The sequence below is a fragment of the Dendrobates tinctorius genome, unplaced genomic scaffold (assembly GCF_039654945.1).
Source record: "Dendrobates tinctorius isolate UK_male_01 unplaced genomic scaffold, ASM3965494v1 ptg000034l, whole genome shotgun sequence".
NCBI lineage: Eukaryota > Metazoa > Chordata > Amphibia > Anura > Dendrobatidae > Dendrobates > Dendrobates tinctorius.
Window position 1 is genome coordinate 10,902,966 of NW_027361702.1, and position 72,089 is coordinate 10,975,054.

Consider the following 72,089-nt stretch of genomic DNA (forward strand, 5'->3'; position numbering starts at 1 on the left):
CAAAGTAGGAAGAGTGCAGTGTGGCACTTTTTTGAACAAAATCCTCATGATCAGGCCAAGGTTATCTGTAAGAAGTGCGCAAAGACCTTTAGCCGAGGGAAAAATCTGAAAAATTTGAATACCAGTTGCATGCTTAGACATTTAACCAGCATGCACTTGCAAGCGTGGACACAACACCAAACCTCAAGTGCCACATGTGCAACTGATCACAACGAAGGTAGTCAGCAACGCTACATTGTTTCCCCCACTGTAAGCCCACCGGTTAGCACAGCAGCAAATGTTGAGGTGTCGTTGCAAGGCCACAGCAGTCAGGGAATCCCACTGTTATATCAACGAAAGACTGATTCTAGGCCATCAGAAAGAACACCAACTCCATCACCATCATCAACCCTCTCTCAGTCCGCCCTGTCCACCGCTACTTCCACCATATGCAGCTCTCAAGTCCAGCTCACCCTCCCAGACACTATGAGTAGGTCAAGAAAGTACTCAGTCTCTCATCCGCGTACACTGGGTTTGAACGCCCACATTGCCAAACTAATCTCGTTTGAGATGATGCCCTTTCGGTTGGTGGAAAGCGCAGCTTTCCGCGAACTCATGGCCTATGCAGTACCACGCTATGACCTACCCAGTCGCCACTTCTTCTCTCGCAAAGCCATCCCAGCCCTCCACCATCATGTGAAAGACCGCATTGTCCATGCACTCAAGCAGTCAGTGAGCGGAAAGGTGCACCTCACAACTGATGCATGGTCCAGTCGGCATGGCCAGGGCCGTTACGTGTCCATCACTGCACACTGGGTTAATGTGGTGGATGCAGAGTCCACAGGGGACAGCGGTGGTGGGACAGTGCTGCCTAGCCCACGGTATAGGAAACAGTTGGCTGTAGGCGTTCGACCCTCCTCCTCCTCCTCCAGAAGCGAAAGCTCGTCCACAGAGCGCAGTCGTACGAGCACTCCATCTGCAGCTGCCACTGTTGCACAAGATGTGTCCCCCTATCGAGCAGCTAGTGGAAAGCATCAGCAGGCTGTGTTGCAGATGATGTGTTTGGGCGACAGACACACCGCCGAGGTGCTGGCCGAGTACTTGAAGTGACAAACTGAGTCATGGCTGGGCAGTGTACATCTTGAGGCAGGCAAGGTAGTTAGTGATAACGGCCCTAATTTTGTGGCAGCCATAGCCCTTTCAAAACTCAGCCACATACCTTGCTTGGCTCACACCTTGAACCTGGTGGTGCAGTGCTTCCTCAAAAATTATCCGGAGTTAACAGCCCTGCTCCAGAAGGTGCGAAGACTGTGCGCGCACATCCGCTGGTTCGCCTGTACACTCAGTTCGTATGCAGAAGCTGCAGCGATTGCTCCATTTTCCCAACCACCGCCTCATTATCGACATTGCAACAAGGTGGAACTCCACCCTGCACATGGTGGAGCGGCTGTGCGAGCAGAGGCAGGCCATAATGCATTTGTGGGAGGATACACGGCCAGGCACTTTGAGAGCAGACATGGAGTTGACAGGTGTGCAGTGGTCGAAGCTGAAAGACCTCTGTAAAGTCCTTCAGTGTTTTGAGGAATGCACACGGCTGGTAAGTGCAGATGACGCCATCCTAAGCATGAGCATCCCACTTATGCGTCTGCTCATGCAAACTTTGACGCACCTTAAGGAGCAGGCGTCTGCAGCCAATGTTGATGAGGAGGAAGAGGAGGAGGGAATCCTTGATGACATTCAGCCATTGTCTGCTCAGGGACCTCTCCTGGACGAGGTGGAGGAAGAAGAGGAGGAGGAGGATGATGATGGGGATGATTACTTAGGGGAGGAGGATGCATCTCGTGGGGCAAGTGAAAATGTTGGCGTGGCAAGGTCTGGTACAGGGTTTGTGCGTGACTGGAGGGATGTGGATTTGCCAGAAAGTGCTCCTCCACCCAGCACTCGCAGTGCATCATTGACACCGGGAACATTGGCCCACGATGACGACTACTGGTTGGCCAGCATCCTGGATCCACGCTATAAAGGCAAATTACAAAACATCATGCCACAGGAGAACCTTGACCTAATATTGGCTAATAAACAAGCAACTCTGGTAAATCGGTTGCTTGAGGCATTCCCAGCACACAGCAGCGGTGATGGTTCTCACACGAGCCGTACGGGCCGGGGGCAGCTTGGCAGAGGTGTTCATGGTGCACACAGCAGAAGTGGCGTTGGAGACAGGGGTTTCATGACAATGTTGTGGACTGATTTTTCAAATACCGCTCACACAACTGGTAATACTGCATCGATGGAAAGTGACAGGAGACAGCAGTTGTCAACTATGGTTACAAACTACTTTTCCTCCCATATCGATGTTCTCCCACACAGGTCATTCCCCTTTGACTATTGGGCCGCTAAACTGGACACCTGGCCTGAATTGGCCCAATATGCCTTACAGGAGCTCGCTTGCCCAGCTGCAAGTGTGCTATCGGAAAGAGTCTTCAGTGCAGCTGGATCAATCCTGACAGAAAAAAGGACCCCGTCTGTCAACCCAAAATGTGGATGATCTAACCTTCATTAAAATGAACCATGCATGGGTTTCCAAGGATTTTGTCCCACCTTCCCCTGATGACACATAGGGTGACAGAAAAATGGCTTGCTTTGGTCCACCTCTTCCTGGGACTTGACCTATTTCGCCTTTTGCATCAGCTGAATGTCCAACATCAACATATGCCACTTTCTAAAACTCCCTAACTGTGCTGCCTCCCCCCCCATGGCCGGGGTCACCACCTAGCGCACGACACCGTGTGAGTGCCGTTGCCCTGCTCCTCCGCTGTGTAATCTGGGCCGTCAAATCCATACTGTGCCTGACACCGTCTGAGCCTGCCTCCAGAGACATATATTTTGAATGTGTACGCTATCCATACATGTTATCTGGGGATACGGTACCCTTTCTAACCTTTGTGCAATCACGTGCAATCCATACTGGGCCTGACACCGTCTGAGCCTGCCTCCTGAGACATATATTTTGAATGTGTACGCTATCCATACATGTTATCTGGGGATACGGTACCCTTTCTAACCTTTGTGCAATCACGTGCAATCCATACTGGGCCTAACACCGTCTGAGCCTGCCTCCTGATGTATAGACATATATTTTGAATGTGTACGCTATCCATACATGTTATCTGGGGATACGGTACCCTTTCTCACCTTTGTGCAATCACGTGTAATCCATACTGGGCGTGAGAACGGCTGGCGAGCTGTTAAGCAAGCTACAGCACCTGTGGTTTGCACACGTAAGTTTTTAATTTTTTCAGGAATGACGGTTAGGCCTATTTCCGGAACTGCGGTTGACCTGCACTTACTGGGAAATCATCGTTCGCGGGTAATAATTGTAATCAGTGATCCCCATCACTAACGTTGTTCAGCGGGTTATCTGCACCCGTAAGCGACAAACGCTGGCCTTTTCAGTGTAGGGCACATGCAGCCACGGACATGTAAGGGCATGACACACCAGTTATTGGCCAATCTCATGTGCCAGAGCCTCACGTGTCCCTCTAGTAAGCCGGACTCGGACCGCGGGGCATGACGGAGTCTCGTTCGTTAACGGAATTAAGCTTGCAATGTGTGCATCTGTTCTGTAGCTGGCATGGTTGAGGTTTCCCAGGTGGAGTCGAATTTAACCGTAGGCTCCACTCCTGGTGGTGCCCTTCTGGACATTCCTTTAAGGTTCAGCTTTGCAACCATACTGCCCACGTAAAACAAACACTTTGCCTTCATGAACGCTGTTTGGAGGGTCATGACTCGTGGGAATAACGCCGCCCAATCAGTTAACCTGCTAGAGAGATCCTTCGTTGCTCAGTCCCAAGCATGACATCACACTCCCTAGGAAGAAGGTAATGCCACTGTGGCGACCGTACTCCTGGGGGCGACACAAGTGCACTGATGCCCAGCCACTGCTCGATGAATCTGCTGGTACATTGACCCAGACCACTACATTTCCCTCGCACGCTACACGACCTGAATCTGACCCTGATGAAACTCAGGTTACCCTTCCCATATACAGTTCCATCTTACACGGTGACAAAGAGGAAGCTGCAGATGAAAGTGCAGGTTCGGCCCACCCGCCATCAGACACACCACCGTACTATCATGGGCCCTGTGCCAGTGCTGTCGCCAACGAGTGGGCCCCCCCTGCTTGCCCAGGATCACAGCACTTGCAAAGTTGAAATACTGTGCAGTGAGATGGAAGATGGGGACGACGAGGAATCCAGAGAAGTACAGGGATTCCCTAGCGAGGAGACTTATTTGATTGTTTTCAATGTTGGGACAGCAATTTTTGGGGAGCACTATACTCTGGAGAATGATAGATGGGGCCCACCATACACTGGAACATTCCAAAGGTGGACATCAGACACTGGAGCAGCATTTACAGGGCCCATTATACACTAGAGCATTAGAAATGGGGCCCATTATGTTTGGAGCATTATTTGGGCCCATAAGACAGTGGAGCTTCATCCATGGGGACCAACATATACTGTAGCATTATGTGGAGCTCATCATATACTGTTTCAAACATTATATGGGACCAATGATTCTGTGTGGAGAAATAGATGGGCCTCGTCATGAGATGTAAAAAGTGAGGTATTTTTCATTGTACTATACCGCTATTTCTCTGCCGTATCGGAGCATGATGAGTTGTGGTATGTGTTAAAGGGGCACTCTTTCGCCCAGGGCACATGAAAACCTGCAGCCAGCCCTCCCCCCCCACAACTTTAGCCAAATAACCCCCATTTTTCAGTGCGTAACTTGTATTATGAAGTTAATTAAGGTTGACAAGCTTAAGTAAGAAGAATTGATGCTTTTGGCATTCAAATGGGCACTGTAGGTGTGTTTCCTGTCCTCCTCTCACTGCCAACTTTTATTCCCCAATGACTTACATTGGGTTTCGTGTTTCGTGACGACCCCGACTTTTCCCTATAATCGGACGATCTTGCTCGACCCGACTTTTAGAAAAGTCGGGTTTCACGAAACGAAACGCGACCCTAAAAAACCAAAAGTCGCTCAACTCTAGTTATTGGTACTCGTGTTAATAACATTGATTTGGAAACTGATTTGTCTTCTACTGATTCAGATTTCTCAGACACGGAGGGAAGAGGTAGAGGTAATAGGGGGAAAAACAGAGGTAGGGGTAGAGGCCGTGGCAACCGCGCCCCTCCTGATAGAGGCGACATCACTGCAGGGGCTCATTTTTTAGATCAAAGTTACCCCTTGAGGAACCGCCAACATCAGGCTCGGAAATAACAGTTGTCCCCCTTGACAATGACCCCAATAATACTGTACCTTTCAGTCATGTTACTAATTTAGTTTCTGATCCCGTTTCTACAGGTATACAGGTGGTCAATTTATCCACTAGGGTGTTGAGCCATGATGAATTGAATGTTTTGAAAAAGGGTCTCACCTTTGTCCCCAGTACAGATTTTGATTTATTTCGGTCTGTAAAGGATTTAAATTTATTTCTGCGCAAGGTACGGTGGAGGAAGTTTTTCCTTCAACAAGACAATCGTACTTGTGTTGATATGGTGATTCCAATTGATTTATTACCGGACGTACGCCTATTGAATAGTATTGGAGAGATGAACCCGAATGATTTGGGAAAGGGTCTTTTTACGGACTTAAAAAATAAGAGCATCAAAATGCCCCCTCCCACTGGAGATATCTTTGCAATTGACATCTTTGAAAATTTAGTCACACAAGACTTGAAATCCTTAAATGGAAAAAAGATGTTTTCAAGGTACAACTGTACTAAAGCAGAGATGAGGGTTATCAATAGGCTTGAGCAGGATGACCACATTGTCATTAAGCCTTCAGATAAGGGTGGCAATGTGGTCGTCCTAGACTCTATACAATATCTTAAGATGTGTGAGACACTCCTTGAAGATAGGGGTAGCTATGAAGTCTTGGCCCATAACCCTACATCTGAATACTTGTCGGAACTTAAAGATATCTTGGATGAAGGTCTGTCTATGGGGGTCATCGATAAATGTGAATTTGACTTTTTAATGCCAAAAGATGCAGTAGTGGCTACCTTTTATTGTCTGCCGAAAATACACAAGGGTCTTTCCCCTTTGAAGGGTAGACCTATTATGTCTGGTATGGGCATTGTGAGCCACAATATTGGCATCTGGATCGTGCTCTCAAACCTTTTGTTGTTTCTTTACAATTCTTTGTACAGTATACTCCTGATCTTCTACGGAGATTAAAAGGACTATGTGTTGATCCGGAGGTTAATTTGGACAGTACAGATGTTGAGGCCCTTTATACTTCTATACCCCATGACAAGGGGTTGGAAGCAGTACTATATTTCCTCAGCACCAGAGGATGTCAATACCGGACCCATAGCAAATTTGTTATCAGACTACTTCGGTTCTGTCTCACCAAGAATTTTTTTCTGTTTGACCATAAGATACAGTCATATGTTAAAGTTTGGGCACCCCTATTAATGTTAACCTTTTTTCTTTATAACAATTTTGGTTTTTGCAACAGCTATTTCAGTTTCATATATCTAATAACTGATGGACTCAGTACAATAAACCTCATTTGAATCCAGAAATATAACTGAGTCCATCAGTTATTAGATATATGAAACTAAAATAGCTGTTGCATAAACCAAAATTGTTATAAAGAAAAAAGGTTAACATTAATAGGGGTGCCCAAACTTTAACATATGACTGTATACCACCAGCTCAGGGGCACCGCCATGGGGAGCCCTTGTGCTCCGGCGTATGCTAACTTGTTCCTGGGCTGGTGGGAAGAGACTCAGGTCTTCAGGAGTGGTCTTGATACAGTTGGACAGATAGAGCTATGGGTCCGGTATATAGATGACATTCTGGTACTATGGAGGGGTCCTGTTAATGGTTTTTCTGATTTTATTGGCGTTCTGAACCATAATGATTGTGGTTTGTTCTTCACATTTGTTATTGACCCATTTTCACTGTCCTTTTTGGATATTTTGATTGAAAAAAGAAATGATGGTACTCTTACTACCTGTACCTACAGGAAGCCCACGGCTACAAATTCTTTGTTAAATTGGGATAGTAGTCATCCAATGCATCTAAAACATGGGGTACCCAAGGGCCAATACCTCAGGATACGCAGAAATTGTTCGACAGAGGAGTCCTTTGAGAGACAGGCAAGGGAACTCAGAGACAGATTTTTGGACAGGTGTTATCCCCATGATGTTTTGAAACGTGCCTATAGGGACGCAAAAAGTAAAAATAGACTAGATCTCCTTAAATCTAAACCTAGAATTGAGAACAAGGGAGAAATGAGACTAGTCACTACTTTTGATAATGGAGCGAATGATGTACGCAGTATTTTTGCTAAACACTGGCCTATCCTGTTAATGGATAAGGACATTGGAAGGGAACTTCCTATGAGACCCTTGATTACGTACAAAAAAGGCCGTTCATTGAAAGATCGTCTGGTTAATAGTCATTTCACAAGACCCTCCAATACCACATGGTTTCCCAATAATATCAAAGGTTGTTTTAGATGTGGCCACTGCATTGTTTGTTCCCACATTGTTCCAGGAAGTAGCTTTGTCAGCAATGTTTCAGGACAACAATTCCAAATTAGGGAATTTATCAATTGTAGCAGTAAAGGAGTAATCTACAAGGCCACCTGCCTGTGTGGCAAAGAATATGTGGGTAAAACCATCAGGGAATTCAAACGCAGGGTAGGGGAACATGTTGGGGACATTACCCATAAGAGAGATACCCCTATCTCACGCCATATTAAACTTTGCCAAGGAGAGAACATTAATTCTATCAAATTTGTGGGGATTGAGAGGGTAAAAAGACCACCAAGAGGTGGTAAATGGGACCGGATCATCTTGCAAAAAGAGACCAAATGGATATTTTGCTTGAGTACTATGACCCCAGGAGGGCTTACTTACCAACTAAACTACAGCTGCTATATTTAGGCTTTTCATATGTGTGTTAACCTTGATTCACAGTGAATTTATCTTTCTGGCTTATACTGTTAAATACCCTAATTTCTTTGCTATTTTTTGGCTACCATATTACATTCCTAGTTTAGGGTTTGATTATTTTTTCCCCCACCTTTCATTTGGTTTATTGCTTTTTGTGAGTCAAACTATCCTTATTCGGATGTTTGCATATCTATCTACATGGGGAACCATCTAGCCGTGCCGCCGTTGTAGAGGGAAGCACTTAATTGGCGCTCCCCTTTGGTTTGTGGCGCTATTTTCCCTGTGTTGCATTGTCTCCCAGAACTAGTTTGCCACGTTTGGCGTTGTGTGGGGAGGCGTATTTTGGCTGCACCGTCTTGTGGCCAGTCAGGAATCATGGCGCACTATTTACTAATGTGCACATGACCGGAAGTGTGGCGGCCATATTGCTTTTGCGTCTCTTTAGTGACCGGAAGTGTCGCGGCTTCTGCCGCGCTGTGCGCGCTGACGTATACATCAGCCGTGGATTTGAATTAAGGGGGCTGTTTTGATTAGCCTCTTCCTGTGTAATGAATTATGTGTTGCATTCCACGGCGGCTAATGGCGGACGGCGTGCGTCTCAATAAACTACAGGTGGGTGACCTTATCTTGATTGGCAGTTTAAGTGCCCTCTTTGTTAGTTTGCCTCACTCCATTGTCATCTTAGGAGGCAGCTCATATACTTGGTTAATATGCCCATCAAGTGCTAGTAGGTTCCCTGAAGAGTCACTAACTGATGAAACGTGTCGGGCTGCACAGGGACATAATAGGGCTTCTATTGTGAGGGTCAGATGTGGACTGCACTTGTCAGGGCTGGAGTCATGGGGGTCAGGTTTGTTAGCTCTGATAGGGCTTAATTAGGGTCATTGCCTTTTTTCCTGACCTGACACGAGTCTGATGGGACATCTGCCTGGGGACATCCTCCATATGCATGCGGTGAGATCTTTCCATTTCTCATAATTATGTTTGTGGATTTTATATATGATGTCTCCTTAATATGTATAAACAGGCAATTTCCTTGATAACCCGAACAGGGTAGAGGTTTTCCCCGTTTTTCTCTATAGAAAATTGTTCTTATGCATTACTTCTAATAAGGAAACTGTTTATTGTTTGATCTTGGTTTTGAGCTTTAGTGTCTCAAACCTAGTATATTCTGTCCAGTCCTTTCAAGCTTTGGACTTAGTCACATGTATATACACTGGGTGGTCTGTTTTTGAGATTTATACAGACACTCTTTGTTATAGTCTATGACAATTGGATTTAGTGTGTTTTTACGGTCACTATGTCTCGTGGTAGCTTTTATAATACTTATTAAAAGTTATGTTTTATGATTTTCTCAATTGCTGATATACTGTATACTGAACATGGTAAATAAAAAATTTAAAAAATATGGTGGAATTGCACTTTTTACTTGCAATTTCAAGGCACTTGGAATTTTTTTTCCCCGTATGTCATTTTGTAAACGTCCTTTTAGTTTTAGAAGAGATAAAAGTTTTGCAGAAATTAATCATTTTTGTTTCAAAGAAATGTAAAAACCTACATAAGTGAAAATTTTAAAAACTGAACGTTTTTATTACTATTTTGGGGAACACAACATTTTTGATCACTTCTTATTCTAAGGCATCAATCATAGGACATTACAGCCGAGGGTAAGCTATAATATACAACTGCTGTCAATGGACTCGGCTTAGCAACTCAGCCAGTGCTATCACAATGCAGTATATGTATGCATGTCAGGAATGGGTTAATTTTTTGATGATGAGTAGCTATGGACAGCCCCCTGCAAGTGACCAAAATTCACTTAATGAGTGCAGAAATGATACAGAAAATCTGCAACATCAAAAACTCACCAAAAGCTCATAGTGGGAATGGAACCTAAATGGAAGGGGGAATTAAAAATGTATAATTAGGCTATGTTCACACAATGCTTTTTTTGCTGCAATTTTTCTGCAGCCAAAACACAGGTTTTCCTGCCTTTTTGCTGCTTTTCTTGCTGCGTTTTTCAGGATTTCTTAGTTCACCTTTGCTTCCACCTTGCAAACATGAACAATACAAGGTGTTATGCCACCAATCAATGTCGGCATCACCACCCGGCACAACCGATCCAAGAGCTCGGGCCCTGGACGAATGGTGGGGCCCACTCACTGTCGTGGACACTGACACGCATGGGGCCTGTGAATCGGGGGGAGTCCAGTGCCAACGCTGGCAGCGGGCATACCCATCAAATACTCACCTCTCCCCATTCCCCCAGCCCTAGTATCTTCAGCGTCTTCTGAATCTCTCTGATGTCTCAGGGAAAAGGGCACAATGATGTCACTACAGTGTGCCCTCTGTGCAGAGCAGAGATTCAGAAGACCCTGAAGATACCGGACCTGCAGCGGGAACACCCGAGGTGAGTATTTGATTGTTTTTGCTTTTTATAGGTGGAGAATTATATGGGACCCATTATAATGTAGGGAGCATTATATGGGTCCCATTATACTGTATGGAACAATACATGGGGGCCATTATTTACTGCATGGAGCAATATATGGGGCTCATTACACCGTATGTAGCAATATATGGGCTCATTATACTGTATGGAGCAATATATGGGGTCAATTGTATACTTTATGGAGCAATATATGTCTGACCGTGCAGGAACATGGTCTAAACATACCACAGCTCCTGGGCAGGGGAGAACGTAAAAAAGGATAGTCAGGACAGCATTGGATTGAAGATGCTGCTTTCTGTGAAGTAATATATTTCCCTACCTGTTTTATCACAGAAACAAGTGTTTCAGACGCATCTCCAGCCATTTGAGCTCAGTGGCACCCGTAACTCCAACCTCACTGACTTGATCTGATGAGCAGAGAAGACTGCAGATGCAGCAGAAAAATGATAATTACTTACCGGTAATTTGATTTTCCAGAGCCATGACAGCACCGCAGACATGAGAGATGGTATCCGCCCCCAGGAAACAGGAAACCTGTAGCAGAGACATAAGAAGGGGGCGGCATCTCTCTCCTCAGTTTATTTCAGAGTATGCAAAGGTAACCGCCTTATTAGTTTACATACATGTTATATTACAATGTCACTAATATCCACCTTCTTTTTCCTTTTTTTTTTCCTCCATATATCTATATATATATATATCTTCACATAAATTTACATATCCAGATACAACTTTAAATTTTCTGGTGTACCACACAACCATCACCAAGATAGGGCGGGAACAATGCGGTGCTGTCATGGCTCTGGAAAATCAAATTACCGGTAAGTAATATAATTTTTTCCCTTCCCCATGACAGCACCGCAGACATGAGAGGAAAGATAGAATAGACTCCTAGGGTGGCACAACAGCAGACACTTTTCCCCCAAAGGCCAGATTTGAGGGCCCTAGGTCTAGCCTATAGTGTCGGAAGAAAGTGGATGGTGAGGACCATACCTGCTGCCTTACAAATCTGTTCAACAGAAGCATCTGCCCTTTCAGCCCAGGACGTGGCTATGGCTCTCGTAGAGTGAGCTGTTACACCCAGTGGGGGAGTCTGACCTGAGGAAGAGTAAGCCAGTGCAATACCCATACGTAGACATCGTGCAAACGTTGACTTTGAAGCTTTCTTACCCCTGTTTGTCCCCTGGAAGGAGACAAAAAGGGCTGATGACTGTCACCATGACTTTGAGGCTTCTATATATTGAAGCAGGCAACGTCTGACATCTAGGCAATGGAAGGTTTTCTCTCCCTGGGATTTAGGGTTTGGACAAAATGAGGGCAAAATTATCTCCTGCTCCCTGTGGAATTTGGAATTCACCTTCGGTAGGAAGGCCGGATCAGTTTTTATGATCACTCTATCATCCAAAAGGTGGCATATGGGGGATTTACAGATATAGCCTGCAGCTCGCAGACACGTCGAGCTCAAGTCAGGGCCACCAGGAGTACTGTTTTTAAAGTTAGTGCCTTTACTGAGATGGAAGCAATAGGCTCAAATGGAGATGATGTCAGTGCCCTTAACACTAAATTTAGATCCCAGGGAGCCACCTTAGATGGTAATTTTGAGGGCCTGGATGTAAAGGAGGCCCAAATGAACCTATAGATCCATGGGTGGTCAGCCAATTTTTGATCAAACAACGCACCCAGGGTAGCCCCAATTTTTTGGTATTTACGTGAAGTTACCCCTTTCCTGCTAGCGAGCAGGGTAGTTACTAACGGAACTGAGAAACCCTTTGCTAGAAGGAGTCACCTCTCAAGTTCCATGCAGTGAGGTGCAGCCTGTGAACTCGGGATGTTCTACTGGGCCCTGGTATAGCAGGTTCGGGGTATCTGGGAGGATCCATGGCTCCGAGATAGACATGCGTATGAGCCATGTGAACTATGCCCTTTTCGGCCAGAAGGGCGCTACCAGGATTACTCGAGCTTCGAAATTTCCAGCGGTGTAGTAGCGAATCCACCCCTTCTGGCCGTTCTCTTGGATTTAGGGAGTAGAACCTGTTCACTTTTCGATTTTCTCTTGTCGCAAACAGATCTACCTCCGGTGTGCCCCAGGCAGCGCAGATTTCCCCAAATATCTTTTGATTTGGGACCATTCTCCTTGGTGTAATACATGACTGCTTAAATAATCGGCCAGATAATTGTCTGCCCCCTTTAAATGTGTACCCGACAAGGACAGATTGTTTTCCGCCCACGCGAATAATTCCCTGGCCTCTGCCATAAGGGTTGCCGACCTTGTACCCCCTTGTCTGTTTATGTATGCTATGACCGTGTTGTTGTCGGATAATATTGTGACATGCCTCCCTTGAACTTCTTGTTTTACTAGAAGGGCTCGCCTTACAGCCGCCAGTTCTTTTAGATTTGAGAATGCATCCCTCATTATGGGTTCCCACTGGCCCTGTAGGGTTCGTTTCTCTATGTGTGCTCCCCAACCACTCGGACTTGCGTCCGTGATTAGTACCACCATGTTTTGAGTAGTCCAGGGCACTGATCTGTTTAAATTTTCGGTGCTCTGCCACCATTTTAAGGACTCCTGCACCTGAGGTGAGAGAATGATCTCCCGATTTAAATTGTAAGGCCCTCTCCCCTGCTCGGATAGGATCTGCCACTGTAGTTCTCTCGTGTGGGCTTGTGCCCACCGGACTGCTGGGATTGTTGCTGTCAAAGTGCCCAGGAGCGACATTGCCTCTCTTATTGATATGGCTCGACCGGATTGTAGCCTTTGTATTTTTTGTTGGATAGCCCTGACTTTCCTTTCTGGAAGAATGCATTGCTGCTTTAATGAGTCCAACTGAATTCCAAGGAATTCTTGTGACTGAACTGGAGTTAATCTGGACTTTTTTTAGACTGATCATCCAGCCTAACCTGGTCAATATTTCCAGAACCTCCGTGACTGCATTCTCGCAACTTTGCTTGCTGTTTGCTATGAAGAGGAAATCATCTAAATAGGGTACCAACAGAATGTTTTCCCTTCTTATAAAGGACGCTACTTCCCCGATGATTTTCGTAAATATACGAGGGGCTACTGATACCCCGAAGGATAGGCACTGACACTGGAGATGAGTTGGGACTTGAGCGATCTCTACCAATCTTAGATATTTCTGATGTTCCCCCCATATTGGCACATGGTAATAGGCATCGGTAAGATCTATCACTGCCATGTAGCAGCTCGGGTCGAGTAGCTTCACTGCTGATCCCAAGGTCTCCATTTTGAATTTTTCTGTTCCGATGTATTGGTTCAGGGCTTTGAGATTGAATATTGTTCTTAGTGACCCATCTAGTTTTAGCGTGAGGAACAGAGTGCTGTAAAACCCCTTCCCTACTTGATGATACGGTACTTTTATTAGTACCTCTTTTTGTATGAGGAGTTGAATCTCCTTTTCCAGCGTGGCCTGATTCTTTTTGGCTACCCGGGTCACTTTTACTCGTTGAGGTGGAAGGCTTAGAAAACTTAGTCGTAGGCCCCCGGCTAACAGGTCGGTTACCCACTTTGAGGCGGGCAATGCTACCCATTGATGGACAAAGAACTGAAGCCTTCCCCCAACCGCCCTGGCGTCATTGTTTAGTATCGGGTCTCGGGGTGGTTTTACTAAAGAGGAATTCTCTTTCCTTTCCCTCCAGGGTCTGCCCCGCTTGGCTCTATCGTCTGGCCGCCCTCGGCTCCCTCTATTCCCTGCTCCACAAAAGGACGAGCGAGCTTCAGTCCACCAACGCCTAGGGAAGGGGGGTGGAAACCGTTTCTTATCTGATGCTTTTTCTAAAATTTCGTCAAATGCTTTCCCAAACAGGTATTGACCCTCACAAGGGACGGTACAGAGTTTGACTTTTTACTGAAAGTCTGCTGACCAGTTTTTTAACCAAAGTGCTCTGCGGCCTGAATTCGAAAGGGCGCATGCACGGGCAGCACCTCGGACAGAATCTACTGCGGCATCAGCCAGGAATCCCACTGCCTTTTGTAGGGAAGGTATTGCTTCCAGCAGTGTCTCCCTTGGGCATTTATTTTTTATTTGCTCGCTTAATTCGTCCAACCACTTGACCATGGCACGTGCTGTACAAGTGGCGGCTACCCCTGGTTTAAACGACCAAGCCGATGCCTCCCAAGCAGATTATAGAAATGCATCAGCTTTCTTGTCAAGGGGATCATTTAAGGCGCCCATGTCCTCAAATGGCAATGCTATCCCCCTGGAGGTACTTGCAATGGCGGCATCAAGTCTGGGAGCTTGTTCCCATTTATCGCATACCTCGAGTCCTCATCAAACGGGTATTTACGTTTGAGCGCCTGCGGTATGGACATCTTTTTGTTGGGTTTTTTTCCATTCCCTCTTAGATTTAACATGTTATCATGAAAGGGAAAAACCTTCCATTTTTCCCCTCAAGATTACTAAACATAGCATCTTGAATTGACTTTGGCTCTTTAGGTGTTTCAAGTCCAATTGTGGACCTTACAAGTTTTAGTAACTTCCCAATGTCCGCGGATAGAAAATAAGGACGACCCTTTTCCTCGTCCAAGGAGTCTAGGTCTAAGTCCGAGGGCCCTATCTCTCCTTGTTCTTCCTAAGACTCTATGTCGGTAGTTATTTCTGTAGGAGGAAGAGGAGGTGGGGGTGAAGCTGGGGTTACGTCGGAGCTAAGTGTAGTCTGCTCCTTCAACTCATCTTTGACTGTTGTCTTTACTTGATCCCGGATCATAGTTTTAATGCTCTGGAGTAGGGATGGTGACTCTTCGGCCACTGTCTTTTTAATGCATGAGCGACAGAGTCGCTACTCATAAGTTTTGGCTAGGGCCTTTTTGCATAATGCACACTCCTTATTCTTCTGTTTTGATGTGGCCTTTCCCTAAGAGAGACACGACATAGGGTAGTCGTTAGTATAATGTGCTGCCTTACAAAGGCACTCACCCGGACCCTCTGGGTACCCCGGTAGCCTGTGGTTCTTCCTCCTGTGCTCGCATCTCGCCTTTAGCCGCCTGGCTGCTGGTCTGGCTCTGCTGCCCCGGAGCCTACTACGCAGCCTCTCAGGGATCGGTGGCACCTCGTGCCTTCTTTTTTTATGGAGTGGTGCGCGCCTCTGGGACTGCTCCCTCCCGGAAGTGCCCAGTACACCGCTCCCCCGGCGTGCGACGTCACTTCCGGTGCGACCCGGAAGTCATCCCCACTCAGTTGGCACCAGCGTCGTGGTTGCCACGCCTCCCCCGGCCCAGCCTCCCACAGGAGCGGCCGCCGAGGAGTCTCGCGAGGAGCACCGCTGCAGCGCCCACCGAGCCGGGCTGACAGGCGCGCGCCACCGCGCCCCGCTGCCCTCGGTCTCTTGGCGGGCTATCATCAGAGGGGGATCCCTCCGGAGGTATGAACTCTGCCCCAGGCATCCGCCTGCAGGAAACAGGAAACTAAACAGAGAGAGGTGCCGCCCCCTTCTTATGTCTCTGCTACAGGTTTCCTGGGGGCGGATACCATCTCTCATGTCTGCGGTGCTGTCATGGGGAAGGGAAAATACTTGTTCCTGTGATAAAACAGGCAAGTAATGCTTTACCACAAAGAAAGCCGCAGCTGTAAGCCACTGCTATGTTGTCTGTATAATCACTCATTCTTCCATCCCTTGCCCTGGAGATACTGTATGTTGTTATGGTCAGATCTTGTCGCTGCATGGTCAGACACGGCCATTACACAGTATACAGCAGGTGCACATGTATCGCAGCACAGGAACATTTTTTTAAAAAACATCTCCAATTGTGGATGTTATCTTTATCCCAAGATCTATTAATGAAAATGTACTTAGTCTGTGTGATAACCCCTTTAGTCATTTACTGATCATGCAAAATGTAGGGCTAGTAATCTTAATATTCGTTATAATAGATAATTATGGTCTCTGCAGCATCTGTAAGTGATTGAGATTACTCGGTTCATTTTTTTAATACATAATTTATTTAATCTTGTAATCCGATGACTAGTAGTACCTTCAGAAAATGTTTGTGCAATCTATTATAACTTAAACATGGACTCAGTAATTTATGCAGGATGTAAATGTACAACGATGAGTAACCTGTAGGGATTGTATAAAACTAAACACATAGTAAACATCTGTAGTCCTGAACAAACAGTGAAAATAATCCAGCATGTCCATGACTCGTGTCTCCTGCTCATGTAAAGCAATAGGAACGGTTCAGGAGTTTCATTATTGTGGCTACCTGCATACAACATCTCACACAGCACTGGCTGAAAGGGGTTGTTGGGAAGTGAAAGGGTGTACCAAAATAAAAAAAAACAACTTGTAAATGTTTTGATATACCTTAACATCTAATCCTGAAATTGGAAGTCACTTGCACCATGTTCTATCATTTACTCTACAGATTTAAAAGGTCTCCTTTCTGCAAACACTCTGTGCTACAGGACGAAGCATCTAAAGAGGGTGTTAGAACTGTGCAGCCACACGCCGGTGGTGAAAGCGTGGTGGTCTTACTGTGGACACTGTAAATCCATACAAACAAGGCGTGAATGAGGTCTTTCTCTTGTGAAGCTCCATCGGGCGCTGCTGTGTGTATTTTTTTATCTGTTCGCGAACAATAATCCCAGACCGGACCTCCAATTCTTGCCAGTCAGCCGGTTGGCAACAGGCACGTACTGACGGTCTGTAAACATTTGACGCCGTTGCTAATGGCATCACCAAGCTGCCACTGACTGGCTGCAGCAGTCACACTCTCATAGCGGCATCATTGCTAGCAGCCTGTAAACAAAGGGCGGCAGGGGCCCACCAGTGTCTGTACCTCAGGGGCGGATCCTGGAGGAAAGTGTCGTTTCAGGATTCCTCTTTTCCCCCCGCTACAATCGGACAACACCGTTGAACGGATCCACCCTTTATGCTAAAATTAAAATTCCTGAAACATCCCAAGACGCCTGGTGAGAAGATTTACCGGAGACCGGCCCCTTGGTGGGATAAAGCCTTATTTGTCAGACACATCCCGGAACCTGGAAATCCGAACGTATCTGATAGCCCGATAGACCGCCACGGTAGGTGACCAATGGTAATACAGTAAAACAGCAATGTGCAGTGAAGGACTGCTGTAACGGCAGATAGCCTAGCCTCAATCATCCCAGGATGTAACAGCTCATTAAAAAATATTATCCATAACAAAAATTGTAGAAAAATCATGATCATCTGCCTCTTAGCAGTAAAACGGAGAGAGGTATCACTAATGCGCTGCTGAGACGGAATATCATTAAAAGCAAAAAATGTATTTAACAAGTTTATAAGACTACGCGTTTCAAGGTCACGCCAGAACTCTTCATCAGGACAACCAGGTTTGTCCTGATGAAGAGGTCTGGCGTGACCTCGAAACATGTAGACTTATAAACCTTTTAAATAAATGTTTTGCTTTTAACGATATTCCGTCTCAGCAGCGCATTAGTGATACCTCTCTCCGTTTTCCTTTCTCCAAGTGTTGACTTCCCGACCGATGTCTGTGCAGCAGCTGATGTATGCTAATTATATGTTGCCATTAAGCAACTCTGCAAGGTGAGTGCATCTCCCCTTTACCTGACACTCTTGTGTTATGGGATTAGACCCTATTGCGCTTTGTTTCTTCCACTTTTCAGCTGAGCAGTAGTTATCCACTTAAGGGTTACAGTCTCATTATAACCAACAAGAAGGAAACCATTCTGCCTTTTTTACACCAAGCTGCCCAGTATTTGCATTGCATCAGGACTGATCCAGTGTCGCTCTGTTTCTACAGTAGATTTTTTACCCATAACATTAAAGGGAATTTTTCACCAGATTTTTGCCATGTAATCTAAGAGCAGCATGATATAGGGTCAGAGACCCTGATTCCAGGGATGTGTCACTTACTGGGCTGTTTGGTGCAGTTTTGATAGAATCATAGTTTTCTCTGCTGTAGATGTAGCAGTGGCCAGAATGTGGAGCTCTGTATAACACCACCAACACCATTGATTGGCAGAGTGCAGACAGTGTACACGGAAAGCAGCCAATCAGTGGTGGGGGTGGGGTTACACAGAGCAGAAGGACTACATGACACGCGACACCTAGTTTTCTAGTGATAATCTCCTGTTGATAAAGACTGATTACATGGAAACTACAGTCAAGCAAGTTACAGATCGTTCAAATCAGGCTCTCAGCTCCTTCATTATGCTGTTCGAAGATTAAACAGCAAAAATCTGCTCACCGATCCTCTTTACGCTACGTACAGACAACCGGACTTTCTCTTGTCCAAGAGAATCTGGTTTATCATAAAAAAAAATAAATAAATAAAATTTTGATTACAGCTTGATCAGATACTCTCAGATGATAAGCAGTGGTAAAAACAATTTTCCCATCTACTCCATTGTGTCAGTCTAAGGAAATCGGACTGCGCTCAGATGTCATCCGAGTGCAGTGTGATAGTTTCCACAGACTTACTGACTTGCATGGTCGAACATCCGGCATTTGCTCGGGCTTGGAGCAAACGTCCCATCTGTATTCCCGATCATAGATGACGCCTTTTAAAAGGACAAATCCTATAACAATTATCAACCCCAGAGTTAATTATCTAAAGAGTCCCTAATACTGAAAATAAAACCGCCTTAAGCAATAAACAGTGATACAACCAGAGGTGACGAAGGAGAAGGAATGTGAGTGGTGAGAGGTCTGGAAATATAACTACACAACACAAGTAACAGACTGTAATAAAAATCCCCCTAAAAATGATCAGATTTCTTCTGGCTCTTCTACAAGGAGATCCAGGGATAGCACTTTGTGAAAAAGAAAGCCAAACCCCAATGCATAGACAGGAGGGGGCTGGCTCAGCCTTTGCATCACTCCGCTAGCCAGCCCCCTTCACACACTGGTCATGTGGCAACAAAGGACGTTCTCTATGGCATCCATCAAAAGGCTGAAAGAGGACCAGCCGGGACCTGGGGTCTTGAAAAGGGGGCCACCTCTCTAAGTACAAATATATCAGAAAGTTGTAGAGATTTATATTATAAATATATATTTTTTTCCAAGTGTTTAAAAATTCTTGAAACTTTAGCTGCCCACAGCAACTAATCAGCGAACAATGTTTGCTTCCAAAAATGGCTTTGGACAAAACCCAAGTGATGCCCTGTTCACACTGCCGTCAATAAGCTGTGCGTGTAAAGTGCCCTCCAATTTGAGACTCACTACAGCCATTTTCTGCTTTGCTAAATTCTTTTTTAAAGAGAATTTGTAACCTTGGGGCAGCATGATGTAGAGGCAGAGACCCTGATTCCAGTGATGTCTCACTTACTGGGCAGCTTTCAGCAGTTTTGAAGGAATCGCTATCTTCTCTGTTGTAGCAGTTTGCAGAATGATGAGCTGTGTATAACCCCTCCCACACCACTGATTGGCAGATTGCTGACAAAGCTACCAATCAGTAGTGGGGGCGTGGTTACAGATTAGGTGCACTGCCTGCCAGGTGACACCTAGTCCTGCAGTGATAATCTCCTGCTGATAAAACACTGAAACAACAACACACAGCCTAATAAGTGAGACATCCATGGAATCAGGGTCTCTGGCTCTAAAATATGCAACTCTCAGATTAAATATCAAAAATCGACTGACCGGCTCCCTTTATCTCAAAGATGTCAGAATTCTTCATTGCCCGGCTTCTAAATAATGCCATGAATTCCATGTGTATTTTATAAAGCTACTTTTGTGGCTTTTATGGTTTTAATATGCTTTTACTAAGATGTTTCTAATGTCCGCAAAAGAACAAAACAAAAAAAAATTAAAAAAAACACTGGAAAATATAAGGACCCTCCCTCTGAATTACAACTTCCACTCTCTCCACCTCCGTAAAAAAAGGAAAAATACCATGAAAAAATGCTGCCCATGCTCAGAGAGCCCCACATGTGATGAACATCTTTGGCTCTTCCCAATACATGTCAGCAGCTGAAATCCAAAATCCTAAAATTTCCATAGTGAAAAATTAATTTTGGGTTTTCCATAGGTAACTGTGACCAGAGACCTAAAGCCTGGCGGTGAATGGTTGCGGCAGCCAGTTGTGGCATAGTGAAGAGGGGACGGATTCGTGCACCTGTCGCCATCGCCTATAATAATCCTGGTATAACGGTGGCGGTGAGCAACTGCAGGAACACACGGACACCGCTGCTCGCCTGATAGCGGTTGGATGGCACGCCTTCACATTAATACAATCCTCCTTCACACATCCGTCTCCTTTCCCCCGACGAGGACATGAGTTGGCTTCGCTCTTAGGCAAACGCACAATATAAAGTCAGAAACATTATGGCTAAAAAGAGATCGGCAAGGATGGAAATACTGGTAGAACAGGAGCATGAATGAGACGGCGGCGATGTACCCCACCAACAGCTGCACAACCAGCAAGGGGGAACAGAAATACTCAAAGCCGTCCTCTTTGTAGAAATACCAGAGTAAGATGAGGGCGGCGTTCTCCAGCAGGCGGACGGTGTAATGAACGCTCAGTCTTCCCCAGTTCTGAGACTGATCGATTAAGTCCCTTTCGCTCAGGTTGAGCTGCACGGCCGACCAGCAGAACATGTTGATGGCCGAGTAGAGCAGGGTGACCGTACCCAAGACGGACACCGTGTCAAACCTGCTGAAGTTCTTCTCCACGTTCTCTGGAAGGCTGGATCCGCTCCTCCAAAAGTTCACCCATGGTAAAAGGAAGAGGGCGATCAAGTTTACCAGTGCCACGGCTGCCACCCAGGCCTTCAGTGCCGAGCAGAACAACACCAGCACGGTGACACGGGTGGCGATCTCCAGACAGCGCCAGATGATGATGCAGAGGAAGGCGGGAACGCTCAGACGCACCTTGTAGTCGTCGTACTTGATCTGGATGGCCAAAACGTTCAGAACCAAAGCACCATAAGTGGTGGAAGCCAGAGACATGGCCATGAGGACGGCTGCGAGAAAGACAAGAAAACATGTTTACGCCACAATGTCACATACAAAATTAGCTCAGTAGCTCTTTATACAAACGGTCCAGCGGTTGTCCACCTTTGGAAACTTACTTAAATGCATGCGATAGAGTCTAAAAATGGGTTTAATTAAAAACGTTGCATTGATTGCCTCCTGCAACCCCTGTGTCTCACTATGGCTGGCTGCAGAAGGAGTTAACTGAGTAGCTGTCAGCAAGCAAATGTGATTTTTTTTAAAAAAATTTTAAGAGCTCTCAACTGATTTATGACTATATTAACCCCTTCACAACAAAAGTTTCTGTTTTTGAGCTTTTTTTTCCCCTCATCTTCCCAGAGCCATAACTTTATTTTTCCACATATAAGTGTAAGGGGGTGAAATAATACTACTTCCTTGCTCTTCCTTCCGTAGTAGTTCTTAATGTGTTTCTACTATGTATTGATAATAATCGGGTGGTACTGCTAGATGTCATCAAGTATTACCACCAAGAATCAATGGTATTGCTATAATTATATCTGTGTTACCATTTCCTGTAAATGTGCTGTGTTATATTATATTTTAGATAGGGAAAGTGCAGTGCACCCTTTGGACACTAGAGGGGGGCAGTTTAGTATGTAGAATTCTTAGCTAGTTAGAGCTAAGTGTAGGTGGGGCTGCCGGGAGTTAAGGCTAGGTTAGAAGGAAGTTAGTTCAGATGGGCCGGGGCGCCCGAAGTGTCCACATGGGCTATAGGCCCAAGATGGCTCAGCAGCCACATAACATTAATCAGCGAAGTTCCTAGTTATCCTCAGCTATTGGGCATTGGTACAGTGAGCCAGAACAGAAGCTAATATGTGGCGACTCATCGCTTGGGGGGATACTTTTAGGGATGGAGTCGGACGGGCTGAAGAACAGAAGGATGCTGTAACTACACGGGGAGCAGTACAGACAGGTCGGATGTTTTTCCAGAGGCAACTAAACCAGGTGGCGGATGATTTCGAGTCTGGGGCGAAACAGGCAGAAGGAATTGTCATCATGGCAAGGTTAGGCAAGGAAGAAACTGGGAAGCAGTCTAAGACAAGATGGTCCAGTCACCGTATAGAAGCGTCAGCAAAGTGGGAAAAGCTGAGGAAGCAAGTAAAGATGAATGTATTATCTACGATGTGCCAACTGTGGATGTATTGTGTGAAGTTGTCAGTTAAGAAACCATTCAAGTTACCATGGACAGTGTCTCAGTTACTGGAAGTCGCCTTGGAGATGGGCCATCGCCGCTTGGGAAGTGCCAAGGGGGACCTGAACCTGGAGATGCAGGTACGCCGAAGAGTGGATTGTACTTTTCTGTGAGGGAAGGCCTGGACACTGATGCTTTAGTGTCTCTGGCCACGACTATAGTCCTGGCCGACCCTTACATATGTATAGGGGCTTTTTCTGTGGGATGAGTTGTACTTTTGAATTACACCACTCCTCTTACTACATAGTGAACTTAAAAATGTGACAAAAAAAATCCAAATGGGAATAAATTGGAAAAAGCCGAACGAAATTCTGACATTGTTATTTGGGAATTGTTTATACAGAGTACATTTAGTGGTAAAAATAACCTTGCAGTAGGATTCTGCTCATCAATACGCTTATTACTATACCAATTTGGACATGTCCAGTGTTTTTATTATTTTAGTGGTGAATAAAAAGAAATGTAAAGTTTAAAAAAATAATTTTCAGGGTTGTGCCACCATTTTCTAAAATCAGAAACATTTGGCTATATGACGGCTTATTTTTTGCAGGGCTATGTTTTTATTGATGCAATTTTGGGATCGATGAGACTTTCTCTCTCATTTCATTGGGGGGACACAGGTAACCATGGGTGTATGCTGCTGCTACTAGGTTGACACTAACTATGGAAAAAAAGGGGTTAACTCCTCCCCAGCAGTATATACCCACCAAATGGCAGCAAGCTCATCAGTTTTAGCTTAGTGTCAGTAGGAGGTGGACACAGGGCTGCTGTTAGGGTTGGTGGATTGCAATAAATTAAAATAAATTATAAAGTGCAAGCGCAACCCGGATGTCATGACTCTGGACAGGATGGTTCCGCCTCCATCCTGGTCAGGTCAGGGTTAATTTTAGTTAGCTTCTCTTTTGTTCTGGGGCAGCTATTTAATGTTGGCAGTTCCTGGATTTGGTGTCGGTGATACTTCCGTATACTCGGTTTGTGGTTGCTGACACAGGTTACTTGTCCGTAAACGTTGTGCCTCTGTGCTTTGCATGACCCGGTTTGTCCCCTGACTTTTGCCTCTGTATCCTGCATTGTACTGCCCCGTCCTTCCTGGTTATCTGACCCCTTGGCTCATCTGTTTAATCTGTCTTATCCCTAGGTACCACGCTCTCATTTGGCTTTGGACCCTTGGCTCTCCTTTGACTACGTTAACTGTCTGTGCACTGTTCTCAGTGCGCTCAGCTGCCTTCCCTGTCCTCACGCGCCATGACTCCGCCCCCTGGCCACGTGACTGCTTAGTTCCAGGTCCTGTGCTCACTGCTTAGTCTCAGGTCCTTGCGCACTGCGTGCCTGGTTTCTCCCCTCCCTGCGTTCGTTTATGTGCCCCCTGATAGCGCCCCCTAGGCTGCCCCAGTGACACCATCGGGTCCGCTGTGCAGAGATTTTACCCTTCTGCTAGTGTGAACAAATGACGGATAAAAACAAGCGAACACGCTGCGTTAAAACCACACAGAGCGAATGCTATGCAGAGTACCAAGTGGAACAAAAATATAAGTACCAAGCTCAGCTAACCACCGAGCGGCACTAAAAAAAATAAGAGGTGTGCAATACCCTGATAAACCTGCAGGGAATAAGCCATGTGGGTTGAGCTTGCCCCGCAACTAACCCGCGCTATCCGCACACGTGGCCGAGACAGGTGCTAATTCAAGCGGAAAGGCAAAATCTACACTACCTATCTGATGCTGACCAGTGCTAACCACAAAGAAGCATACAGACAGAGCGGTAGAGTATCCACCCACACACCAAAACACAAATGACGCTAGCACGCCCGCGTGCGGCGCTGGAAGCCTTTTATGCGCTAGGCTCCACCCCAGCCACTCACGTCCAGTAGAACCGGGCGACGCCCGTAGGCCAATTCGGAGCTGCGACATAACCATAGCAGTGAGCGTCCTTTCTTCCCGAGGTGGTTACCGGTTTTCATCTAAATGAGGACATTGTACTTCCATCCTTTTGTCCATCCCCCTCTTACACCCAAGAGTGGTCTCTTCCTAAATAAACTGGACCTGTTGCGATCTCTACGTGTTTATCTATCCAGGACTGAGCCGTTCTGGCGCTCTGCTCATCATACCAGATGGCCCACGGAAGGGTCTCCCTGCGTCCAGGTCTACCACTGCTTGAAAGATCTGTTCCACCGCTCTGGAAGCTTACCATCTAAGAGGTAGAGCACGCCCATTGAGGATCACGGCACACTCCATGCGTTCGGTGGGCGCCTCCTAGGCAGTTTGCCATCGGATGTCGGCCTCGCAGCTCTGCAAAGCTGCCACATGGGCTTCCATTCATACATTTACCAAGTTCTGCACGGTTCACACTCATGCTTCATAGGATGCGAACCTTGGTAGAAAGGCCACTGCGGCTTGCAGGACCTAAGCTCTGACTTGAGGATACTATACTTCTTCCCTCCCTTCCCATTGTAACCTGTGTCCCCCAGTGAAGCTAGAGAGAATGTAAGATTTTGGGTACTCACTGTAAAATCTTTCTCGAAGCCTTCATTGGGGGACACAGCACCCGTTCTTATTTACTGTTGTATCGTGTTCTGTTATCTGTTACATTCATTTTTTTATGTTCTCTACTTCTCCTACTGCTTTCTCACTAACGGATGAGCTTCCTGCCAGTTGGTGGGTATATACTGCTGGGGAGGAGCTAACCCTTTTTTTTTTTTTTGCATAGTGTCAACTTCCTAGTGGCAGCAGCATACACCCATGGTAACCTGTGTCCCCCAATAAAGGCTTAGAGAAAAAGATTTTATGGTTAGCACCCAAAATCTTACTTTTTGATTGCTTGTTACAGCATATTTTGTAATATTGCAGCAAAAAAAATAAAAAAAAATTCAAGAAATTTTTTTTAACTGATCAGGTTATTTTGATAGATCAGACTTTTCTGAAAACAATGATACCAAGTGTGTGTATTTTGTATTATCTTTAAATGGGAGAAAAGGGGGGCGAATTTAACTTTTTTTTTAACCCCTTAACCCCCAAGGGTGGTTTGCACATTCATGACCGAGCCAATTTTTACAATTCTGACCACTGTCCCTTTATGAGGTAATAACTCTGAAACGCTTCCATGGATCCCGGTGATTCTGACATTGTTTTCTCGTGATACATTGTACTTCAGGATAGTGGAAAATTTCATTCAAATAACTTGTGTTTATTTGTGAAAAAAGTGGAAATTTGGCTAAAATTTTGAAAATTTCGCAATTTTCCAACTTTGAATTTTTATGCCCTTAAATCACAGCGATATGGCAAAAAACTTAAGTAACATTTCCCACGTTTACTTTACATCAGCACAATTTTAGAACCAAAATTTTTTTTTGCTAGGAAGTTATAAGGGTTAGAAGTTGACCAGCGATTTCTCATTTTTGCAACACCATTTTATTTTTAAGGACCACATCACATTTGAAGTCACTTTGAGGGGTCTATATGATAGAAAATACCCAAAAGTGACACCATTCTAAAAACTGAACCCCTCAAGGTGCTCAAAACCACATTCAAGAAGTTTATTAACCCTTTAGGTGCGTCACAGGAATTTTTTGAATGTTTAAAAATAAAAAAAAATTAACATTTAACTTTTTTTCACAAAAAAATTACTTCAGGTCGAATTTTTTTTATTTTACCAAGGGTAACAGGAGTAATTGGACTACAAAAGTTATTGTGCGATTTGTCCTGATACCTGATATGTGGGGGGGAACTACTGTTTCGGCGCATGGCAGAGCTCAGAAGGGAAGGAGCGCCGTTTGACTTTTTCAATGCAAAATTGGCTGGAATTCAGATCGGACACCATATCACGTTTGGAGAGACCCTGATGTACCTAAACAGTGGAAACCCCCCCACAAGTAACCCCATTTTGGAAACTAGACCCCCCCAAGGAACTTATCTAAATGTGTGGTGAGAACTTTGAACCCCCAAGGGCTTCACAGAAGTTTATAATGCCCGGGCGTGAAAATAAAAAAAATCATATATTTTTTCCACAAACATGATCTTTTAGTCCCCAATTTTTTTATTTTCCCAAAGGCAACAGGAGAAACTGGACCCCAAAAGTTGTTGTCCAATTTGTTCTGAGTATGCTGATACCCCATATGTGGGAGAAAACTACTGTATGGGGACACATCGGGGCTCGGAAGGGAAGTAGTGACATTGTGGAATGCAGACTTTGATGGAATGGTCTGCGGGTGTCATGTCGCGTTTGGAGAGCCTCTGATGTACCTAAACTGTTGAAACTCCCCACAGTGACCCCATTTTTGAAACTAGACCCCCCACGGAACTTATCTAGATGTGTGGTGAGCACTTTGAACCCTCAAGTGCTTCACAGAAGTTTATAGTTTAAGTTTATAACGCCCAGGCGTGAAAATAAAAAATTATTTTTTTCCCTCAAAAATGATATTTTTGCACCCAATTTTTTATTTTCCTAAGGGTAACAGGAGAAATTGGACCCCAAAAGTTGTTTGGCAATTTATCCTAAGTAGGCCGACACCCCATATGTGGGGGTAAAACACTGTTTGGGCACATGGCAGAGCTTGGAAGGGAAGGAGCACCATTTGACTTTTTCAACGCAGAATTGGCTGGAATTGAGATCAGACGCCATGTTGCATTTGGAGAGCCCCTGATATGCCCAAACAGTGGAAACCCCCCAATTATAACTCCAACCCTAACCCCAACACACCCCTAACCCTAATCTGAGCCCTAACCCTAGCCCTAACCCCAACACACCCCCAACCTTAATCTCAGCCCTTAAGGCTGGTTTCACGTTTGCGTTTTTTAGCGCTGGAAAAAAACGCATACCTGCGCATGCGTTTTTTCCCCTATATTCAACATGGGTGCGCATACCTGCGCGCTGGTAAGCGCATGTATGCGATTTTCATGCGCTGCGTTTTTTTGGGGTGTGCGTTGGTATTTTCCAAACGCAGCATGTTGCATTTTTTGGCCCTGCAAAAAAGCACATGCGCACATATGCGCACGTTTTGCGCTAAAAATGGCCATTATAGCCTATGGATGCGCATACATGCGCACTGGCATGCTCATGTATGCGTTTTTTTGCACATGCGTTTTTTTTTGTTAACCATGGAATTTAGGGGTTTGGGTTAGAGTTAGGGTTAGTTAAGGGGGTTTAGGGTTAGGGTCAGGGTTAGGGTTGGGGTTAGGGTTAAGTATGGTTTGGTTAAGGGTCAGGGTTGGGGTCAGGGTTAGGGTTAAGTATGGTTTGGTTAAGGGTTAGGGTCAGGGTTAGGGTCAGGGTTAAGTATGGTTTGGTTAAGGGTTAGGGTTAGGGTCAGGGTTAGGGTTAGTAAAGTCATGGTTTGGGTTAGTGTGAGGGGCCACCTAATGTTGGAAAAAAACGCAAACGCGGTAAAAACGCACTAAAAACGCATACAAACGCATAAAAACGCTGCGTTTTTTTCATGCATGCTCATAAAAATGCTTGAAAAAAACGCAGCAGTTGTATGCTTTTGTATGCGTTTTTTCAATGCGTTTTTTTGCGGGAAAAACGCGCTGCAAAAAAAAGCAAGTGTGAAACTAGCCTAAGGGAAAATGGAAATACATTTTTTTTATTTTATTATTTTTCCCTAACTAAGGGGGTGATAACGGGGGGTTTGATTTACTATTTATGGCGGTTTTTATATTTGGCAGCTGTCACACGCTAAAAGACGCTTTTTATTGTAAAAATAGTTTTTGCATCACCACATTTTGAGAGCTATAATTTTCCATATTTTGACCCACCGAGTCATATGAGGTCTTATTTTTTGCGGGACGAGTTGACGTTTTTATTGGTACCATTTTCGGCACGTGACATTTTTTGATCGCTTTTTATTCCGATTTTTTGGACGCAGAATGAACAAAAACCACCATTTCATGAATTTCTTTTGGGGGGTGCGTTTAAACCGTTCCACGTGCGGTAAAATTGATAAAGCAATTTTATTCTTTGGGTCAGTACGGTTACAGCTATACCTCATTTATGTCTTTTTTTATGTTTTGTCGGTTTTATGCAATGAAAACAACTTTATATAAAAAATATTTATTTTTGCATCGCTTTATTCTGCGAGCTATAACTTTTTTATTTTTTCGCTGATGACGCTGTATGGCGGCTTGTTTTTTGCGGGACAAGATGTCGTTTTCAGCGGTACCATGGTTATTTATATCTGTCTTTTTGATCGCGCGCTATTGCACTTTTTGTTCGGCGGTATGATAATAAAAAATAAAGAGAAAAATAATGCTTTATTTTTTAAAGGGGTTCGCTAAGGGGGTTAACTAATGGGTCAATTTTATAGGGCGGGTCGTTACGGACGCGGCGATACCAAATGTGTACTTTTATTGTATTTTTTTTTTTTTATTTCCAAAAAAATGAATTAGGGTTTTTTTTTTTTAATTTATTTAGAGATTTTTTTATAAATTATTTTTACATTTTTTTTTTTGTAACAACTTTATTACAATGTCCCAGGGGGGACATCACTGCCATGTGACAGATCGCTGATCTGTCACAACACAGATCGCTGTGACAGATCAGCGATCTGTCGCAGGCAGTGCAGAAGGCTTCCTCCTTGCCGGCGATTGCAGGCATGAGGAAGCCGGCTCCCTGCAGGCCCCCGAAGGTCCCCGCCGCCATTTTGGATCTGGAGACCTGCAGGGACGGTTTCAGGGAAGCACGGAGGGAGCCCCCTCCCTGCCGATGCTTCCCTAAACCCTTGGTACACTGCGATCGTGTTTGATCGCAGTGTGCAGGGGTTACCGTGTCGGGGGCGGTCCGTTACTGCCCCTGACACAGTGTCAAGTGTCAGCTGTGATAATCAGCTGACACCCGGCGGCGATCAGCGAAGCTCACCACGTGAGCGCTGCTGATCGCTATGACGTACTATCCCGTCCCTGGGAGTTAAGTCCCAGGGCACATGGACGGGATAGTACGTCACATGGCAGAAAGGGGTTAAACATTTATTTTTTTTTTTTTCTTCAGGGTACGTCTGGAATCGCTGCAGGTTGGATACTGGGTACTTGTGCAGTGTCAAACCCACTGTGACCAGATGTTACAGCATAGTGAATGGGATTTCAAGAAAACCCATGTCCACTGTGTCCAGAGACACCCACGGCTCACCAGCGGAGGCGGACACGTGGTGCGTCTTTTCAGACTACTGCATGTCAATTTCTCATACTTTTGACTTGGGCCTTACATTTACAGTGCACGTGTCATGAAGGGATTAAAGATAAGCTTCCAGGGAAACAAAAAGCCTAACAGTGGCAAATGTTTAACAAAACCCAATTAAAGTATAATTAGCCCCAAATACATGCATTTGAGGAAAAAAAAAATATATTAAATACATTTATTAAATGATATATATTAAAATAAATTTAGTGAGCAACCACAGGCTGTTCAGAGGCACATACGCTGATTGGAATATTGCGGAGAGCTTCCCTCTTCAGCTCTGTAGTTGGATGGAATAGGCAGGGCCGCCATCAGGGCATGACAGCCCTTACTGCTGTATGGGGCCCGATGAACAGCAGTACAGAAGGGGGCCCCGCTCCTGTGCTTACAGTCATCGGGCCCCAAGTGCTGCATGTCATGGGACGCCAGGCGGTCCCCAAGTGTGAGCTGCAGACGGGCCTGCAGCGCACACATCAGCAGAGCCGCCACAGCAGCCGACATCAGAGCTACAGAAGTGCTGAAGGACCTGTGGTGACGTCATCATTACCACAGTACTTCACCATTGATCAGCCCGCCCCTTGATCACATAACGATGACGTCACCACAGGTCTTTTCAGCTCAACTCACACAGCTGCAGCTCAATCAGGAGCGAGGCCAGGTAAGAAAAAAGTTTTTATTTTATTATTGAAAGGGGCAATATGTTTCCCTGGCAGAATGGAGACTCGGGGGCAGGACTGGAGACACACAGGGGCAAATATGGAGAAATGGGGGCAGAACGCAAGACGCGATGGGGGCAGAACGCAAGACGCGATGGGGGCAGAACGCAAGACGCGATGGGGGCAGAACGCAAGACGCGATGGGGGCAGAACGCAAGACGCGATGGGGGCAGAACGCAAGACGCGATGGGGGCAGAACGCAAGACGCGATGGGGGCAGAACGCAAGACGCGATGGGGGCAGAACGCAAGACGCGATGGGGGCAGAACGCAAGACACGATGGGGGCAGAACGCAAGACACGATGGGATCAGAACGCAAGTCACGATGGGGGCAGAACGCAAGACACGATGGGGGCAGAACGCAAGACACGATGGGGGCAGAACGCAAGACACGATGGGGGCAGAATGTGCCAGTAAGACAGGATGGGGCAGAATGTGACAGTGAGACACAGGAGGGGGCAGAATGCGAGACATGGGGGAAGAATGTGACAGTGAGACACAGGAGGGGCAGAATGTGACAGTGAGACATAGGAGGGGGCAGAATGTGACAATAAAACACAGGAGGGGGCAGAATGTGACAATAAAACACAGGACGGGGCAGAATGTTAGACACAGGGGGCAGGATGGGAGACACATGGTACAGGATCATGGGGCAGGATGGATACGATGTAGACGGGGCAGGATCGGGAGATCATATGGGGGAAGAATGGATACTCATGAGGGCAGGATGAGAGAAAATATGGCTGAAGTCAGGAATGAGACACACAGGGGTCAGGATGGGGGATATTATTACCATAGGGGCTAATTAAGGGATATTATTACTGCGGTGATGTATTTTATTTTTTTGAGGATACTGTTTTAAATGGGGGGAGGTCCTGTTACTGTGCAGAGCGACACTATGTCGCCTTTTTTTCTTCATCTGGTGTAGTGTAGAAGTTGGGAAAAAAATAAGGAATGTGTTTTGCTAGCGGAGCTCTAGATAATTCTGTTATTTCCTGCAGAGACGAGCCGGGTCTAGAAGACGTGATGGAGGTGTGTGCTGGATGAAAGATGAAAAACAAAGATGAAGGACTTCACCTAGAGACATCACTGGTGAGTCAGTGTGTTATCTATACACTGACACTATACACTATATAAAGAGTGCCCTTGTACAATGTCACCACTGATCACTGTGTTATCTGTACACTGACACTATATGCAGAGCTCCTGTGTATAATGTCACCAGTGGTCACTGTATTACCTGTACACTATATACAGAGTGCCTTTGTACAGTAAAGTAGGGCCCGGCCAAAAGAGTCTACCTTGTCGTGGTGGCAGATTTAAAAAATCTTTTGGCCTAAACAAGAGCTGCTGGCTAGATGTGTGATCTGGTAATGGGAACTGTTAATGTGTGATTGATGAGAAGTGCAGTTTTTCCAAGAGAGAGGTGGGACTGTGGACAGTTTGAGGGGTGGAGGTGGCGCTGGGGTGGAGCCTGGGCGGAGTGTCAAGGGGGCCCCGAAAATTTTGCCAGTATGGGGCCCTGAAATTCCTAGTGGCAGCCCTGGGACTAGGGGCTCAGCGTGCAAAACCGGTGACCACCCGCTGCCGCCAGAAGAGAGACCGGTGTTGGGCAAGGACGCCTGAAGACGCTGCAACAGCCTCCGCCGGTATTTCATCAACTGTTAGACCTCCAGAGAGAAATGGACAGTGGTGCTACGATAAGTTAATCCTGATATAAAGACTGTATAGTTGCATAGCAGTTATACTGTTTACCCTGCATCTCTTTTTTCCCTGTTATCTCCCTGCCAGGAATTTATTATTGCTAGTTAATTAATAGTTAACCCCTGCTCCGCACCTCTGTGTCACTGCATCAAAGCGTTACACGACCACTGATATAGTGACAGTCATTTAGTTAGCTAGTTGCTAGTGGTCTCAACCATGGACACCTAAGGTCCTGCAATGCCCTGCACATGAGGAAACAGAAATAGGGAATCAGAAGAACTTTACTACATTTCTAAATGAAGGTATTGACTAATATTACTATGATTGCACCTACTACATATTGGGATAGGATCTTGGAGATGGGAATACCACTTTAAACTAAATATTCTTCTGGTACAAAACTACAAACAGCTATAGAAAACTTGAAGCTGATAAAAATTAATGAAAATGGGGCACATGAACAAGCAGGAACACACTTGACAGAACGCCGGGTCACAGGGTGGCAATGCCACCGCACAGCAGCAGAATCGGAGAATGTTCCCTCTACCAAAGTCAAACACCAGTGACTCCATAGGAGCAAACGCTCCAGGTGCCATTTCCTGGGAGGTAGGGGCATGCTGGAAAGTTGCAGTTGTATCAAAGCTAGAGCATCATGACTTGGAGACTTCCTGTGAAGAGACTTACCTCGTGCAGCTGGGATATATCTCTGCAGCACACAAATGTACAGTTGCAGGGTGAGCTGCGGGGTCGAGCCGAGGAAGGCCTGAATAACAGCCGTGCGCTTAAAGGCATTGCGGTGCGTGGCCAACCTTCTCAGGGAATGGCCGACTTCACGTTCTTCTTCTTCGGACTGTCCCCAGCCACGCAGGTGTTTTTTCCGAGAAATGCTCACATACGGCTCTTCCTCACGACCCATCTGACAGTAGACTATCAGGGCTTCCACACACCTGGCGGGACAATGTAGGGGGACACGTGTTATATAATGTGAGATCAGCCAGATATTTAGGTTGAAATTAAAACATTGGAAACAATCAACATTCATCCGTGGCCTACAGGTGTAAGGGCCGTGTGAGGACCGGGATGGTGGGATTAGCAGAGACTTGTTATGGTACATGCTGCTTGCATAAATGAGGCGGTGGACCGTTACCAATGGTCACAAACGAGTTATACCTTGTATAGAAGCAGCAAAATCTATGGGGCAACACTGACCACAACCCTGATCGCGTGGCATCACTGTGAATGGGGTTGCAATCTGACCTCTAGTGTACCGCGGCAAGCTAACTGCAAAAAAAATCCAACCAGGTGATTTTGTTGCTTGGTATCTGAGGGGGACACCGTGCCCACCTCTTTCCCTTGTATCTCAGTTAGACACAGTAGTGCCTCATAGTGATCTTCTGGCCTCACGACCTGCCGGGATCACACTCCTGTGCTGAGGTACAGTCTTAAACCTATTTTCTACTGAACACAAAATGAATCCCTCTAAAGGTCTCATACACATCGGGCAAACATCGTCTGAACCCGTCAATATCAGATGGTCGTCTAATTTGTATGCATGGTTTCCCAACTCTACCCCAAAATATAATGTTGGGCAGAGAAGGATCCGGTACCTCATATCTCCATCAGTCATTTCTTTTGTTCACCGGGAGAAGAGTCGCTGCCGCCAGTGGAGTCTCAAATCACAGGAGAATTAGGCAGAGCCTGTATGGACTTAGGAGTAATCAATTGTGTATACGCGAAGGCTTAACCAAGGCTGCCCAACAGCAATGTCCTGCCCTACATGTCCTGTCTCCATCTACTGTCCTACAGATTATACCAATCATCGAAAAACTACCATTCTCCACATTTCAAACCTCACACGATTGTCTTCTAAGACTTTTCTCAAGATGCACCAGTTCAATCAAGGTCTGTGTAATTCCTATGCTGTAATATTAGGGCGCGCATCCCGCCTGCCCAGAGGGCATCAGCTGCATTGTTACTTGAGCATATCTTTTAAGACATGAAAAAAAGAATATGAAAAACCCTCGCAATAGATTTCCCCTTTATCTTCTAGCAGTATTTGCTACGCAGGATAACAAGTTCTACAAATGTAAAATCACATTGCGCTGCTAAGTGGTCAGACTGGTTTTCCCTCTTCTGCTTCCGGGACGGTCCTAAGCAGATGACTTGTTGTGTTTTGCATGCTCTTGAAAAGGATCACATACTATCTGATCACATTACATAAGATTTAATCTTATCAGGACGATCTAATCAGATAATACATTGCTGTAAGCTCAAGACAATGGAAGAGAAATGTCTGTGCAATTACATTATTAATATTGGGGATAGTCTAGTTTACCAGAAATAAAAACAATGCTAGCATTTGGGCGTTGTCTAGGATCCGTCATGAATATTCTTCTGATGTGTATACTGGCCGCGCACAGGACAAACACCTGGGAACAGGTAATAACAGAGTGGCACATTCTTCCTACCGGACCCGTCACCTGAGCTCAGCATTGGTGTTCTGTGATATGAACATAGCGAAGAAGTTTTATTTAAAAGAAAGTTTGTCTGCTGGATTTTGCTACGCAATTTGAGAGCAGAATGATGTAGGGGCAGAGACCCTGATTCCGGTGTTGTATCACTTACGGGGCTGCTTACTGTCACTTTGTACAATCACTGTTTTCTCTGCTGCAGATCTAACAGAGCTCAGAATGCTGAGTTGTGTATAACCCTACCCCATCAGTGATTGGCAGCTTTGTACATTGACAAAAAGCTGCCAGTGATGGGGGCGGGGTTACACAGAGTAGCAGGACTAGATGGCACCAGACACCTAGTCCTGCTGTGATTCTGCTCAGCTTCTCTATACCACGCAGTCCACAGATCAGACGCCTTGTCGAAGGCGACAGGCAATAGGTGAAATCCTGCCGGTCATGCATGCTCCGTCATTTTCCCTACCTACAGGTCTCTGCACAGCCGCCGACAAATAAACAGGGCAGAAAAGATTTATCTTGACCTCTGACTTTTTGCTTTTTCTAAACTGAATGTAAATTCCCAAAAATACTCTATGATCATTGCAGTTAATGTAATATGTAATGTTGGAACAACCCCAACACTTATTTTATTGACGTTCTAGGCGTCGTTAGAGACCCATTACCCTGGTATAAGGTACACGGATAACGTGTCGACAGGTTTCCTTTACAGGCAGTTTTCCATTTTGCTTTAGTTGGAGAACTTGCGTGGAAAAACAAAAACAAACAATAGCTGAATGTGGCGAAACTATGATGGCAAACAAGGAGACCTGGACCAAACAGTGATGGAAACACAGAGACCTGGACCAAACAGTGATGGCAAAAACGACAGAGACCCGGATCAAACAATGATAGCAAACACTGGGACCCGAACCAAACAGTAATGGCAAACAAAACATGGATTATCAAAGTAATCACCCCAGTCTGAACATGTTAAATGTGTATTTTAAGGTGTGGGTATCCAAATTTCTGTTTGGGTCACACTTTTAGGGAAGAGTCAGACGGTCTTATAACTCAGATGAGGATCGTAAAGCAATGCTTGGACTGGCTGGAGGCTTGCTTGACCCGAGCATGACAGCATGCATGTATTTGCAACTCTCATGCTTGGTTCAGGAAATCCACTGACGAGTCAAAACACTGCGTTGCATTATACAGCTGTCTGACTCCTCCTATTGCCATTTATAATTTTTTATGCATTTTTTTTAAACTTTGACGCAAAATTGCATGAAGGTGCCTGCATGTATAAAGTGCTGAGCAGCTTTTGACAACGTACTTTGTTGCAGCGCTGGGGTCCTGGGTTAAAATCCCACCAAGGACAACATCTGCAAGGAGTTTATGTTCTCTCCACGTTTGAGTGGGTTTCCTCCCACATTCCAAAAGACATACTGATGGGGAATGTAGATTGTGAGCCCCAAAGGGGACAGCGCTGATAATGTCTAAAGCGCTGTAGAATTAATGGCATTATATAAGTGAATAAAATAAATTAAAAAAAAAAACGTACTGGGTGCCTACTTTTAGAGAGTATATTTGGTATGGGGGTTTAATATCTTTTTTTTTATTTGTACGTGTCCACAAAGCAAATTTTTCTGGCTACTAGAGGCACAAAATGTAAAATAAAAAAAAAATAAAAGGAGAAACAGTGGCCAGAAATGAGAATGACCAAAACTATGGTAAATAAAATATCAAATACAATCTTTATTAATTAATACACAGAAGAGAACAAAAAAATGTTAGGTAAAACAAATGCCTCTAAGGCGAGGGACGCATATGGCCAGGGACTCCGTTAAACATTAATGAGCAGATTAGTCTAATGTATAGGCTGTCAGTAGATGAATAGAGAGCTCTATAAGTATGAAGACGGTTAGACAAATTACATATCTATGTGAATATCTTCCCTTGAGAAGTGAAATAGATTTGACTCAAAAGAGTTAAGAAGTATTATAAAGTGATTGTGAATTTACCCTTCCTTGCACAATGTATAAGTAATCAATAAACTAATAAAATGCTTCTAAAGAAAGTTTGAAAATGGATGCCGTGTCTTTAATCCTGAAACAGAGGTTAAAGCAAACAGATGTCCTAAGTGAGTCAATCATACAATAGGACTCTGTAGTAACAATAGACTGGGACCACTAGCACTACCAGTGTTTACCAGTATCTGAAAATAAACATTCTTATAACTACATTCAGCCTAATACATACTGGCTAAATGCCCATAATGTGCAACTTACTATAATAAAAGCAGGGTCCGTGCAGCGTCCCTCAACCCCGATGCACTTTTCGCCATATGCATCTCTCGCATTAGAAGCATTTGTTTCACCTAACATTTTTTTGTGTTATTCTGTGCATTAATATTGTATTTGATATTTTCTTCAATTTTTGGTCATTTTGCTCATTTCTGGCCACTCAAGTGTCCCCCTATATGGAGGGATATAGTGACTCAGACTGGTTTACTCTGCCTTAGCATCACTGTATAATACAGTTGTGCACAAAAGTTCATACCCCGGCAGAATTTTTGCTTTCTTGGGCTTTTTTTCACAGAATATTAATGATCACACCAAAACTTTTCCTCCACTCACGGTTAGTGGTTGGGTGAAGCCATTTATTTTCAAACTATTGTGTTTTCTCTTTTTAAATCATAATGACAACCCAAAACATCCATATGTCCCTGATCAAAAGTTTACATACCACATTTCTTAATACAGTGTATTGCCCCCTATAACATCAATGACAGCTAGCAGTCTTTTGTGGCAATTGTGAATGTCTGAGGTTCTTTATTTTCTCAGATGGTAAAGCTGCCCACTCTTCTTGGCAAAAAGCCTCCAGTTCCTATAAATTCCTGGGCTGTCTAGCATGAATTGCACATTTGAGATCTCCCCAGAGTGTCTCAATGATATTGAGGTCAGGAGACTGAGGTGGCCACTCCAGAACCTTCAATTTGTTCTGCTGCAGCCAATGACAGGTCAACTTGGCCTTGTGTTTTGGATCGTTGTCATGTTGGAACGTCCAAGTACGTTCCATGCGCAGCTTCGGGGCTCATGATTGCAAATTTGCCTCCAGTATTTGCTCATAACGTGCTGCATTCATCTTTCCTTCAACTTTGACCAAGTTTCCTATGCCTTTGTAGTTCACACATTCCCAAAACATCAGCAATCCACCTGTGTGCTTTACAGTAGGAATGGTGTTCCTATCATAGGCCTTGTTGACCTCTCTCCAAATGTATCGTTTATGGTTTTGGCCTCATTACTCCAAATTACCTTGTTCTAGAAGTTTTGAGGCTCGTCTCTGTGCTGTTTTGCGTACTGTAGGAAAGATAGTTTGTGGCATTTGTGCAGTAATAGCTTTCTTCTGGCAACTTGACCATGCAGCCCATTTTTCTTCAAGTGCCTCCTCATTGTGCATCTTGAAACAGCCACACCACTAGATTTCAAGGAGTCCAGTATTTCAGCTCATGTTATTTGTGTGATTTTCTTTGCATCCCGAACAATTTTCCTAGCAGTTGTGGACAAAATTTTTTTTTATCTACCTGACTGTGGCTTTATTTTTAGAGAGCCCCTGATTTTCCATTTGTTAATCACAGTTTGAATGCTGCTGACTGGCATGATCAATTCCTTGGATATCTTTTGGTATCCCTTTCCTGTTTTATACAGTTCAACTACCTTTTCCAGTAGATCCGTTGACAATTCTTTTACTTTCCCCATGACTCACAATCCAGAAACGTCAGTGGCTGGATGAAAGATGCAAGAGTCTGTCTGGATTCCAGAAACTCACTCAGCTTTTATGCACAGACACTGATTACAAGCAAACAGGTCACAGGTGAGGATGTTACCTTTAGTAGCCATTCAAACCCATTTGGGTCAACCTCTGTGCATGTTATCAGGCCCAAATCACCAGGGTATGTGAACTTTTGATCAGGGTCATTTGGATGTTTTGGGTTGTCATTATGATTTAAAAATAGAAAACACAGTAGTTTGACAATAAATGGCTTCACCCAGCCACTAACCATGAGTGGAGAAAAAGTTTTGGTGTTATCATTCATATTCTGTTAAAAAAGGCAAAGAAAGCAAAAATTCTGCTGGGGTATGTAAACTTTTAAGCACGGCTGTAAATGGAGCCCATCCCCCTGTTGACTTAAGTGCTAAGATCTATTTAGTGGCTAGAAGAGTCAGCAATGCTGCAGCTCGGGGCCGGACTGGAACACGTCATGACCATCAGATACACATCACATACAACATAAATGTAACTCACACTACAATTACCCAAAAATGGCAATACAGGCAGGAGGCAGAGCTACTGTTGAGCTTTACACAAATACAGTGGCACACAGAGTGGCCCACTGGTAATCCGCCCGGTCAGGCAGACTGTTAGTCCAAGCCTGCTGCTGCTTCTTCAGGATCTAACAAGCGTCTCCCTGGAGTAAGCAGAGCTGCTGACTGATATTAGTCAGGATGGGAGCTGCTTTCCCTGCAATTGGAGCCCCCAATGAAAGCCTCACTTACATGAAAACTGTACAAGAAAAATTTAGTTTAAAACTAAAAAAACAAAGCCAAGTCTTCTACAGAGCTCTTACTGAACACACAACCAAAAAAATGTTATAGCTGCTACAAGCAGAGAGGCAAAGAAAAAACATAGCCAGGCAGTCTATAAATGGGGAAATTTAAGTTATTAAAAGAGCACATACGGATCAAATACTATTTGCACTAACAGCACTTTATATCAATAGGTGTTTGGTGGTGGCTTTTGATAGGGAATCCTGTGGAGGGTCACCCCTTTTTTGAGATATCATATAATGATATCATTCAATTGTGTGTAACATAAGGATTCTCTTAGTACTTTTGCTTCCCCCTGACCCCGCACCTTTCCTGCATAAATACCTTTTTTATATTGGTTCAGATGTACTGTATGTAAACTGCCGCTGTCCGGTCCGCTGGGCGGGGCTTATTCACCTGCTCCCCTCCTCCCTGTCTTGCTCTACGCATTTCTTCTTGTGTAGAGCAAGACAGGGAGGGGGGAGCAGGTGAATAAGCCACGCCCAGCGGACCGGACAGCGGCAGTTTACATACATCTGAACCGATATAAAAAAGGTATTTATGCATGAAAGGTGCGGGGTCAGGGGGAAACAAAAGTACTAAGAGAATCCTTATATGACACACAATTGAATGATTGTGAAAAATGAGGATGAATGAACTCATGGAGATCAACATCCAACACTGCGGAGACACCATCACGTTTCTCAACGCAGTGATTCTAGAGCATTGCCCCCCATCCCTTATGGGAAATATGCAAAAACATGTAAATCAAGAGCCGCGGAGACACCATCACGTTTCTCAACGCAAGCAATGACTAGCCAGGTCTTTCACCGGGAAGGAACAACCACGGGAAGGTGGTTTCCTTCATTGGAGACTGCCCTTCCCGTGGTTCTTCCTTCCCGGTGAAAGACCTGGCTAGTCATTGCTTGCGTTGAGAAACGTGATGGTGTCTCCGCGGCTCTTGATTTACATGTTTTTGCATATTTCTCATAAGGGATGGGGGCAGTGCTCTAGAATCACTGCGTTGAGAAACGTGATGGTGTCTCCGCAGTGTTGGATGTTGATCTCCATGAGTTCATTCATCCTCATTTTTCACAGTCTTTTACTAGGCATTGCTCCTACTAGCCAGTTTCCTACTCCACACTGATGAGGGGCAATACCCTGAAACAGCTGTCTGTGGATGGATACCATGTTTTGGCATAGGTGGTTTTCTTCATTGGAGACTGCCCTTCCCATGGTTCTTCCTTCCCAGTGAAAGACCTGGCTAGTCATTGCTTGCGTTGAGAAACATGTGATGGTGTCTCCGCGGCTCTTGATTTACACAATTGAATGATGTCATTATATGATCTCAAAAAAGGGGTGACAGATTCCCTTTAAGGGTCAGCCGACGTGAAGCGAGGGCACCATATCGCTTCCCAGGGTGCCAACCTCCGCTGCAAGGAAGGGACATTTTATACGGTAAAGGTACTGTCACACTTAGGCTAGTTTCACACTAGCGTTTTTGAGCGCAGCGACGGCCTGCGCACGGCCGCCGCTAAGCCCCGCCCCCTGCCGCGCCTCCGCCGGTAGCTCCGCCTACCGGCGCATGACGCTGCATGCACCCTGCGTCCCCTATCTTTATCACTGGGGGCGCAGGCCGTGCGCAGTATGCGTTTGGCGGCGCATGCGTCCTTTTGACGGTGCACCGACCTGCGCTAAACGCAACCTGCTGCAGTTTGGTTGCGCCGGCGCACCGTCAAAAAGGCGCATGCGCCACCAAACACATACTGCGCACGGCCTGCGCCCCCAGTGATAAAAAAAGGGGACACAGGGCGCATGCAGCGTCATGCGCCGGTAGGCGGAGCTACCGGCGGAGGCGCGGCAGGGGGTGGGGCTTAGCGGTGGCCGTGCGCAGGCCGTTGCTGCGCTCAAAAACGCTACTGTGAAACTAGCCTTAGCAATGCACCAGCGATCCCGACAACGATATGACCCGGTCAGGATCGCTGGTGCATTGCTAAGTGGTCACTAGTGAGTTGCCACACAGGCAGATCTCACCAGCGACATAGCAGCCGCTACTTACCTGTCAGACGAGGCGATGAAGACGTCCTCCCACCCGCGTCCACGCGTCGCTCGTCGCCACAGCAGGAAGCCGACGACGAGAAACTGCCCAGGCCGTTCTCGTGCGATCAGCTATAACCAGTGGGGGAGCGGTCGGAGGTAAGTATCACATGTAGCGATATCGCTAGCAATATCGCTGCTGCGTCACAAAACCAGTGACGTTATAGCGATATTGCTATGTGTGACGGGGCCTTAAAGCACTATCTTCCCTAGTCCACTCCTATATGTTTGATAATATTTTGTGTCTAAACATATTTGTGACACTATTTGATGTGTATTATTCCTTTTTTTGTGTGTTACTAAAGGCATCAAATTTAGACCCTTTCTTCTTCCCTTTTTTAAAAGAAAAATTTGTTTTTTGATACTTTTAATATATATCATTAAAAGGTATTTTTAGGTCTTTTTTGCTCTATGGTTTTTCGGTTTAATAAAAGATTGTGCTTTCATTCTGGTTTTCAGAATTAACCCATCTACATCACTGGGGGGGGGGGGTCCGGTGCGGTGGTCACCGTCAGACCCCCACCTATCGGCAAAATGAGACACTTATGGAGCTCTTCACATGCCTGACTGTTGGCCCAACCAAACCCATGGAGCTGTCATGCGCTGCGCCCTGTATATCCGGCCACGGTGGGGCGTGTGCACTCCTCCACTCTCCCAACTGATACAGGTCCCAGCAGTCGGACACCACCGGTCAGTAAGTTAGACCCTTTAGAGAGGTGATGGACGGAGAGAGGCTCGTCAGTGGGATCATGAAGCCCCTCCACTTCTGGTCAGGACAGGTTAGATAACATGCGCTCAGCCAAATATTTTGTGAAATTGGCCACTGTGGATTATTTTCCTGAGAAGAGTTGAACTTTGATAGACACGTTTTTTTTCCCTCTTCCTTGATGTATGAAGCAAGTGCTGAAGGCAGATAAGGGCACACCCAACCGGCCATGTGGAGTCAGAAAAACAGCAGCATTGTCTGTGTGCCATCCACACGGCTGCATTACAGATCTCAGCTTTATGAGTCGGTGATACACAAGTCAGCCATGGATCCAAAAGGTCCGATTTAGCTGATTGTGTCTAGGACCTCAGAAGAAAATTATTAACCCCTTGGAGAATTGGCAATTTTTCACTTTTTTTTTGCCCTCTTCACCTGTTAATACACAACTTTTTGTTTCCAACCCAATCACGCTCATTCGTCAGGTGAATTAATTTTAACGTTGCTTAGATACGTTTCCTGGCAGCACGTTGTCCTGTGTGAACAGGGGATGTGATGCCGAGAGAAATGCACATCTTTCCAGGCCCACTGATATGTATCAATGCTATGGAAGACCACAACACCAGGCATAAAGAGGAGCACACATGACGTCATATACTTGGAAATAAAAGTTTATGCAAACTTTCTAAAAATAAAAAAAATACACCAGAAGAGGGTTTTTTGGGGGTCACCACAACTACCTCCCCACCAAAAATGGAGTAAAAAGTGAAGAAAAAGCTTTATTTACCAAAATTAGGTACCAATGAATGCCATGGGTCATCCTGCAAAAAAAACCAAAACAAAATAAATTTATGGCCAACAAAAACATGGTTTCTTTTTAAACAAACCCTATATTAATTTGATATCATATCACAGAATGTTAGTGTCATCTACACTCCATGGAAAACGCCAGAAAAGGCATTAAAATATGGAAGCGACATTTATTTTCAATTTCATTTTAAGAACGTGTCAGGCACCAAGTGGAGAGCGGTTCCTCAAAGTACATTGATGTTTTGCCAAAGGGATTAACCCAGAAAAATTGCACCTGAAATGTTTATTCCTTGATATTTATGCTGCATTATACGCGTGGAAAAAAGTTGAGACAAACACAAATTTTGGTTTTCGCAGTTTGCCGCTTCTGTGACTGGAGGTCCTTTATTTGGATCACTTAGAAGCAGTTTGATCATTTTTACACTATGCGGTTACTGCAGCTCCGATCCATCCTCCCCCCGTGGGACCCGATTCCGGACACTGTCCAGAGCACAGCTGTGAAACGTTTGCGCCAAGTTACTGCAGAGATGTACAGCCCTCCGAAAAATGCTTGATATAAATAGTGCTGCCTAGCACGTCACCCTCAGGGTGTCACGCTTGTGTCTCAGCAGTTGTGATCATACCCCAAACCACTGGTTGCACAAATGACCTGTCCCGGCTGGTGACTTGCTGCGCGGTCAGCCATTGCCTGCGTTTCGCAAGAAACAACCACAGAGAATGGCAGCAAACCTGGAAAAGTCAAGCCGCGAGCAGAGAAAAATGAACAAATTACAGCAAGCATCACTCCTTCATGTCATCCAGACTCACTTTCATATTCTTTTTGAAGGTCCTTTAAATGAAGACGAGGCCATTTTGGATAGAAGCCGGCACAGCAATCAGCGATGGAAGTTGGAACGCAGTTTCTGCTCAGACATTTCCTACAGTGAGCATCGCGTGAGTGATGGATCATTACATGCCAGCCATTAGCCTGAACGCGGCATCTGACGGATCCCTCTGTGCTGTATTGTGGACAGAGGGTGACTGTATGATCGTTCTGCAAAAATAACAATTCCCTAATATACAGTCACACTTACAATCACTTCAGCTGTGGGGGCATTTTGAGAACATGCAAAGCTATAAATACAAATAAAATTGCGGCCTCAAGTGTTGGCACCTTTGAAATTGTTCCAGAAAATTAAGTATTTCTCACGGAAAATTATGGCAATTACATGTTTATTTCCGTTCTGTATTGTAACACACAAAAAGGCAACCATTTCACACAAAATCACCCAAAATGGGCCAGACAAAATTGTTGGCACCTTTCCGAAATTGTGGGTAAATGACTTAACTTTGCTTCAAGCATGTGATGCTCGTTCACACTCACCTGTGGCAAGTAACAGGTGTGGGCAATATCAAAATCACACCTGAAACCAGATAAAAAGGGGGAGAAGTTGACTCAGTCTTTGCATTGTGTGTCTGTTCACACTAAGCATGGAGAACAGGAAGAGGAGAGAAGTGTCTGAGGATTTGAGAACCAAAATAAATGAAAAATATTAACAATCTCAAGGTTACAAGTCCATCTCCAGAGATTTTTACGCTCCTTTGCACATGGTGCGCAACGTAAATCAAGAAGTTTACAACCCGTGGCGCTGTAGCTAATCTCCCTGGACGTGGACAGCAAAGAAAAATTGATGAAAGGTTGCAATGCAGGATAGTCCAGATGGTGGAAAACCTACCCCAATCTAAGTCCAAAAAAATTCAGTCCTGCAGGTTCAGGGTGCATCACTGTCAGTGCAAACTATCCGTGAATGAAATTAAAAGCTATGGCAGGAGAGCCTGGAAGACCCCACAGCTGACAGACAAAAAAAAAGCTAGACTGCAAAATGTAAGTGAGTAAGCTAGAATCCTTCTGGGAAAGCGTCTTGTGGCCAGATGTGACCAAGACAGAGCTTTTTGGTAAAGCACATCATTCTACTGTACAGAAAATAGAATGAGGCCTACAAAGAAAAGAACACAGTACCTACTGTCAAATATGGTGGAGGTTCAGACATGTTTTGGGGTTGTTTTGCTGCCTCTGACACTGAGTGCAAGCCATCATGAAATTTTAAGATTACCAAAGGATTTTGGTGGCAATGTAGTGACCAGTGTCAGAAAGCTGGGTTTGCATTGTAGTAGGTCATTGGTCTTCCAGCAGGAATGACTCCAAACATATTTGAAGCCCTCAGAAATGGATGGAAACAAGGTGCTGGAGAATTCTGAAATGGCAGCAATGAGTGCGGATCTAAATCTCATTGATCACCTGTGGAGATCCTAAAATTGCTGTTAGGAGAAGGCGCCTTCAGATATGAGAGACCTGGAGCAGTTTACAAAAGAAGAGATGTTTCAAAATTCCAGCTGAGAGGGGCAAGATTGATGATGGTTAAGGAAGCGATCGATTGCAGTTATTACAAAGGGTGTGCAACCAAATATTAAGGTGTATGCTAACAGTTTTTTTTCTGGCCCAGTTTTGGAGGTTCACTGTGAAATCATGTCCAGTTTCTTTGCTTTCTTTTTTGTTCCAATACACACAAAAAATAAACCGATCTAATTTTCTGGGAGAAATACTTCATTTTCTGTATCAAATTTCCAGGGTGCCAACACTTTCGGCCTTGCCTAATTATATACACAGATCTGGCAAAAATTGAGACCACTTCAAAATTTTCAGTTTGTCTGATTTTTCTCTTTATAGATATATTTTTGAGTAAAATGTAAATTGCTCTTTTATTCTATAAACTACTGACAACATGACTTCGAATTTCCAAGCACTAAATTTTGTATTTATTTTCAGAAAATGAGAAATGGTCAAAAGAACAAAAAAATGCAGTGCTTGCAGACAAATAATGCTAAGAAAACAAGTTCATAATCATTTAGAGACAATACTAATGTTTTAACTCAGGAAGAGTTCAGAAATCAATATTTTGTGGAATAACCATGATCTTTAATCACAGCTTTCATGCTTCCCACCAGTTTTTCACACTGCTTTTGGGTGACCTTATGTCACTCATGGTACAAAAATTTAAGCAGTTCTTTGTTTGATGGCTTGTGACTATCCTTCTTCCTCTTGATTATATTCCAGAGGTTTTCAATGGGGTTCAAGTCTGGAGATTGAGCTGGCCATGACAGGGATTTGATGTGGTGGTCCTTCATCCACACATTGATTGACCTAGCTGTGTGGCATGGAGCATTGTCCTGCTGGAATAACCAGTCCTCAGAGTTGGGCAACATTGTCTGAGCAGAAGGAATCCACTGTTTTTCCAGGATAACCTTGTATGTGGCTTGATTCATACATCCTTCGCAAAAATTAACCTGCCCAATTCCAGCCTTGCTGAGCCATCCCCAGATCATCACCGATCCTCCACCTAATTTCACACTGGGTGCAAGACACTGTGGCTTGTACGCCTCTCCAGGTCTCAGTCTAACCATTAGATGACCAGGTGTTGGACAAAGCTGAAATTTAGACTCATAGGAGAAGATTACCTTACTCCAGTCCTCTATGCACTTCACCCCAGCTGCCATTTGCCATGCCTTTTGTAGGTCACTTGATGTCATCCTGCAGTTGCTGAGTGACATTTGAATAAGATGACGGTCATCCCGGTCAGTGGAGAGTCATTTTCGTCCTTTGCCTGTCTGTAGCTTTATGTCCCCAATGTCTGCTGCTTGACCTTGTTATAATGGACTGCCATCTTAGAAATTTTAAGGATGGAGGCAACATGACACTCACTGTATCCCTCTGCTAGTAAAGCCAGAATTGAGCCCTTCTTTTCAACTCCTTTGGCATGGTTAAAAGTTATTTTCTCAGTCCTATTACGCTTGGGATATTACTAGCACTTGTTTTGCCATCCAGCTTGTCGTATTGCAAGAGGATTGTGAACACCACAGCAGGGTTTTTATACTTTCCTTCATTAAATAAGATTTGGTTCAGGTGATCACCTAATCAGAAGCACATGGGGTCACTGTGTAGCACCACCCACTGGACTCCTATACATACAACACCAGGGATTTCAATAAATAAAAAGGCAAATGTTAGACAAGATTGGGGGAGAATCAGTCTGTGCAGCTGCGCCGTGACCTCAGGCGGGAGGTTAGAGACCATTTTCTCCATGACAGGTTCCCTTTAAGCACCACAGCTGCCCAGGGATCCAGAGCAAATACTGGAGGACAACACAGCGGCGAATGTGCAGGATCTGCTGCTTGTATCAGTGCATGCAGTCACAGCTTCAGCAGTGCCGGGACCGTGCAGACACTGAAGACCACGCACATGAGATAAGAGGCGGGCGAGTGTAGCCCGAGTCTGGGTATTCATCTCACAGGGTCTTCTGGAGGAGATGGCCGGGGAGGCTGCCATGTTATCAACTACCACTCCACTGCCATCCATGTGACGTTGCGGCCATGCTGCACTGACCATCGGCAGCAGGGGGGCGCCAACGTGCAGCGCAGGGGTGGGCGATAGGGAATATTTATGGCTGCCCAGATCAGTACATAGGAAATGTCACCGTCAGGAGTGCGTGCTGACCGTCTGGACCTGCAGCATGTCCTGAATGATGCGCTCTCCAATGCTGCAAGCAGAAGCAATGCACTGGATGAGTGCAGGTCTACAAGTCCAGCCACCACAGACTGCAGAGGTGGCCGGTTACCTAGGCAATTATTAGTAATTTGTAAACTTAGAAGTGCCCCGTTACTAAGAACAGAGATGATTTTCAAAAAGGGTAAAACTAAAGTTTGTTTTTATAAGAAAGCTGCAATTATAGTAACTTGCGAAAATAAGACAACGCCTTGTAGAAATGTGGCCAAGACCGCAGATCCTTCACCTGAGGGTGGCGGGTGCGGCTGTGCCCCAGGAAAGAATCTGCACTGAGGCCGATGTAGGAACAGTCCTGGTGGGCAGGATGACCCCTGTGAGAAGGATGTGAGCGCTAGATCTGCAAGTCCCGGAATCTCCAGAGTGCCGCTCGCTCTACGCTGACATGCACCCTCCGCCCCTTGCTCCACGCTGACCTGCGCCCTCCGCCCCCTGCTCCGGGCTCTCCGCCCCTTGCTCTGCGCCCTCCGCCCCTTGCTCCGCGCTGACCTGCGCCCTCCGCCCCTTGCTCCGCGCTGACCTGCGCCCTCCGCCCCTTGCTCCGCGCTGACCTGCGCCCTCCGCCCCTTGCTCCGCGCTGACCTGCGCCCTCCGCCCCTTGCTCCGCGCTGACCTGCGCCCTCCGCCCCTTGCTCCGCGCTGACCTGCGCCCTCCGCCCCTTGCTCCGCGCTGACCTGCGCCCTCCGCCCCTTGCTCCGCGCTGACCTGCGCCCTCCGCCCCTTGCTCCGCGCTGACCTGCGCCCTCCGCTGCAGGCACCCACCTGATGATCGGCCCCAGCTGCAGTAGGTGCAGGAGCAGGACGAGCGGCCGGTCCCTGCCCAGGTCCCGGTGGATGAAGGTGAGGGTGAGCTGCACCATGATGGACGGCACCAGCATGAAGACGATGGTCAGGGACATCCACACCGCGTCCTCCGTGCTCTTGTACTGCGCGATCACCACGCAGGCGGCCACGGTCTCCGCACAGAACAGCAGCGTGGACGTCAGGATGCTGAGCGGCGGGTGGGTGCGGGAGCGCTCGGATACGTAGGCGCCGCACTCCGGATCGGGGCTGTGCGGGGTCTCGGAGAGGCTCTCCATGACGCCCGCTCACTGACCACAGCGCTCAAGAGTCCGCACGCTGCAGGCGGTTGCCGGCCGGCTCATGTTACCGGCTGCAGGAGACAATGGAAGGTGGCGAGCCTCCTGCACCCTCCGGGCGGCGCCGCGCTCCCCGCTCTCTGCCGGTCCCAGCTGTGTACTCTCTGTGCTGATCTACAGCAGCAGGTGTGTCTGCCTGCCCTCCGGGTCCTAGCGCCTGCCGGTCCACTGCACAATGACATCACAGCTCAAGTCGCAGCAACACGTTGTGGGGAAGTTTTGACCTCCCGGGTTCTTGTTTCAGTTTCACCTAGCTTTAGCCAATACATCATCATGAGCCACCATTTATGAGTGCTGAGAAGCCTCATTGTAGCTGTAGATCTGGAAACGAACATGTCAAAGATGGCTTGTCACTTGCTCAACTAAATTGAGAAATATCTTGTAACAATCCCATTGATTCTGCGCTGTTTTTGCGTTGCGCTGTGTCGCTCCATTGCAGATATATTCACATCTTTGTGTATAATGTCACCAGTGATCACTATATTACCTGTACACTGACACTATATACAGAGCTCCTGTGTATAGTGTTACTGGTGATCACTGTATTACCTGTACACTGATACTGTATACAGAGCTCCTGTGTATAATGTTACTGGTGATCACTGTATTACCTGTACCCTGACACTATATACAGAGCTCCTGTGTATAATGTTACTGGTGATCACTATATTACCTGTACACTGACACTATATACAGAGCTCCTGTGTATAGTGTTACTGGTGATCACTATATTACCTGTACACTGACACTATATACAGAGCTCCTGTGTATAGTGTTACTGGTGATCACTGTATTACCTGTACACTGATACTGTATACAGAGCTCCTGTGTATAATGTTACTGGTGATCACTGTATTACCTGTACCCTGACACTATATACAGAGCTCCTGTGTATAATGTTACTGGTGATCACTATATTACCTGTACACTGACACTATATACAGAGCTCCTGTGTATAATGTCACCTGTGATCACTGTATTACCTGTACACTGATACTGTATACAGAGCTCCTGTGTATAATGTTACTGGTGATCACTGTATTACCTGTACCCTGACACTATATACAGAGCTCCTGTGTATAATGTTACTGGTGATCACTATATTACCTGTACACTGACACTATATACAGAGCTCCTGTGTATAGTGTTACTGGTGATCACTATATTACCTGTACACTGACACTATATACAGAGCTCCTGTGTATAGTGTTACTGGTGATCACTGTATTACCTGTACACTGATACTGTATACAGAGCTCCTGTGTATAATGTCACCTGTGATCACTGTATTACCTGTACCCTGACACTATATACAGAGCTCCTGTGTATAATGTTACTGGTGATCACTATATTACCTGTACACTGACACTATATACAGAGCTCCTGTGTATAGTGTTACTGGTGATCACTGTATTACCTGTACACTGATACTGTATACAGAGCTCCTGTGTATAATGTTACTGGTGATCACTGTATTACCTGTACCCTGACACTATATACAGAGCTCCTGTGTATAATGTTACTGGTGATCACTATATTACCTGTACACTGACACTATATACAGAGCTCCTGTGTATAATGTCACCTGTGATCACTGTATTTACCTGTACACTGACACTATATACAGAGCTCCTGTGTATAATGTCATTGGTGATCACTGTATTACCTGTTCGTTATACACTATATACAGAGCTCCTGTGTATAATGTTACTGGTGATCACTGTATTACCTGTACACTGACACTATATACAGAGCTCCTGTGTATAATGTCACCTGTGATCACTGTATTTACCTGTACACTGACACTATATACAGAGCTCCTGTGTATAATGTCATTGGTGATCACTGTATTACCTGTTCGTTATACACTATATACAGAGCTCCTGTGTATAATGTTACTGGTGATCACTGTATTACCTGTACACTGACACTATATACAGAGCTCCTGTGTATAATGTCACCTGTGATCACTGTATTTACCTGTACACTGACACTATATACAGAGCTCCTGTGTATAATGTCATTGGTGATCACTATATTACCTGTACACTGACACTATATACAGAGCTCCTGTGTATAATGTCACCTGTGATCACTGTATTTACCTGTACACTGACACTATATACAGAGCTCCTGTGTATAATGTCATTGGTGATCACTGTATTACCTGTTCGTTATACACTATATACAGAGCTCCTGTGTATAATGTCACTGGTGATCACTATATTACCTGTACACTGACACTATATACAGAGCTCCTGTGTATAATGTCACCTGTGATCACTGTATTTACCTGTACACTGACACTATATACAGAGCTCCTGTGTATAATGTCATTGGTGATCACTGTATTACCTGTTCGTTATACACTATATACAGAGCTCCTGTGTATAATGTTACTGGTGATCACTGTATTACCTGTACACTGACACTATATACAGAGCTCCTGTGTATAATGTCACCTGTGATCACTGTATTACCTGTACACTGACGCTATATACAGAGCTCCTGTGTATAATGTCACCGATGATCACTGTATTACCTGTACACTGATACTGTATACAGAGCTCCTGTGTATAATGTCATTGGTGATCACTGTATTACCTGTTCGTTATACACTATATACAGAGCTCCTGTGTATAATGTTACTGGTGATCACTGTATTACCTGTACACTGACACTATATACAGAGCTCCTGTGTATAATGTCACCTGTGATCACTGTATTTACCTGTACACTGACACTATATACAGAGCTCCTGTGTATAATGTCATTGGTGATCACTGTATTACCTGTTCGTTATACACTATATACAGAGCTCCTGTGTATAATGTTACTGGTGATCACTGTATTACCTGTACACTGACACTATATACAGAGCTCCTGTGTATAATGTCACCTGTGATCACTGTATTTACCTGTACACTGACACTATATACAGAGCTCCTGTGTATAATGTCATTGGTGATCACTGTATTACCTGTTCGTTATACACTATATACAGAGCTCCTGTGTATAATGTTACTGGTGATCACTGTATTACCTGTACACTGACACTATATACAGAGCTCCTGTGTATAATGTCACCTGTGATCACTGTATTTACCTGTACACTGACACTATTTTATATACAGAGCTCCTGTGTATAATGTTACTGGTGATCACTATTACCTGTACACTGACACTATATACAGAGCTCCTGTGTATAATGTCACCTGTGATCACTGTATTACCTGTACACTGACGCTATATGCAGAGCTCCTGTGTATAATGTCACCGATGATCACTGTATTACCTGTACACTGACACTATATACAGAGCTCCTGTGTATAATGTCACTGGTGATCCCTGTATTACCTCTACACTGACACTATATACAGAGCTCCTGTATAATGTCACCGATGATCACTGTATTACCTGCACACTATATACAGAGCTCCTGTGTATAATGTCATTGGTGATCCCTGTATTACCTATACACTGTATACAGAGCTCCTGTGTATAATGTCACTGGTGATCACTGTATTACCTGTACACTGACACTATATACAGAGCTCCTGTGTATAATGTCACTGGTGATCACTGTTTTACCTGTACGCTATACACTATATACAGAGCTCCTGTGTATAATGTCACTGGTGATCACTGTATTACCTCTAAACTGACACTATATACAGAGCTCCAGTGCATAATGTCACCGGTGATCACTGTGTTACCTGTATACTATACACTATATACAGTGGTCCTGTGCATAATGTCACTGGTGATCACTGTATTACCTGTACACTGACACTATATACAGCGCTCCTGTGTGTAATGTCACTGGTAATCCCTGTATTACCTGTTCGCTATACACTATATACAGCGCTCCTGTGTGTAATGTCACCAGTGATCACTGCATTACCTGTACACTGACACTATATACAGAGCACCTGTGCATAATGTCACTCGTGATTACTGTATTACCTGTACACTATACACTATATACAGAGCTCCTGTGTATAATGTCACCGTTGACCACTATTATCTGTACACTGACACTATATACAGAGCTCCTGTGTATAATGTCATTGGTGATCACTGTATTATCTGTACACTGACACTATATACAGAGCTCCTGTGTATAATGTCATCTGTGATCACTGTATTTACCTGTACACTGACACTATAAACAGAGCTCCTGTGTATAATGTCATTGGTGATCACTGTATTTACCTGTACACTGACACTATATAGAGAGCTCCTGTGTATAATGTCATTGGTGATCACTGTATTACCTGTACACTGTCACTATATACAGAGCTCCTGTGTATAATGTCACTGTCAGGGATATAATCTAACTTTTGTTTCTATTTTCAGTTCCGGTTAGGAACTTGCAGCTCTCTGGCGCCCCCCTTATCCTCTGGTCAGTCAGGGAACTGCATCTAGGGTAAGTAGTCGCCGGAAAGGCTGCCTTGTTGCGTACTGGTTATCGGGCACTCTGCAGTGAGGGCGGTATTTATATCACCTGTCCCAGGCTGGGAATATATACATAAACCTCCGATCCGTCATGCCAGGGTTCCCCCAATAACACCAGGACGCTATGCTGCCACCAGTTCCTCGTTTGATACGAAAACTTATATCGGGTCAGGAACCAACCCAAAGTTAGCATGATTTGGCGCGGAGTACATGTCGGTTTGGTCATAGAGCAAGGAGAACGAGACTAGTAAATTCATATATTTACTCCAGAAAATATAGGCAGTGTTTACAAAAATACAAAAGATATAACAAAAGGAATCAAAATCAATATGTACAAACAGTTAGAAATAAAAGGAATTAAAATGTGAAACTTACTTTATCTCAGTCACAGGTATGACGTGTCGATAAAGGGGAGTAGAAAATCCCACAGAAAAGATTCTGTCACTGTTGATCACTGTATAACCTGTACACTGACACCAAATACAGGGCTCTTCTGTATAATGTCACTGGTGATCACTGTATTACCTGTACACTGTATACTTTATAGAGAGCTCCTGTGTATCATTGTGAGAGAGCTCCTGTGTATCACTGTGTATCATTGGTTATATTATCACTGGTTATCATTGTATTACCTGTACACTGACACTATATGCAGAGCTCCTGTATAATGTCACCAGTGATCACTGTATTACCTGTTCACTATACACTCTATACAGTGCTCCTGTGTATAATGTCTCCGGTGATCTCTGTATTATCTATACATTTACACTATATACAGAGCTCCTGTGTATAATGTCACTGGTGATCATTGTATTACCTGTACATTATACACTATATACCGAGCTCCTGTGTATAATGTCACTGGTGATCCCTGTATTACCTGTTCACTATACACTATATACAGAGCTCCTGTGTATAATGTCACTGGTGATCACTGTATTACCTGTTCACTATACACTATATACAGAGCTCCTGTGTATAATGTCACTGGTAATCACTGTATTACCTGTACATTATATACAGGGCTCCTGCGTATAATGTCATTGGTGATCTCTGCATTATCTATACACTGTCACTATATACAGATCTCCTGTGTATAATGCCACTGATGATCACTGAATTATCTGTACACATACACTATATACATGGCTCCTGTGTATAATGTCATTGGTGATCCCTGTATTTTCTGTACACCGACACTATATACAGAGCTCCTGTGTATAATGCCACTGGTGATCACTGTATTATCTGTACACTGTATACTATGTACAGAGCTCCTGTGTATAATATAACTGGTGATCCCTGTATTACCTGTACATTGTATACATAGCTCCTGTGTATAATGTCACTGGTGATCACCATAATACTGTATTATGTGGTGGTAATATATGGGCTAGTCATGGTGTGTTGGTATTGCTCCCTTGTACTTTGTATTATTCAGTCACTATGTGGTGGTAATATATGGTCTGGTCATGGTGTGGCAGTATTGCTCCCTTGTACTTTGTATTATTCGGTCACTATGGGGTGGTAATATGTGGTCCAGCCATGGTGTGACGGTATTTTTTTCTTGTATGTGGTATTATTCGGTAACTGTGTGGTGGTAATATATGGTCTGGTCATGGTGTGGCGGTTGTTAGGGCTGGCGGAGCGCACCAAATTATAAAATAATACTATGTGCTTTCGCAGCCGGGGGTCCACCGTGCAGAGGTGGTACACTGCTGCTAGGTAATGGCGGAAGAATAGAGCGGCGTAAAAACAGTCACACGTGGGTTACGTCACCCAATGTGAACAGGTGCGAACTCTGTTAATGCACAGAGTTGCACAACTGCTGAACGTAGATGCCGGAGCCTGTTTAGCTCACAGAGCCCGGCCAAAAGAGCGCACAGTGTACAGCCACAGAACTCTACCCCAAGGACACGGGGTTAGAGTCCTTCTAGGCACACTGAGCGAGCGCCACTATAGACGCTGGCTATGAAGTGGAGCACGTGCATTGAGGCGTGCCGAGTCCCTGGTGAGGGCTGATGCCTGACTCAACCTCTGTCCTACCTACACCTAAGCCTTGGCGCTAGCAGGCTAGGCTGCACAACACATGCGTACTAAGGGTAGGGGTTTCTTAATGAGTCATTCACCAGATACATTCATACGTGCATACATCACTCACTCCACATAGTCTGTAAATACAGTCTTATCCTAGCGCATGGCCGAGCGGCCATGCAAACCTTTTATAGCCACGAGCGTTCGGGACCTTCCTGGCTTCTCGGATGGGCCAATCCGAACACGAGCAGGACCTGAGCACGTGACCTTCGATCTCCAATGGGAGATCACTTCACGGGCATGCTCAGTGGCCTGACATGGGGACTTAGTCCCTGGAGAATCTCGTTGCTGAGCAGCATGTATTGCCATAGATGTGCCAGAGGTGGCAGAAGCAAGAAAACCCATGGAGCTGGTCTGGGCAGAGCGCCTGGACCGACGAGTTTGCTGAGCAACCTCTGCGGCCGGAGAGAAATGGGAGACCGCTGGAAGTAAGGCTCGGGATTCTCGCTGTGCAGCGACAGAAATCCGACGCCTAACAGCGGTATTTCTCCCTTGTATGTGTTTTTATTCAGTCACTATGTGGTCTGGTCATGGTGTGGCGGAATTTCTCCTGTTATGAATGAGTCACCGTAGGAGGCAAAAGCAGAATTACAAGCTAAGTCCAGAAAACCAGAGAAGTTGGCAACTATCAGATTGCAGACCTCTGAACCTATCAACACAACTAGCAGTAGCCATGGGGGGTTCCTACGATGCCCTAGACCCCTCGATCACAGCCAGAGAATTAAATAGGCCTAAAGAAAGAAAGGGGAAATCTAAACTGCCCCAGAGCAGACCCCAAAGCAATGGGCAGCCCCCAACATATAATGACGGTGAAGCAAGATGAAAACACTAACACAGACAGAAAGATAGACTCAGCAAAGACGGGGCCCAAAACTACCTAGATAGGAAAGGACAGGAAGGCTGCTGTCTGCAATCTGCCAAAACCTTATCAAAGACATAAGCCAACAAGCTGATATGAAAAAGGCCCTGAAGCAGCTAGGCTTCAAAAACTAAATCAGCACTCAGGTATTTTCAGAAGACAGAGCTAAAGGAATTCAGCACACCCCAGCAGGGAATGGCAGAATCCAGAAAAACAAAGCAAAACAAAGTCAAAGCACCAATGCAAAAAGCCGAGCAGCAAACTTAGCTTTAGAGGAGCAGGAATTCAGACTGGTCTCCAAGGATCCCACAGAGAAATCACCCGCAGGGCAGAAGGGCGTCGGCAGCCTTATATCCAGTCAGTAACTCCACTCAGCCAGTCATCATCATCAGCCTCAGGTGTTTGATAATCAGGCTCACTACCTTTCTTTACCAGAAGAGGGAGTTCCTCGGGCCTCAGTAGTGAAGGGGAAAATGAACTCACAACAGTACCTCCCCCTTGAGGAGGGGTCACCAAACCCTCAACTACGCCACCAGGGCGATCAGGGTGAGTGCGATGAAAGGCACGCACCAATCTTTTGGCATGAATATCAGAGGCAGAGACCCAGGAATTATCCTCCTGACTATAACCCTTCCACTTAACCAAATACTGGAGTCTCCGTCTAGCCAGACGGGAATCCAGTACTTTCTCTACCTCATATTCCATGTTACCTTCAACCAATTTCTGGGTCTGGAGGTGCCACCCCGGAACAACAGGTTCAACAAACCTCTTCAACAAAGATTTATGGAACACATTATGGATTTTAAATGTGACAGGAAGAGCCAAACGAAAAGAGACCGCATTAATAATCTCCACAATCTTGTAAGGTCCAATAAATCTAGGCTTAAACTTAGGAGAAGCCACCTTCATAGCAATATTTTTTGATGATAACCACACCATATCACCAACCTTAAACTGGGGACCAATGGTCCTATGTCGGTTGGAAAACCGCTGGGCCTTTTCCTGGGAGAGAGATAACTTATCCACCACTTGGTCCCAGATCTGGTGCATTCTCTCCACCACAGTGTCAACACCTGGGCAGACAGAGGGCTCCACCTGCCCTGAAGAAAATCGAGGATAAAACCCAAATAGAGTTGAGCGAAACGGGTCGAAAAAATTCAAAAGTCGCCGACTTTTGGCAAAGTCGGGTTTCATGAAACGAAACCCGACCCTAGGATGAGGTCGGCCACGAGGTCGGCGACTTACGCGCCAAAGTCGCGTTTCAAAAGTTTGTTTTGCGCTCTTTTTCAGCCAATCAGGATCCACGGACACTGTGGGCAACGTGATGACATAGGCACGGGTCACCACCATCTTTCAGAAGGGCATGCAAGTGATTGGCTTGCTTTGGTGGGCGTCACAGGGGGTATAAAAGGGCGTGCACGCCGACCGCCATCTTACTTCTGCCGATCTTAGTATAGGGAGAGGTTGCTGCTTATTCTGTAGGGAGAGCGTTAGGCAGGGAAGAAGACAAAAAAACTGCTTCTGCTGCTAGCGATTTGGCCTGCACAACACACAAGTCACTGTGTGTGCAGTGCAAGGGGAGGCTATATTGTGGTGTATCAGTGGTGTTGGTTGTTGGGCTGCCTTTTAAGGCTTCCTGACACGCTGGCATTGCTGTTTACCCACTGCTCCGCAAACTGCTTTTTTAAAAGCAATCCAATCTCCCTTATCCTCTCGTCACTTTGGTCACAGGCAGCTGTGCCATCGAGCGTGTCACATAGCGCTCAGATATCAGTGGGCCTCACACCATCCACAAGTGTCCAGTGTCCAAAAGTGTACGCAGAGATTCAAAATCTCCATTATCCTCTCGTCACTTTGGTCACAGGCAGCTGTGCCATCGAGCGTGTCTCATAGCGCTCAGATATCAGTGGGCCTCACACCATCCACAAGTGTCCAGTGTCCAAAAGTGTACGCAGAGATTCAAAATCTCCATTATCCTCTCGTCACTTTGGTCACAGGCAGCTGTGCCATCGAGCATGTCACATAGCGCTCAGATATCAGTGGGCCTCACACCATCCACAAGTGTCCAGTGTCCAAAAGTGTACGCAGAGATTCAAAATCTCCATTATCCTCTCGTCACTTTGGTCACAGGCAGCTGTGCCATCGAGCGTGTCACATAGCGCTCAGATATCAGTGGGCCTCACACCATCCACAAGTGTCCAGTGTCCAAAAGTGTACGCAGAGATTCAAAATCTCCATTATCCTCTCGTCACTTTGGTCAAAGGCAGCTGTGCCATCGAGCGTGTCACATAGCGCTCAGATATCAGTGGGCCTCACACCATCCACAAGTGTCCAGTGTCCAAAAGTGTACGCAGAGATTCAAAATCTCCATTATCCTCTCGTCACTTTGGTCACAGGCAGCTGTGCCATCGAGCGTGTCACATAGCGCTCAGATATCAGTGGGCCTCACACAATCCACAAGTGTCCAGTGTCCAAAAGTGTACGCAGAGATTCAAAATCTCCATTATCCTCTCGTCACTTTGGTCACAGGCAGCTGTGCCATCGAGCGTGTCACATAGCGCTCAGATATCAGTGGGCCTCACACCATCCACAAGTGTCCAGTGTCCAAAAGTGTACGCAGAGATTCAAAATCTCCATTATCCTCTCGTCACTTTGGTCACAGGCAGCTGTGCCATCGAGCGTGTCACATAGCGCTCAGATATCAGTGGGCCTCACACCATCCACAAGTGTCCAGTGTCCAAAAGTGTACGCAGAGATTCAAAATCTCCATTATCCTCTCGTCACTTTGGTCACAGGCAGCTGAGCCATCGAGCGTGTCACATAGCGCTCAGATATCAGTGGGCCTCACACAATCCACAAGTGTCCAGTGTCCAAAAGTGTACGCAGAGATTCAAAATCTCCATTATCCTCTCGTCACTTTGGTCACAGGCAGCTGTGCCATCGAGCGTGTCACATAGCGCTCAGATATCAGTGGGCCTCACACAATCCACAAGTGTCCAGTGTCCAAAAGTGTACGCAGAGATTCAAAATCTCCATTATCCTCTCGTCACTTTGGTCACAGGCAGCTGTGCCATCGAGCGTGTCACATAGCGCTCAGATATCAGTGGGCCTCACACCATCCACAAGTGTCCAGTGTCCAAAAGTGTACGCAGAGATTCAAAATCTCCATTATCCTCTCGTCACTTTGGTCACAGGCAGCTGTGCCATCGAGCGTGTCACATAGCGCTCAGATATCAGTGGGCCTCACACCATCCACAAGTGTCCAGTGTCCAAAAGTGTACGCAGAGATTCAAAATCTCCATTATCCTCTCGTCACTTTTGTCACAGGCAGCTGTGCCATCGAGCGTGTCACATAGCGCTCAGATATCAGTGGGCCTCACACAATCCACAAGTGTCCAGTGTCCAAAAGTGTACGCAGAGATTCAAAATCTCCATTATCCTCTCGTCACTTTGGTCACAGGCAGCTGTGCCATCGAGCGTGTCACATAGCGCTCAGATATCAGTGGGCCTCACACAATCCACAAGTGTCCAGTGTCCAAAAGTGTACGCAGAGATTCAAAATCTCCATTATCCTCTCGTCACTTTGGTCACAGGCAGCTGTGCCATCGAGCGTGTCACATAGCGCTCAGATATCAGTGGGCCTCACACCATCCACAAGTGTCCAGTGTCCAAAAGTGTACGCAGAGATTCAAAATCTCCATTATCCTCTCGTCACTTTGGTCACAGGCAGCTGAGCCATCGAGCGTGTCACATAGCGCTCAGATATCAGTGGGCCTCACACAATCCACAAGTGTCCAGTGTCCAAAAGTGTACGCAGAGATTCAAAATCTCCATTATCCTCTCGTCACTTTGGTCACAGGCAGCTGTGCCATCGAGCGTGTCACATAGCGCTCAGATATCAGTGGGCCTCACACAATCCACAAGTGTCCAGTGTCCAAAAGTGTACGCAGAGATTCAAAATCTCCATTATCCTCTCGTCACTTTGGTCACAGGCAGCTGTGCCATCGAGCGTGTCACATAGCGCTCAGATATCAGTGGGCCTCACACCATCCACAAGTGTCCAGTGTCCAAAAGTGTACGCAGAGATTCAAAATCTCCATTATCCTCTCGTCACTTTGGTCACAGGCAGCTGTGCCATCGAGCGTGTCACATAGCGCTCAGATATCAGTGGGCCTCACACAATCCACAAGTGTCCAGTGTCCAAAAGTGTACGCAGAGATTCAAAATCTCCATTATCCTCTCGTCACTTTTGTCACAGGCAGCTGTGCCATCGAGCGTGTCACATAGCGCTCAGATATCAGTGGGCCTCACACAATCCACAAGTGTCCAGTGTCCAAAAGTGTACGCAGAGATTCAAAATCTCCATTATCCTCTCGTCACTTTGGTCACAGGCAGCTGTGCCATCGAGCGTGTCACATAGCGCTCAGATATCAGTGGGCCTCACACAATCCACAAGTGTCCAGTGTCCAAAAGTGTACGCAGAGATTCAAAATCTCCATTATCCTCTCGTCACTTTGGTCACAGGCAGCTGTGCCATCGAGCGTGTCACATAGCGCTCAGATATCAGTGGGCCTCACACCATCCACAAGTGTCCAGTGTCCAAAAGTGTACGCAGAGATTCAAAATCTCCATTATCCTCTCGTCACTTTGGTCACAGGCAGCTGTGCCATCGAGCGTGTCACATAGCGCTCAGATATCAGTGGGCCTCACACAATCCACAAGTGTCCAGTGTCCAAAAGTGTACGCAGAGATTCAAAATCTCCATTATCCTCTCGTCACTTTGGTCACAGGCAGCTGTGCCATCGAGTGTGTCACATAGCGCTCAGATATCAGTGGGCCTCACACAATCCACAAGTGTCCAGTGTCCAAAAGTTTACGCAGAGATTCAAAATCTCCATTATCCTCTCGTCACTTTGGTCACAGGCAGCTGTGCCATCGAGCGTGTCACATAGCGCTCAGATATCAGTGGGCCTCACACCATCCACAAGTGTCCAGTGTCCAAAAGTGTACGCAGAGATTCAAAATCTCCATTATCCTCTCGTCACTTTGGTCACAGGCAGCTGTGCCATCGAGCGTGTCACATAGCGCTCAGATATCAGTGGGCCTCACACAATCCACAAGTGTCCAGTGTCCAAAAGTGTACGCAGAGATTCAAAATCTCCATTATCCTCTCGTCACTTTGGTCACAGGCAGCTGTGCCATCAAGCGTGTCACATAGCGCTCAGATATCAGTGGGCCTCACACAATCCACAAGTGTCCAGTGTCCAAAAGTGTACGCAGAGATTCAAAATCTCCATTATCCTCTCGTCACTTTGGTCACAGGCAGCTGTGCCATCGAGCGTGTCACATAGCGCTCAGATATCAGTGGGCCTCACACAATCCACAAGTGTCCACTGTCCACAAGTGTGTGCAGAAATTCTAAAACTCCCCTGTCCTATAGACACCTTGTACCTTGTTTTACATTACTTTATAGTTTGTTGGATTTTGTCTACATTTCTACCAAAAATGAGGAAGGCTGCTGGAAGAGGCCGTGGAATTGGGCGGGGGTTGGCAGCTGGTAATGATGGTGTTGGTGGTGGATCTGATGGTAGTGGCAAGAGCAAAATAGGACCGAATGCAGGAGGTGCTGACCCTGCGTCATCGTCTGGCTACATAAGGCCTCGAACGCTTAGTTTTCTAGGAGTTGGCACACCGCTTTTAAAGGCAGAGCATCAGGAAAAAGTTTTGTCTTACATTGCTGACTCAGCCTCCAGCTCTATCGCCTCCTCTTCTTCAGTTGTAAAAAGTAAAAGCACTGAGTCGTCATTGGAGGCTCATGTTCATGAACCACACCTTTCCTTGTGTCCTTCACCCCAACCAAGATTGAAGGATGACGCAGGCCATACTACTGATTACTCCATGGAGCTGTTTTCACATACCATGCCTGGATTATCAAGTGAAATGGTGAATTACCCAGGCCAAGATGAATCTGACATGGAGTGCACTGATGCACAGCCGCTGATGGATGATTCTGCTGGTACATTCACTCAGAGCACTACATTGTCCTCGCAGTGTACAGAGCCAGATTCTGACCCTGATGAGACTCAGGTGCCCCTTCCCGCACACTATACCACCATACACGGTGACACAGAGGAAGGTGCACATGACATAGAAGAGGAGGTGATGGATGACCCAGTTGTTGACCCAGATTGGCATCCATTGGGGGAAGAGGGTGCTGCTTCCAATAGCTCATATGAGGAGCATCCACAGCAGACATCGACATCGCAACAGCTGTTATCTGGCAGGCCCGGAGCACTCCAAAGACAGGTTCCAAACATCAAAAGAGTTGCTGGACAGCTTGTCCAGAGGGTCAAAAGATCACAGCGTGCTAGGCCGCAAAATGTCTGCCAAAGTAGGAAGAGTGCAGTGTGGCACTTTTTTGAACAAAATCCTCATGATCAGGCCAAGGTTATCTGTAAGAAGTGCGCAAAGACCTTTAGCCGAGGGAAAAATCTGAAAAATTTGAATACCAGTTGCATGCTTAGACATTTAACCAGCATGCACTTGCAAGCGTGGACACAACACCAAACCTCAAGTGCCACATGTGCAACTGATCACAACGAAGGTAGTCAGCAACGCTACATTGTTTCCCCCACTGTAAGCCCACCGGTTAGCACAGCAGCAAATGTTGAGGTGTCGTTGCAAGGCCACAGCAGTCAGGGAATCCCACTGTTATATCAACGAAAGACTGATTCTAGGCCATCAGAAAGAACACCAACTCCATCACCATCATCAACCCTCTCTCAGTCCGCCCTGTCCACCGCTACTTCCACCATATGCAGCTCTCAAGTCCAGCTCACCCTCCCAGACACTATGAGTAGGTCAAGAAAGTACTCAGTCTCTCATCCGCGTACACTGGGTTTGAACGCCCACATTGCCAAACTAATCTCGTTTGAGATGATGCCCTTTCGGTTGGTGGAAAGCACAGCTTTCCGCGAACTCATGGCCTATGCAGTACCACGCTATGACCTACCCAGTCGCCACTTCTTCTCTCGCAAAGCCATCCCAGCCCTCCACCATCATGTGAAAGACCGCATTGTCCATGCACTCAAGCAGTCAGTGAGCGGAAAGGTGCACCTCACAACTGATGCATGGTCCAGTCGGCATGGCCAGGGCCGTTACGTGTCCATCACTGCGCACTGGGTTAATGTGGTGGATGCAGGGTCCACAGGGGACAGCGGTGGTGGGACAGTGCTGCCTAGCCCACGGTATAGGAAACAGTTGGCTGTAGGCGTTCGACCCTCCTCCTCCTCCTCCTCCTCCAGAAGCGACAGCTCGTCCACAGAGCGCAGTCGTACGAGCACTCCATCTGCAGCTGCCACTGTTGCACACGATGTGTCCCCCTATCGAGCAGCTAGTGGAAAGCGTCAGCAGGCTGTGTTGCAGATGATGTGTTTGGGCGACAGACACACCGCCGAGGTGCTGGCCGAGTACTTGAAGCGACAAACTGAGTCATGGCTGGGCAGTGTACATCTTGAGGCAGGCAAGGTAGTTAGTGATAACGGCCGTAATTTTGTGGCAGCCATAGCCCTTTCAAAACTCAGCCACATACCTTGCTTGGCTCACACCTTGAACCTGGTGGTGCAGTGCTTCCTCAAAAATTATCCGGAGTTAACAGCCCTGCTCCAGAAGGTGCGAAGACTGTGCGCGCACATCCGCCGGTCGCCTGTACACTCCGTTCGTATGCAGAAGCTGCAGCGATTGCTCCACCTTCCCAACCACCGCCTCACTATCGACATTGCAACAAGGTGGAACTCCACCCTGCACATGGTGGAGCGGCTGTGCGAGCAGAGGCAGGCCATAATGCATTTGTGGGAGGATACACGGCCAGGCACTTTGAGAGCAGACATGGAGTTGACAGGCGTGCAGTGGTCGAAGCTGAAAGACCTTTGTAAAGTCCTTCAGTGTTTTGAGGAATGCACACGGCTGGTAAGCGCAGACGACGCCATCCTAAGCATGAGCATCCCACTTATGCGTCTGCTCATGCAAACTTTGACGCACCTTAAGGAGCAGGCGTCTGCAGCCAATGTTGATGAGGAGGAAGAGGAGGAGGGAATCCTTGATGACATTCAGCCATTGTCTGCTCAGGGACCTCTCCTGGACGAGGTGGAGGAAGAAGAGGAGGAGGAGGAGGAGGATGATGGGGATGATTACTTAGGGGAGGAGGATGCATCTCGTGGGGCTAGTGAAAATGTTGGAGTGGCAAGGTCTGGTACAGGGTTTGTGCGTGACTGGAGGGATGTGGATTTGCCAGAAAGTGCTCCTCCACCCAGCACTCGCAGTGCATCATTGACACCGGGAACATTGGCCCACATGTCAGATTATGCCTTGCGGATCCTAAAAAGGGACCCCCGCATTGCCAAAATGATGAACGATGACGAATACTGGTTGGCCAGCATCCTGGATCCACGCTATAAAGGCAAATTACAAAACATCATGCCACAGGAGAACCTTGACCTAATATTGGCTAATAAACAAGCAACTCTGGTAAATCGGTTGCTTGAGGCATTCCCAGCACACAGCAGCAATGATGGTTCTCACAAGAGCCGTACGGGCCGGGGGCAGCTTGGCAGAGGTGTTCGTGGTGCACACAGCAGAAGTGGCGTTGGAGACAGGGGTTTCATGACAATGTTGTGGACTGATTTTTCAAATACCGCTCACACAACTGGTAATACTGCATCGATGGAAAGTGACAGGAGACAGCAGTTGTCAATTATGGTTACAAACTACTTTTCCTCCCATATCGATGTTCTCCCACACAGGTCATTCCCCTTTGACTATTGGGCCGCTAAACTGGACACCTGGCCTGAATTGGCCCAATATGCCTTACAGGAGCTCGCTTGCCCAGCTGCAAGTGTGCTATCGGAAAGAGTCTTCAGTGCAGCTGGATCAATCCATTCCTGACAGAAAAAAGGACCCGTCTGTCAACCCAAAATGTGGATGATCTAACCTTCATTAAAATGAACCACGCATGGGTTTCCAAGGATTTTGTCCCACCTTCCCCTGATGACACATAGGGTGACAGAAAAATGGCTTGCTTTGGTCCACCTCTTCCTGGTACTTCACCTATTTCGCCTTTTGCATCAGCTGAATGTCCAACATCAACATATGCCACTTTCTAAAACTCCATAACTGTGCTGCCTCCCCCCCCATGGCCGGGGTCACCACCTACCGCACGACACCGTGCGAGTGCCGTTGCCCTGGACAGGTGGGTAGGCCGACTCTTGGGCGCGGGCACTGGCACAGGGTCCCTCATAGTGCAATCAAGTGTCTCTGACGGTGGTGGTGCACACCCGCCGTCAGACACACCGCTGTACTATGAGGGGCCCAGTGCCAGTACCGACGCCCACGAGTGGGCCCCACTTGCTTGGCCAGGGCCCCAGCATTTGCAATCTTTACCTCTCCCTGCTCCTCCGCTGTGTAATCTGGGCCGTCAAATCCATACTGTGCCTGACACCGTCTGAGCCTGCCTCCTGAGACATATATTTTGAATGTGTACGCTATCCATACATGTTATCCAGGGATACAGTACCCTTTCTAACCTTTGTGCAATGACGTGCAATCCATACTGGGCCTAATACCGTCTGAGCCTGCCTCATGCTGTATAGACATATATTTTGAATGTGTACGCTATCCATACATGTTATCCGGGGATACGGTACCCCTTCTAACCTTTGTGCAATGACGTGCAATCCATACTGGGCCTAACACCGTCTGAGCGTGCCTCATGCTGTATAGACATATATTTTGAATGTGTACGCTATCCATACATGTTATCCAGGGATACGGTACCCTTTCTAACCTTTGTGCAATGACGTGCAATCCATACTGGGCCTAACACCGTCTGAGCCTGCCTCATGCTGTATAGACATATATTTTGAATGTGTACGCTATCCATACATGTTATCCGGGGATACGGTACCCCTTCTAACCTTTGTGCAATGACGTGCAATCCATACTGGGCCTAACACCGTCTGAGCCTGCCTCATGCTGTATAGACATATATTTTGAATGTGTACGCTATCCATACATGTTATCCGGGGATACGGTACCCTTTCTAACCTTTGTGCAATGACGTGCAATCCATACTGGGCCTAACACTGTCTGAGCCTGCCTCATGCTGTATAGACATATATTTTGAATGTGTACGCTATCCATACATGTTATCCGGGGATACGGTACCCTTTCTAACCTTTGTGCAATGACGTGCAATCCATACTGGGCCTAACACCGTCTGAGCCTGCCTCATGCTGTATAGACATATATTTTGAATGTGTACGCTATCCATACATGTTATCCGGGGATACGGTACCCTTTCTAACCTTTGTGCAATGACGTGCAATCCATACTGGGCCTAACACCGTCTGAGCCTGCCTCATGCTGTATAGACATATATTTTGAATGTGTACGCTATCCATACATGTTATCCGGGGATACGGTACCCTTTCTAACCTTTGTGCAATGACGTGCAATCCATACTGGGCCTAACACCGTCTGAGCCTGCCTCATGCTGTATAGACATATATTTTGAATGTGTACGCTATCCATACATGTTATCCGGGGATACGGTACCCTTTCTAACCTTTGTGCAATGACGTGCAATCCATACTGGGCCTAACACCGTCTGAGCCTGCCTCATGCTGTATAGACATATATTTTGAATGTGTACGCTATCCATACATGTTATCCGGGGATACGGTACCCTTTCTAACCTTTGTGCAATGACGTGCAATCCATACTGGGCCTAACACCGTCTGAGCCTGCCTCATGCTGTATAGACATATATTTTGAATGTGTACGCTATCCATACATGTTATCCAGGGATACGGTACCCTTTCTAACCTTTGTGCAATCACGTGCAATCCATACTGGGCGTGAGAACGGCTGGCGAGCTGTTAAGCTACAGCACCTGTCCAGACAAGTACAGGGATTCCCTAGCGAGGAGACTTATTTGATTGTTTTCAATGTTGGGACAGCAATTTTTGGGGAGCACTATACTCTGGAGAATGATAGATGGGGCCCACCATACACTGGAACATTCCAAAGGTGGACATCAGACACTGGAGCAGCATTTACAGGGCCCATTATACACTAGAGCATTAGAAATGGGGCCCATTATGTTTGGAGCATTATTTGGGCCCATAAGACAGTGGAGCTTCATCCATGGGGACCAACATATACTGTAGCATTATGTGGAGCTCATCATATACTGTTTCAAACATTATATGGGACCAATGATTTTGTATGGAGAAATAGATGGGCCTCGTCATGAGATGTAAAAAGTGAGGTATTTTCCATTGTACTATACCGCTATTTCTCTGCCGTATCGGAGCATGATGAGTTGTGGTATGTGTTAAAGGGGCGCTCTTTCGCCCAGGGCACATGAAAACCTGCAGCCAGCCCTCCCCCCCCACAAATTTAGCCAAATAACCCCCATTTTTCAGTGCGTAACTTGTATTATGAAGTTAATTAAGGTTGACAAGCTTAAGTAAGAAGAATTGATGCTTTTGGCATTCAAATGGGCACTGTAGGTGTGTTTCCTGTCCTCCTCTCACTGCCGACTTTTATTCCCCATTGACTTACATTGGGTTTCGTGTTTCGGGACGACCCCGACTTTTCCCTATAATCGGACGATCTTGCTCGACCCGTCTTTTGGAAAAGTCGGGTTTCACGAAACGAAACGCGACCCTAAAAAACCAAAAGTCGCTCAACTCTAAACCCAAAGTTACAAAAAAAAGGTGACATCAAATTGGCAGAATTAGCTCTATTATTTAAGGCAAATTCGGCCAAGGGCAAAAATGAAACCCAATCATCCTGATCAGCAGAAATAAAACATCTCAAATATGACTCCAAGGTCTGGTTTGTTCTCTCTGTCTGCCCATTGGTCTGAGGGTGAAAAGCAGAGGAGAAGGACAACTGAATTCCCAGCCTGGAACAGAAAGTTCTCCAAAATCTAGACACAAACTGGACTCCTCTGTCAGATACAATGTTCTCAGGAATCCCGTGCAAACGAACCACCTGTTGTAAAAACAGGGGCACCAACTCAGAGGAAGACGGCAACTTAGGGAGTGGTACAAGATGAACCATCTTAGAGAACCTATCACAAATCACCCAAATAACAGTCATCCTTTGAGAGACAGGCATATCAGAGATGAAATCCATTTTAATATGGGTCCATGACCTCTTGGGGACAGGCAAAGGCATCAACAACCCACTAGAGCGAGAACACGATTTAGACCGGGAGCACGTCCCACAGGACTGCACAAAATTCCTGACATCACGAGACAAGGAGGGCCACCAAAAAAACCGACTCACCAGATCTCTAGTACCAAAAATACCTGGATGACCAGCCAAAGCAGAGCAATGAACTTCAGACATCACTCTCTTCTTCCACTGGTCAGGAACATACAACTTTCCACTGGGACAACGGTCAGGTTTGTCCTCCTGGAACTCTTCCAGAGCACGTCTCAAATCGGGCGAGATGGCAGAAAGAACTACCCCTTCGCCTAAGATGGTGGCAGGCTTGGTCACCACAGGAGAATCAGCAAAGAAGCTCCTAGAGAGGGCGTCTGCCTTGACATTCTTCATTCCAGGAAGAAAAGAAACCACAAAATCAAAACGTGTAAAAAACAAGGCCCACCTAGCCTGTCAAGGGTTCAAGCGCTTAGCCGACTCTAGGTAAATCAAATTCTTGTGGTCAGTGAGGACCACGACTTGATGCTTAGCTCCCTCCAACCAATGTCTCCACTCCTCAAATGCCCATTTCATGGCCAACAGTTCTCTATTCCCCACATCATAGTTATGTTCAGATGGAGAGAACTTTCAGGAAAAGAAAGCACAGGGATTCATTTTAGATGTTACAGGATCCTTTTGGGACAAAACAGCTCCTGCACCAATCTCAGAAGCATCCACCTCTACCTGGAATGGAAGTGAGTAGAGTTGAGCGATACCGTCCGATACTTCAAAGTATCGTATCGGATGGTATCGGCCGATCTTTAAAAAAAGTATCGGTATCGCCGATTCCGATACCGGAAGTCCCATTCAAGTCTATGGGACTTCCGGTATCGGAATAAGAAAAACCCTTTCCTGCCCTTGTACAGCCTCTCTGGGGTCTGTACGGGCCTTTCGGGGGGCTGTGCCGGCCTGCCAGGGGGTCTGTGCAGGCTCCGGTGGTCTGTGCCGGCCTGCCGGGGGGCTGTGCAGGCTCCGGTGGGCTGTGCCGGCCTGCCGGGGGGCTGTGCCGGCCTGCCGGGGGGCTGTGCAGGCTCCGGGGGGCTGTGCCGGCCTGCCGGGGGGCTGTGCCGGCCTGCCGGGGGGCTGTGCAGGCTCCGGGGGGCTGTGCCGGCCTGCCGGGGGGCTGTGCCGGCCTGCCGGTGGTCTGTGCAGGCTTCGGGGGTCTGTGCAGGCATCGTCCGATGGGACTACAAGTCCCATCGGGCGATGCCTGCTACCATGACAGTGATTGACACATTAGCCAATGATGGGACAGTAGTAGTCCCATCATCCGGCTAATGTGTTAAATGTAAAAAAAAAAAAAAAAAAAATTACATGCTACATACATACAACATGCATACTACATACATGCTACATTCATACTACATACATGCTACATTCATACTACATAAATACTACATGCAACATACATACTACATATATACTACATACATACTACATATATACTACATGCATGCTACATACATACTACATGCTACATACTACATACATACTACATGCATGCTACATACATACTACATGCTACATACATACTACATATATACTACATGCATGCTACATACATACTGCATGCTACATACATACTACATATATACTACATGCATGCTACATACATACTACATGCTACATACATACCACATATATACTACATGCATGCTACATACATACTACATGCTACATACATACCACATACATACTACATGCATGCTACATGCTACATACATACTACATATATACTACATGCATGCTACATACATACTACATATATACTACATGCATGCTACATACATACTGCATGCTACATGCATGCTACATACATACTACATACATACTACATACATACCACATATATACTACATACATACAATACATTCATACAATACATACATAGACATACAGTACATATAACATAGAGTAACATACTTACCAATACTTGTCACATTGTTCCCCGAAGCCATTGTCGTCTACGGAATAAATATTAACATAACAAACCACAAAAATACTCACCCACGATCCGAAGCAGTCCACGAGTGTGTCCCATGACGATCTTGGGTAGAGAACGGCAGCATCAGATGATGCTGCCGTTCTCTACGGGCTGCAGGAATCCAATGACGGAAGGTAGGTATCCTTCCGCACTGTATTCCTCCGCCACTTAAAAAAAAAAAAAGTCCCTAGTCTCACTTTATGCCATTGCTGTGTGGGAATTTCCCACGCAGCAATGGCATAAAGTGAGACTAGGGACTTTTTTTTTTTAAGTGGCGGAGGAATACAGTGCGGAAGGATACCTACCTTCCGTCATTGGATTCCTGCAGCCCGTAGAGAACGGCAGCATCATCTGATGCTGCAGTTCTCTACCCAAGATCGTCGTGGGACACACTCGTGGACTGCTTCGGATCGTGGGTGAGTATTTTTGTGGTTTGTTATGTTAATATTTATTCCGTAGACGACAATGGCTTCGGGGAACAATGTGACAAGTATTGGTAAGTATGTTACTCTATGTTATATGTACTGTATGTCTATGTATGTATTGTATGAATGTATTGTATGTATGTAGTATATATGTGGTATGTATGTAGTATGTATGTAGTATGTATGTAGCATGCAGTATGTATGTAGCATGCATGTAGTATATATGTAGTATGTATGTAGCATGCATGTAGTATATATGTAGTATGTATGTAGCATGTATGTATGTGGTATGTATGTAGCATGTAGTATGTATGTGGTATGTATGTAGCATGTAGTATGTATGTAGCATGCATGTAGTATATATGTAGTATGTATGTATGTAGCATGTAGTATGTATGTAGCATGCATGTAGTATGTAGCATGCATGTAGTATATATGTAGTATGTATGTAGCATGCATGTAGTATATATGTAGTATGTATGTAGCATGTATGTATGTGGTATGTATGTAGCATGTAGTATGTATGTAGCATGCATGTAGTATATATGTAGTATGTATGTATGTATGTAGCATGTAGTATGTATGTAGCATGCATGTAGTATGTATGTAGCATGCATGTAGTATGTATGTAGCATGCATGTAGTATGTATGTAGTATGTATGTGGTATGTATGTAGCATGTAGTATGTATGTAGCATGCATGTAGTATGTATGTAGCATGCATGTAGTATGTATGTAGCATGCATGTAGTATGTATGTAGTATGTATGTAGCATGCATGTAGCATGCATGTAGCATGTATGTAGTATGTATGTAGTATGTATGTAGTATGTAGCATGTATGTAGTATGTATGTGGTATGTATGTAGCATGTAGTATGTATGTAGCATGCATGTAGTATATATGTAGTATGTATGTGGTATGTATGTAGCATGCAGTATGTATGTAGCATGTATGTAGTATGTATGTAGTATATATGTAGTATGTATGTAGCATGTAGTATGTATGTAGCATGCATGTAGTATGTATGTAGTATGTATGTAGCATGCAGTATGTATGTAGCATGTAGTATGTATGTAGCATGCATGTAGTATGTATGTAGTATTTTTTTTTTTTTTTTTTTTAACATTTAACACATTAGCCGGATGATGGGACTACTACTGTCCCATCATTGGCTAATGTGTCAATCACTGTCATGGTAGCAGGCATCGCCCGATGGGACTTGTAGTCCCATCGGACGATGCCTGCACAGACCCCCGAAGCCTGCACAGACCCCCGGCAGGCCGGCACAGCCCCCCGGCAGGCCGGCACAGCCCCCCGGAGCCTGCACAGCCCCCCGGCAGGCCGGCACAGCCCCCCGGCAGGCCGGCACAGACCCCCACAGGGTGCACAGACCACCGGCAGGCCGGCACAGCCCTCCGGCAGGCCGGTACAGACCCCGGGCAGTCCACACAGCCCCCCCGGCAGGCCGGCACAGCCCCCCGG

The 72,089-nt window shown here is 45.8% G+C and overlaps 1 protein-coding gene across 1 annotated transcript; it reads right to left on the minus strand.

Annotated features, from left to right (window-relative positions):
* Positions 1-17,945: 17,945 nt before the first annotated feature.
* On the minus strand, positions 17,946-48,739 carry XKRX (XK related X-linked). The gene is made up of 3 exons (XM_073573099.1): positions 48,138-48,739; positions 32,819-33,081; positions 17,946-21,328 (listed from the first exon to the last, which is right to left on the minus strand). The coding sequence occupies exons 1-3, from the start codon at positions 48,452-48,454 to the stop codon at positions 20,607-20,609; spliced, it is 1,302 nt and encodes a 433-aa protein (XP_073429200.1). The 5' UTR covers positions 48,455-48,739; the 3' UTR covers positions 17,946-20,606.
* Positions 48,740-72,089: the final 23,350 nt, after the last annotated feature.

Excerpts from the sequence above, each read along its gene's own strand:
- XKRX (XM_073573099.1), bottom strand. The coding sequence starts at position 48,454 with ATGGAGAGCCTCTCCGAGACCCCGCACAGCCCCGATCCGGAGTGCGGC. Across the intron at positions 33,082-48,137 it reads CAGCTGGGGCCGATCATCAG|GTGTGTGGAAGCCCTGATAG; the intron begins GTGGGTGCCTGC and ends TTGTCCCGCCAG. Across the intron at positions 21,329-32,818 it reads ATATATCCCAGCTGCACGAG|CCGTCCTCATGGCCATGTCT; the intron begins GTAAGTCTCTTC and ends TCTTTCTCGCAG.